Source organism: Varanus komodoensis, unplaced genomic scaffold (assembly GCF_004798865.1).
Source record: "Varanus komodoensis strain SLA01 unplaced genomic scaffold, ASM479886v1 scaffold18_3, whole genome shotgun sequence".
Classification (NCBI taxonomy): Eukaryota; Metazoa; Chordata; class Lepidosauria; order Squamata; family Varanidae; genus Varanus; species Varanus komodoensis.
In genome coordinates this window covers 13674613-13746701 of record NW_025335549.1, presented here as the reverse complement: position 1 = coordinate 13746701, position 72089 = coordinate 13674613, and the positions used below count along the sequence as shown (strand labels likewise).

Below are 72089 nucleotides of genomic sequence, written 5' to 3'. Positions count from 1 at the left end.
CTTTATGCAAGCCATAAAAATAAAAAAAATCTATATTGTGACTGAAAATACAAGAAGCCCATTTGCATAATGTGCGGGAGCCATTGTCAGTGGATAACATATCTTGATCTTGGCAGGGAAATCTAGAAAGGTTTTTTTGGGGGGGGATGGTTGGGAGGGTGCTGAAAAATATTAATTTTGTTTTCCTTCTAACCCACCTCTGCTAGAACAATTGCTTGCATTACCAAAACATTCCAATTGCTTTCTTTGATATGATTTTGCTCATGATTGCTTATGACAAAATGACATAAAACAAGCTCTATATGAACTCATATTAAATGATGGCAAGGATGGAAGATAAAAGATGCTTCTGTAGAAAATGGCATAACTATGCATAGTTATGTCATCATTAGCCAATATATCTTGATCTGTGCTCTTGTCACATTAAAGTTGAGCTGAAGGGGTCAAACTTTGCAAACTTTTTCAGCTCAGAAACAGGAGCTTTGGTGAGGGAGGAAACCTGTGTTTGAATCTTCACATGTTTGTGGTCCTAAAGGTAGCGGTGACTGCTGGCAGGGAGATGTGAACAATTAGTTTTAGTTCATTTTTATCAGGATTCATCCAGTTCACACATTCTGGCCTGGACATGGTCTTGGATGCCGCCTGTAATCAAAGTCCATGCATTTCTGAGCTTGCAGGGTGACACTCTCTCCCTCCCACCTCCCAGAAATGTATCCAATCTCATTGGTACCTTTGAAAATCACGCATGAAGATGGGTACTTTTGAAAAATGCACACAAATACACAATGGAGGATGCAATCAAATTATTTCACAATTGTTGCGTCCATTTGGAAACATCCACAAGAGGATATGCACATGTTTTCATGCAAAGGAAAGACACAAACTCAGAATCTGTTATCAACAAGTCAGAAGTAATTCAAATAACTTTAGTGAACTGGAGTTTTGCTGACGTGCACAAACCCTGATTGTTGGACTCTGTTCTGTTCAGTCTGGTTCTGTTCGATTCTTTTCCTTCCCTCACCCCACACTGATGGCGCCTTGATTTTTAGTTCATAACCTGACAGGATAAGGATGGGAAGCACAGTCCTCCCCAGGATTTGGCTTCTGTTTTCATTATATAGGAAAACTGGAATGGCTACAAAGTGTCATTATAAAGTCAATTTTAGGAATGAAATTGTCACTCATTCCTTTCTGATAAGAAACCCTGATAAATTCCTATAAAAGCTCATCAACATTTGCAAATTCCTTCATATCTGGGATGGAAGACCTGTAGATTTATTTCTTATTAATTGGGATGTGAAAGGAAAGGAAACTGATGGATTTTAATTTCAGGACTAGGGCTTTGAGTGTTTAGGACTGAAGATGTATGAAACCCTACATATTCAACCATATTATTATTTAATTAAGAACTCTCTCTCTCTTTCTTTCCCCCCAAAATACAACTCATATTAAACAGCAATGGCAGGCTAGTACACTATGTTCTTCTCCACATATCTATCCAATTTAGCCACTGCAGATGGATGAAACCTTTATTTGTGAGAAGGCATTACAGTTCACAAACTTCTTCGTATCCAAGATGTGAGAAATTTAAGATTTAGCCATTGAAACTGACAGGTTTGTGCTTTCCTACTCAAATTAGAATGAATGCAGAATGCATTCCTTGCCCTCTGATTTCTCACTTGTCAAAATGTGGCTAAGTTTCACTGGGGGCAGGAATGTGATCTTAACATGGAGTTCTATCACAAAATGATGCTTCCTGCCCTCATTCCAGCACTGTGAAGGGTGATGGGATGGGGAATCCCCTGAGCAGCAGCTGTGTCTTGTCCATTTGCCCTGCACCTTGAGTCTGTCCCACAGGGTTCCATGCACAACCACCAAAAGGCCTTCCTCCAGCTCCACAGACCAAGGCTACAACCCTATGTATGTTCAGATGGAAAAAGTCCTATAACTCTATGCATGTTTAGGATTTATTAAGTCTGTACCCTAAATAAATCTGCTTGGAACTTATACCTGGCTTGATATATAATCTGTGAAGAACATAACCCAAGGGGAGAAAAGGAGAAAAAGTGTAAGGAGAAAAATATATGGCAGCAGTGACAATTTAATTCTAAGTAGCCCTGATCTAATTAAACCAACCATCAGTTTTCTGGCTCCAGTACTGTAATGGTAGCCCAATAACTTCCTGTGAGAAAATGACTATTTTATCCTTGTCTTCTCATTTATACATTTGAAACTCCTTGTGGTAAAAGATACTCATAGTAGTCAGTTTCTAGTTAAGCATCCCCTTCTCACCCTTTCCACTCTTGATCATCTGCACTAGAAGTGGGTTTTGCTGTTCTTAAAAAAAAAAAAACAGGCTATAATTAGGTTTATCTGAGTGTTACATGGAGTTTAGGTGCCAATCTCCCCAGGAACTAAGCAAGAAAACAAAAAAATAAGCAGAAACTCCATTACTCAGTTTATTTTTGTTATGAAATGGCTCCTTTATCTTCTCTTCTTTGCATCCATTACATTGACTATGGTTGTTGGTAATGTATATTTCTTTTACTGTGCATTCCCTTTTACTTTTTAAGGCATCTGTCAAGCTTATTTTGGCACCTGTCTGTCATATTTCACAAACTTCCATGCAGAACTATCTTAGAATCTAGGAGATGAAGGCAGACAGAAAGGTCATCCTTTTGTTGGTCCTAGAGAGTGTGACAATCATGGGTGGCCAGGTGGTACCAATAGCCCTTCTAAGACTGATAGTTGAAAGAATGGCATAGAAACATAGCGACTCAGAAGGGGCCTCCAGGGCCATCTAGTCTGACCCCTGGCTTCAGCTGGCTCTGCTCATGACATGCCTACCGTGTGCATGTTTGAACACCCTCATTGATAGGGCTTCAACCACTTCCTGTGGAAGCACATTCATTGGAGCTCATCATAATTCCCCAAATATCAGCTTCTCACTTGTCCCCCACTACATTTAGATTTGCTATTGCTGTTCATTTTTCACAAATTGGAAAGCTGGAGAAAACAAACAGCTTTAAATTGTGACATTTGTGCAAATATACTGTGCAAATCGCCAAAGCTATATGAGCTTTGCTCATAGACTAAAATGGCTGATGTTAACTTTTGCACAAATTTGGAAAGTTGTACAAATTGAATGGGAACGATTGATGGCAAAAGGAGAAGGGACGGCAGAGGATGGGGTGACTGGATGGAGTCACTGGGGCAGTGGGTGTGAGCTTGGGTGGACTCCAAGGGATGGTGGAGGACAGGAGAGCTTGGAGGAATGTTGTCCATGGGGTCGTTATGCGTTCGTCATGACTTTGCAACTAAACGAATGAACAAACAAAAAACATACACGCAAATTGAATGGGGACCTTGTGCAAGCCAAATGCAAGCATGCATGATAATTCATGAACATTTGTGGTGGACATATTCTTGTGCTCATGGTCAGTGGCGGTGAGCACAGCATGTTCACATATTTTGTAGACATCATCTAAATTCTTGTACATCCTTGTATCTCAACCTTCATAATAGTAAATATCCCTCTTTTGCTGCATAGCTCTATCTTTAACATCAGCTGAGGAAATGGAAAAAATCCCTTTTCACAGCTTAGCAGACCTTCACGTATGTAAAACATGATTAAATGTGCAACCTTGTTCATCGTTTAGCTGTACTATTGGGAAATACACTTTGTTTCTTGGGATCCTACTGCATACCTTGAGAGATGACAACAAGCACAGTCCATTTCTCATTTGGTGGGTTCTCATTAGCTCTTACTCCAAGTATTATCCACCGTGCAACAACAGAAATGTAGGCTTTCACTTATCACAGCATTTGTGTTATCATGTTTCCAGCTATATAATTAGAAACTCACTTTCTCTTCTTCTTCATGGGGGCTGAATGCCTTACATTTTGCTGCTAATTCCATCTTTCCCTGATCCTGATGCAGCTCAGTGAAAGCCGGAGCTGCATCTGTCTCCTTGAGTCTGTGCCGGCGTGTTGTTTTCCAAGAAGCTAGGCTGCATTTCTGATACATACAGAAGGTGGGAACTGACAAACTGCTAAGACTTGCCTAATGCAAACTGCTTTCGTATGCACATCACATCGTGCTGCTATACTGCAGGGAGTAAGCAGTTATTGTACATGCGAGCCAGGATAAACACTCGGTTACTTTCCTTCTACACGCAGAGGAAATAAATGGCGTGTGTGTGGTGAGGGGGGAGAGAGGCACTTGAAGTCACCTTTTTAAGGAGAAGGCAGCAACCAATAATCTTTCCTCCCCCCACTTCTTACTAAAGAGACATGTGCTATCTCTGCTAAGGAGAAGAGGCAACATCTAGGGGTCCAGGCATGAGGGGAAGTAGCAACTTCTCTCAGGTAGGAAGTCCTTTTTGACATCCTCTCTTAATCTCTCTGTCTTGGGTACCACTTGTTTCTGTTGCAATAGCTTGTGGCTGACTTTTGGAGACCTTGTTCCTTTTTCCCATGAATGAAAAGGACCTTGAGGGAATTTCAGTTCCCAATGACCTTCATGGTGTTTCTCAGAAAGGCGCTAGTGCCAAGTGCTCCTTAAAGCGCAAAAATGCACCTTTTCTCACCTGGCTGTTGTGAGGTAAGTGTGTGGCACTAAGATGCAGCTGCCAAACTGCAGCTGTTCCCTGTCCATGGATGAGCCCATGTCACAAGCAGAGTAAAAATGAGCCATTTTCAAACAGAAGCAGCTGCTATGTATATTTAGTAGCTGCATTGTTACTTTTTCCTCAAACTTATTACCATAAATTGATTGTGTGCTGCAAAAAGAAGAAAGTGAGCTCCAGTGTATTCAAAATGATGCCGAGAGTTAATGTACTATTATATTTTCATAGGCATGCATGAATATTTTATCGCAACTTTCATAAACTTTTTTTTCTGGGGCACTTCCGTCTTCCATTGCAGGTTGTTTTTCTTATCTCTTAATTACAATTGCTTCAGATAATCTAATTTTGCTAATATTATAGTCACTGTGGTGATCAGCTGAGAGAATATGGGCAACAGATTGTTGAATGAGAGTTACTGGTTTGGCAGAAGTTTTCCCTTTATGATGGGGGTTATCCCGATTTTATTTCAAGAATATGCAGATGACTAATCAGTAACTTTGTTTGCTCTTCATTTTCTATTTGTAGTCCTATTCTTCTCTAAGAGTCCATTTCTGCTAACAAACAAATACATAAATAGCTTTATTTTATTTACTTGAACTTTTTTCTAATGCAGTGTCACATTTTAGAACAAGGGTAGGGATCCGTGTGTGGATATGGGAGAGCAAGAGAGAGTGAGAGTTCTAAAAATCAGCGAGTTGTGGATATTACTTTCCAATCCAGTACATGATCTTTGACATGACCCCCAATACAAGATGGTCAATCATATTGCCTGGGGATTAATTCCAAGTCAGAACATTTCTTGGCAAAGCACGCTGTACTGTGTCTTTCCAAAAATTAAATCAGAAAGTTAGGGTACACATATTGCCTATAAACCAGAAAAAAGGAAAAGATTATAAAATACAATACCAAGATGCTGCTTTTAAGAAACATCATCCTGTTTAGGACATGGTTTTCTTTGGCCCGGAAGTGCCATCATGTTCCGACCATGTCATTTATTTTTTGGAGTTCAGAGAGCGAGAGGAAATATCTATGTACTTAGGGAACTCTGGGTTCTGGTGTAGAATGTGTCCCTTCCAGCTCTCTGCACAATTTATATGAATCTGTACAATTATAGATGATTGGTAAAACGGTTCTGTATGCCATGGTTATTAGATACTGCCAAAACTAAGGTGACAAGTGCGCAGCATTGCTGAACTACAACCTGTGCTGATGAGCATGAATATCAGTTTGGAAGGGGAACCTTCATTTTCCTTGTTCTTATTGTTGGTTTTGACAAATGGGCAAACTCTTTTCAGTTTAATGGTGTTCTAGGGACCACAAAACAGAATTTATACAGGAACTTCTTGGATCTCTCCCTTTCCCTATAGAAAGATCTAAAGCTCTTATTCTGACATCACAGCTCTAGCATCAGGCATTAAAAACATAAGGTCCAAAGCTTTCCCAGACCTCTTCCATACCCCCAACAAGGGGGAAGGTTTAGACCAGCCCGGATGCTCTGAAGAGAATTTTTTGTAGGGTGGGGGACTGAAGAAACAGTGAATGCTACTGCCTTGATCTTGGAGCACTCTGACTTAATAGGATTACCATATTGAAACTGCAAAATCTCAGCTTACCTAGTAGAAGCCATCATGTGGCAGGGGTACACAAGAAGATGTCTGTAAGATCTATCTTGTTTTTGTAGCCAATGAAAACTTGTAGACAGTTTATTTACACCTCCATAATAACAAACATATGTTTAATATTTAATACAACATTGACACTATATCCAAATGATAAAAATAGATCTCAATTAGTTGATGCGCTTTTATGGATCATCCTCTTCTTATAACACAAAGCTTCATGACCACCTAGCTGCACATTAAACAAGGGGTTCATTTAGAGGGACTTCATAAAAGATACAGGAAAACTATATCCTGTCACCAAATGATGAAACAAAGCACATAGGAGTGGCGAGGTAAGTGAGGAAACTTTAAGCCACACTACAGTTCTTTTATTAGTCATTAGCATCTGCAGGTTAATTGGCTTTCTTAACTCCCTCACTCTCTTTTGCTACTCGATTTATTGGAGTATAAAAATTAAACCTTCTGATGATAGCACCAAACTGTGGTTCCTTTTAGCAACTCGGACCTTATAAATGGAGCTTTTCTTAACTGAGAAATCTGAAGCATCTAACAATGAAAAGGGTGGGTACTGGTTCCTACATATTACAACCCATTTTATGTAAGGAGTAGTTTTCTATGCAGGCATCTCACTTCAGAGTTTTGTGGGTGCTTGACACAGGCTGGTTATGATTGGTTTTGAGACTTTTCCTGGGGAAATTTTTCATCCCTTTAGAACCATTATGACATTGCCTGCACTGCAGATGCATGTTTGAAGAAAGAGGAAAAGTTCACTAAGAATTACACCAGTCTTAATCCCACAGTGCCTCATCCTTCTTTTGCTCACAGAACCTTCCCTTTTGTTCTGAAGACCTAAGCAATCAACCTAAGTATACAACCATAATTGCATAGTCATATTGACATATGTGGTTCGGTTCAGTCCAGTTTGGTTTTTCCATCAAGCAATTGGGAATTGCTTCCTGGAAAGCATTGTGTCAAGAGGTTAGTGAGATTGGGATATCCCACACTGGAATCCCAGGACTGTGGGGCTCTGGAGGTAAGCAGAGGAACCTGGTGGAGTTTAACAGGATTACACAACCCAAATGCTAGGGCTTCAGAGAGGATATCTGTCAGAAACCAAAAAAGTGCCCTAGAAACATAGAAACAGAGTGAGGCAGAAGGGGTCCCCAGGCAATCTAGTCTGACCCCCAGCTCTGTTCACGACATGCCCACCATGTGCATGTCTAGCCTATCCTTGAACACCTTCACCGAGGGGAGCTGATGCCAGGCAAGGTATCAACTTAAGTTTGGGCAGGATGAACTTACCAAGGAAAGCTGGTGTAGAGGGAGGTAGTCCACCATTTCCCAACACCTGAGTCTTGCCTATTTCTTAGAGGGTTGTAACTGGGCATTAACTCTTACTTCATAAATAATGGAAAAGATTGTGATGGCTCATGGAAATTTAGTACACATTTTTAGAGTAGTCCAGAAACCATTGAAGTCAGCCCACTCCTACCAAATGCCACTGTTCACATAAATAAAGCATAAACTCACACATATCCGATAAACAAAGCACATCACAGTCTGATATTTAAAGCTGTGCTATAAACAGACACTATTGCAGGTCTCTCGGGTATCTGTTGATATACAAATATTTATGAGATGAATGCTTTTCAAAGAAAAAAAACTAGAGCACTTTGTTGGTTGGGCAAATAGACATAAATGCAATGAATGAGTGAATGAAAATCTAAGCTGAGCCTAGTGTGACCATGCAGGTTCTAGGAACGACTGAGTTAAAACTGTTTATTTTGAGAGCGGCTCAGTCCGTCTTGAACTGTGGATTTATTCATCTCTGGAAGGCATTTTTAACTTGCCTGGTATGTAAATCAGTGCAATTGTATTCATGTCTACCCAGAACTCCTAAGTAAGTATGCATGGGGTTGCAAACTCTAAAATACTGTGTGCAGATACATGAGAGTGCCTCATCAGTGGTGGCACCCAGGATTTGCAATATGCTTTCCCAGCTTTACTCCCTGATTTTTATTAGAGACCAGGTCAAGATGACACTGATCAAGCAAGCAGCAGCAGCTGACTGCCTTAGAATGTAAAAGTGTGTGTGTGTGTGTGTGTGTGTGTGTGTGTGTGTGTGAAATGTTTCAGGTTTCGGACTCATCATGCTGACTTTTACTGCTACTGCCATTTTGATAAACTTGACTCCCCTTTTATTGGTAGGTTTTTTTGAATACATTTCTCTCTTTCACTGGTGTTTATTCGTCTTGTTGTATTTGCGGTGCCCTTAAAAAGGACAGGGAGGTAGAATTAATGTTTATTTGATGTGGAATGATTCACAAGGAGAATATTGGCCTAGAGATAGTTGGGCTTTGAATAGAGTGTGCTGCTGTACCCCACTTAAGAGATGGGAACATAAATGAATTCCATGACTTTCCATTTTAAAATGGACTTCCTAGTGGCCTCAGTCTAACTCTGAACAGGAGATGCTTATACCCATTGAAATCAAGTATTTCCAAAGACAGGGGCTTAAGCGCAGCTCAGCACCATCTGGATTCTGTCCCTGGAGACAGAGTTATTTGATGGACAGCCAGTGCCGACCTGATTTTTCCCTTCATCACAACTATTGGACTATTTTGCAATCCACAATCTTGGAGATTTATCGAGAACATGCTCCCCAAGAAACCAATAATTACCAGCAATTAGCTGTTGGTTTGTTAGTTTACTGTGGTCCATTAATGCTCCAACAAAGCAGCTGTTAACTAAACCAGCACAGTTGGAAGCGGTATGTCTGTTTTATGCAACTTCTATGCATATTTCGTCTACTTTATGCAATTTCTTTACATTCCGTTCCAGCAAGAGTCACACTTTTGTTTTAATCGCACAGAAAGATGGCAGCAACTGTTACTTGCCCATCTAGTACCTCTTTGGCAGTGGTTAAAAACTTCTCTAACATGATGCAATAGGAATAGATACTGGTTTTCCATCAATGGCTCAGTTGCTGTGATATCATGGCAATACATCACTGGAAGTGGCCAAAGAGAAAGTGTTTGTTCAAATTCAAACTAATGTTAACATCCAGTGAACTGTTAATGGATTTTTTTCCATCTATAGAGCATTGGAAGGCTGTGCAGTGAACTTCAGCTAGAAGGTGCTGGAATCAGAATTCCTAGGTCTTTTCAAAACCTGAGCAAACGTGCAATGAGTATCTTTAATTCAGAGGCTGCTTTAAAGGTATGCTAATGTCCTGTTGGAAATAATGGGGCTTATAGTCCAACCTCAGCACGTACAACCTTATACATTCCTTTGACTATTGAGACTGAGATCCAAGCATGCAAGGGCTGTTCCCATGAAGTGCTCATAAAACTACTCCAAGCTGTAAGTGTAGATGGCAGTTCCACGACTGTAGACATTGCTTTTGATCCAGAATGCAAGAAGGTAGTCTGGGTTCTCAATACAGTCACTGCAAAATTGATCTGTGGTCAGTTCTCAGGCCAGGGAAGTTTAAAACAGGAGTTTTGCTTAGTAGTCTCATGCATCTCCTCCTCCCACCCCCCGCCACCCCACCCTGCCACTGCATCCCAGTTGGATGAAGTGTCTCGGCCTGTAGCTCGCAGCGAGAGCTAGTTTGCATTGACTTTCCCTACTGGAAATGAAGCGTGGCTCTCAGCTGAGCTAATTAGAAACACCACAAATCATCCCATGTCGCAACGAAATAGAAAAAGATAGATTTAGGTCAGCTTCTAATGAGTTTGTGCACAAGATGCAAGTATAAATGAAGTTCTATTCAGTCATTGTTTGGGGCCATCCTGTGAGCTTTCCTGTTGAGCTTGGCCTGCTGCTGTAATACTGAGAACGGCACATGGATCTCTTGCAAATTGGAAAAAGAAATGAAGGGGGGGACTGCCTGTGGTTCGTTATATCTTGCAGGTGAATGATTAACAGCTGCACATCAAAATTGGATAAACTTGTAGTTCTGACACTAAAAGAAAGAGAGTTCTAGTTCAGAAAACTAAAGCTGCCTTTGTAGGGCTTGAAAAAGTGATGTGATGCTGCAGCAAAGAACTCCTGAAGAGGTCGGCTTTCACAGACTTTCCTTGGGCTGCCCAGGGGAGGGATGGTTTCCTGCAAGGGAAGATGGGACCTGGTGTGCCCAGGGCCCTGTACAATGCAAAGGCCTGCCCCCCACCCAACCCTCAGCCCCCTTTGAACGGGCTCAGTGCCGACCTTTCCACCGTACACACAGTGTAGGCATTTTCCCCTTGCTTTCTGACTGTTCTTTTCAACTTCCCTGTACTGGTGATGAGGAAATCTTGGGTATATGACTCCTAAACAATTCAAACACAGTGCAAGACAGTGAAGGAAAGTGATCAATAGTAGAACTGGTAACAGTAATGAAACTTCCTTACCATAAAAGGTGGTTTTCCAGACTTAACCTTTGGGTTCTGAGACTTGGAAAAGAGTGGAAGAGCCTTCAAGATTGGTCATTGTGCATTTAATGGTGAATGAACATTAATGCCTTGGATTCCTGGGATTCTCCAGATGGAAAAGTGCAGGAATTGAACAATGATTGAACATGAAAGCAGTGTGAATTTCCCCTCTTCGCTTGAATTTGCATAAATTTCCTCCATAAACTAAAATGGCACTGATTTTTTAAAAAAATTAATTTATTTAAAACATTTGTATGCCACCCAATTGTGGCACAACACCTCTAGTCCACAGGGAAAACTGGTATCAGTTCTCAGCTGAGGAAATGTGCCCAAATCAAATGTGGGCACAGGATTGTCATTTTGCAGGCATTTGATGGATATAAGCTTGCAGTTGTGAACAGGAAAACCTTGCATGTTTTGCAAGAAAAAAACAAAATTATACACCAACTGAATGGTCTTGAAGTTATGGGACTGATGGTGATTGGAATGTAAAAATAGGAAATAAAGCAGAATTAAATGTTATGGCATAATATGGCCTAGGGAACTGAGACAAAGGTGGAGATAAATCAATAGAGGTCTGTGAAACCAACCATATATTTATTGCAAATACGAATTTCAGGCGACAAATCAGACATGGACAGTACCAAGAGACTAATACAGAAATCAAACCAAACACATCATTGGAATCAGAAGATGGAGAAGCTGCATTATCATTGTCAAAACAGGGCCAAGCACAAATTGGGATTGTGACCATGGATGATTAACATAAAAAAACAGAGTAAAGCTGAAAAAAGTTTAAGAGCATAATGCCAAAATACAACTTAAATAACATTCCTCAAGAATTTGTGGTATCTAGTTCTGCAACTGGCTTTTGTACTTCCCATATGGTATGATGTGGTTACAATCGTATCAAAAAGCATTTTGAGAAAGAAGTACATTTTGAAATTTATATTTTGGAGAACATGTTTTAGAAATGCAGAACCAGTGCATTTAAAAATGTATGAAGAATTTTTAAAAATATCAGATTCATGTGAGAAGGACATGGAATTCATTTCTGAGTGAGCATACATGAAAGCATGCTAATTTCATCCATCAATTTCCTCTTTTAAATTCAGAAGTAATTTTAATTTTCAAGGGTAGGACAAATCAGTCTGTTTCCAGTACAAATTAGTTTTGCCTGCTTCAGAATTCACTATTCTGTTACATCTAATTTCTGCATTAGTCTGCAATTTAGACAAACACCATGTGAGAAATCAAGTTTCCATTTATTTTGCAATGGAATTATGGCAACATTTTGTACAGAAATTCCTAATATAAGCATGTAGGTATCCAACTTTCCTTAATATATAGATTGTTGTGTATAACCTCCCAAACGTACAAATTTTCTCACGCATCAAGCCAGAAAGTACACCGCAAAATTATGACGTTTACAACCTGAAGTGTTCCAGTCAGAAAATTAGTCTGGGAAGTTTGAATTAGGCTGGTTCACTTAAAAATGCATTACCAAATGACATTGTTCTCCATCCCTCTAATTCTTACCCTCAAAATTTCCCATCTGGAAGAGTAATTGTTAGTTAATTTTATTATTCAAACTCTTGACTGGTAATGAAATGTTATACTGCTGTCTCCAGAAATGCCTTGTAACCCTGTTTAACTGATTTGATTATTTGATCTTAATTGGCAATCAATCGATAAGATTTTTCCATCTGTGCAATAGAAAGGTAAGCAGCTTGCCACATTGGTCTGTACAGAAAGCACAAATGTTTTCAGAATGTTAAACACCTTCTCAAGGCATTTTTGAAAGTCTTTATGCACTGCTATTAAATAATTTCAGAATCATTAACTGACAACTTACTTGCCAAGCCATCTTTCCATTACTGTTAACTTTGCTGAATCTCTTCCAATGAGACAATCCTAAGGTTAGGTCCATTTAATTATCATGGGGAAACTTAAATCTTTAATTCTTTGCATTGGTTCCTGCTGATGAAAGAATAGCTTTTTTGAGAGGCAAATGATGAGGGATTGCCAAGGCTTTTCTGAACAAGTAATTTGTATGTTCCTAGGTTTAATGCAAGAGCCACGGCAAAGCCAAACTCAGGAGCCTGTCACTTGGCTCAAAAACCAAAAGCACGAAATCAGCAATCCACCTAAATATCCCATTAAGTAGGAGTCCAGCAGCTGGACTAGCTGCGTACAATGAAGTTAAGGAACAGGCAGTTTATGTCTCTATCTGTCAGTAAGCCCACTGGCTAGTTTTATTAAGATCATGAATCTTTTCCAGAAATCGTGGAGCTGTTCCAAGCAATCCAAAAGGAGCAGTAGACAGAAATGAATAAAAAATAGTTCTGTTTGTGTTTCATTCAGATACACCCAGTTCACACCTTCTAGACTGAACATTTGGTGCTGTTTGTGGTTGTGGTCACATCATGAGAAATCAGGAGTCACTAGAGAAGACAATGCTAGGAAAAGTAAAAGTTCTGTTGCATCTTTGCATTAATCCAGAAAAGACCAAAATCTGATAAACAGTTAAGTTCTGATCAGCACACTAGTCCAAGATGTAGCTCAGGTAATCCACAGAGAAATTCACAAAGGTTGTGTTCTGTATGCATCCCTAAGAAAGTCCTTGCTGATCAATAATTTCTCTATTAGCAATATATTTTAAAATACTTCCTGTTTCTACCTCCCATTAGTTACTCCTCCCAAGAAAGCCTGCACCAAACATGCCATGCCAGCTTCTGCAAACATAATTTTATTTTCACCCTTGAGCAAGAGTTCACCACTCATGATGCACCTCCAGCACTGGATGAAATTACCATTCACATCTAAAACATTCCCTGCTGTACAAATTGGTGGCGTTTGATGGGTGCTTTCCATTATAAAAGAGACAAGCTTGAAATGAGTTGAAATACAGGGTTACTTTCAATAATTTTGCTATGCATTAATCAAAATTGGACTGTAGACAGGTGATAGTTCTTCAGCATTGAAGCTGGCAGAACAGAAACATCAATTATTGCTCCTGGTGAAGTATGTGCAGCCGTGTTTCTTTTGTTGGCACTGTCATTTCTGGTCAGAAAAGGGTTCTGAAGTTCTTCAGAAACTTGTAAAACATGTGAAGAGAAATACTGCTATTGTAAACACTACAAGCAATGAGCTTTGTTAAGGCTATTCAAATAGGAGTGAAACTTAGTAAATTTATCATTTAAGTTCTCCAGGTAGGTTGGGGAACACATCTGCCTAAAATGTTGGAAAGCCTGTGACCAGGAATGTGGGGTAGGCTCCTTGCTGCTTCTGGTGTAGCCTGAAGAGTCAGGAAGACCCATTTTCCCTGGATTCTAGTTGGGCAGAATGTTGTTGTAGCATCTGCTAGAGATCTGGGAGATGCGCACAAGGTAAAAACTTCTCAGCTTCCAGCCCCACTCTTCTTAGACTGATGGTTTCATCCTGTTAGAAGAGATGGAGAAAGAGCAACCTTGCTGGAGGTCAATGAAGCTGGGAGGGACAGTGCCAGTTCCAAGATTGAGAGTCCTGGCACATGCTACCCACAATGCCCTCCTGAAGTGAGTAATCCACTTTTAAGGGTGAATCGTCCATTTTGTGAACTTGTCATCACCTAGGAAACAGTTTTTCAGATCTGTGCTTGCCCTTGGATCCTCCTGGGCAGAGTGGAGAGTAAAGGAATTCATTTTCCACTTGAGCATAGCTTGAGTCAGAAGTGTAGAAGGGACCCTGTGAATGGGTGAGGAATCCAATCTGTTTCTCCATGCTGGTGCCAATCATTCTGATATGAGTTGAGCCAGCATGTGGACTTCGGCAGTTAAAATAGGCTATGGATTGAGTGAGTTGGTGGTTGTTCTTAAGAATTGCCTGAAATTTGTACCAATTGCGATACCCAGAATTTGTGCACTTTTCAGATTTGCACAGGTTTGCGCCTTGCATGGGGCTGGTATGACCTGACCTGGCTGACCTGCTCTTAGGACCTATTTCATGGCTGAAGTAGCCATACAAACAGCTGCAGGACAATCCGAAGTAAACGAGTGCAATAAATAACATTTTTCAGGACAAATATATTATCAAAAGAAACCACATACTTTATACATAAAATTGTTGAGAAGAGCAAGGGAGAAACTAAAAACATAAATCCATTTACCAAGCCATGGGATCCAAAAAACACTCACTGAAAATAATTTAAACATGTCCACTGAAGTGCACAAATCATGTAACCCAAATGGAAAACCACAGTACTAGTGGTGAATAAGAAAACTGGCCATGAGCAGCTATTTGCGAAGTAGGAGATATGATGAGCTAATAATGCGCTCCCCAGACAGGTTTCACTTGGTGCCGACTTTATATTCTTTTTGGTGCCAGGTGAAAACCTTTTTATTTGCCCACCCTTTTATGTGCTAGGGATTTTTAATCTGGTTTTAACTATTTACAATCGCATTTTGATTTTGTTCCTGATTTTGATTTTGATTCTGTTTTGATGGTGTCTTCATTTGTGACATGCTATTGTTGGTTTTATGTCTATTTTAAATTATTGTTAATTGTTGGGTTGTTTGTTTTGATTTCTGTAAGCCTTCCTGAGACGCTTTTGCATAAAGGACGGTGTATAAATATTTTAAATAAATAAATAATAGTGTGGGAACATGCAACTGGCAAGGGTATTTACCTAGGGAATATGCTACACCTGGAAATAATGGCCTTGTAACTGAGATAAAACATTAAAAACACTGTACTGCTAGTTACACACATCCCTATTCTCAGTGTGTGAAACTCCTTCATGTGAATTTCCCCACAAAACAACACAATGGCACAGGTCCGTTTCTGGTTGCTGGGCCAAATCTGCCTGCTGGAGAAGACCACTGGGCTCCAAGAAAATGGACCTCTCTTAAGTACAAATCCTCACTTGTTTGCTGACTCCATCAACTGGTTTGCCCTCAGATGCTGATGGGAACCCAGTTCCCAACTCCTGACTCTCTCCAGACGAGTGATCATGGCCCAACATTGTATATATTTCAAATAATTTGATTATTCATTTAAAACATTTCTATCCCGTCCTTCACTGAGGTCTCAGGATGGCAATACAACCATAAGCACAGCATCAAACAATGAATAAAAACCATTTTAAAGCACCAGATCTTAAAATATTGGGAAAACAAAAAGTTTTATTATGGACTCTTAGTGGTGCTAGATACTTTTCCTCAGAGCAGGCCATTTCCTAAATTCAACAAGAGATTGTTATACAATAGGTTATATTTCAACCATCAGCAAGGCATTGGTAATAATAGAGTGCCTCCTTTTGTGGTTAACTGAATAAATATAGGCTGTCCACCAGGAATAAAATCTATCTTTTTCCCTCCATAGTACTCCTTGTTGTCACGGGCTACATACAACATGCCTGCACAGAGGTTGACTGAGATCAAATTAGATTTTCAAAAAGACATGTTATTCTGATAAATTTGGGGTGGATCTATGATTAATTTAGTATGTTATTACCTTTGGGGTAGATTCTTATAGACGTACCGGGGAGTGACTCTTAATCCAGGATGGCTTATTTCTGAATCAACAGGTTTAGTATTGCTCCGCTTGGTACAAATTGGCTGCTGATTGTTCAGTCTAAGTGGAATACTAAATTGTGTATATTAGGCCTCCACTGAATTGCTTTGATTGAAATGTTTTAACATGTTATCTTTATTTGTTGTATATTACTGTTGTACTGTTATAAGTTTGTAGAACACTTTTGGAATATTTTTTTCCCAATGAAAGGTGGAATACAGGTAAATGGATGAAAATATGGCATGTCTTCTCTGGTAGATTTCATGCACTTTCTCCTGCTAAAAACATTTTCTGCTTCTGTCACATCTTGTGTGGTTTTTAAATGACTGTTTCTATAGCTAGAGCACGAGAGAACCCAGTGAATATATAGGGGAAACATAACAAAACCAGTCTTCATGTCTTCTGCGATTTGCAAAAAAAGAACTTATCCTAAAGAATAATAAATAATTGGACATGGTGAACTTTTCTGAAGACAAATTTGACTTGAGTGATAAGGAAATGTGATGACAACTAGGATCATCTAATTGCTTGTTGTTAAAATCTTCCCAGGTAATGATCCAGTCTAATTAGAAAGCAAAAATAAAAAACCCAAAACAAAACAAAGAAAAAGCTCTAAACAAGACACAAGTAACAAAGCAAGACTTACACATTCAAGAAGATTATGTTCTTAAGAATGTGGAAGAATGACTAATTTGCTGCTCCTAGACCCTCTGTGACACAAGAATGAGACAGTTTCTAAACCATTTCAAGTGTTTAGCTCTATATTAATTCATGTAAATTAATACCATTAAACAAGTAGAGAATGGTTTGCAATTAATCCACTGCTAGCAAAAAATCTTTGTATGAACACAAAATACTGATGAATAAATAAATATATTTTCTAGCACCTGTTGAGGCCCCGTGATTTAATAATTAGCAATAAACTTAACTCATTCTTTTCAACTGATGGTCAAAATCTGTAGTTTTTGTCCCTTCCCATCCCAAGATCTCACGAGTTAATCAGTGCTGATAACCAACATTTATTCTTCCTGTTTGTCCACATTCCTGGCCACTAACAGAAAGATAAAAATTACAGCACTGCAGGATCATTGAAACAACTTTTATTTTAGTGCTACTATTTATGAATCAATGGATCCCTAAATACTTTGCTTTCACCCACATTCATTGTAAAAATTCCAAGTTCTCTCTTGTGCTAATATTGTGATATTCAGCTAAATATCTATTTGGAGGTGGTGTCCATGTTTCACTCATTTAAACACTGAAATCATTCTAAGGTCCTCAGACTATTCCATAAGGGAGGTGAGTGTTCGTCCTTCTAACATTGTAATATCCTTTTTCCCCCACTGTTGGAAGGACATGGGATATCCATGTATGCGGACCATTCATTAATGCCCAGGGAGATAATTAAAAGAGCAGGTACATCAGTAAATATTAATAATTGTTTCAGAACAAAATGTATCTATATATTATCATCCTCCCCAAAAGAAACAGCTACTGGGCATTGCTGAAATGTATGTTTAAAAGAAACATCAGCTGTATTGCATCATCAGCAATTAGTCAGATTAGACAAACTCTTCTTAAAGGGCTCTTCTGTTATCCAATATACATGAAGCAATGTCTCTGAATGATAAGAAGCCACTTAAGATCTACAGATGCAACATGTACTGATATTCAAGAAGCAATGCAATGTGCATATGTTGATGCACATTGTCTCTCAATATGCATTTGATGAATTATTATAACAAATATACTGAAACAAAAATTTCACCCAACTGCACTGGGCAAATTTTGTTGGTAGAGCTATATCCAGTCCAGTGATGGAATTCCAATGTCGCACTTCCATGCAATAAAGCTTTTAAAGAAGGAGAGGAACCTGTCAGTGGGGAAAGAAGAAGTGGCAATGACAACCCTTATAGTTAGGAAAAGGGTTGAATACAAAGGGAGTCAAACCCAGAATTTTAAAAGCTAAGCTAAGCACTCGCATTTCATTCTTTGGATGGATCAATTGGCCAATTTTCCTTTTCCCCCACATTTGCCTTTAAAAAATCTCAAGGCAGTTCTTTATTTCAAATATGGAGACTAATCCACATATTGGGAAATTATTGTCCAAACAGAACTGAAATGAGATTCTGACCCATCTCTAGCTTTGTCAAGTATTCCTACATCAATAACATCAAAACATGTAAGATTCTCTTCAGTCCAACCTTTCACCTGTATTCTTTCCTCTGTTAGAGATTCTTCTCATCTGAATTTCCCTGTAGATTTTAAAGTTCTGGAGTAAGGATTGTTAACTGAAGAATAAGGGATGCATTTGTTGCTGCTGCTTTTGATATCCAATATATTTACAGGATGTGGATGCAGTCAACTGAACCGACAGTTCTGCAACAGTGAAAACCATGAGTATGTGACATGGTTAGCTTATAAACTTGAGCCTGACCATATGTCAAACCTGAGGACAACATAAATACCTGTCTTCGCCTTTCGTGGGTTAGCACTGGGGGTGCCCTCTTGACTTCAGTTTGATTACATCTTCCAAAGGTATCCATTGCCAGTCAACCATTAGAGTATTGAAACTTTATGAAAGCAGAAGATATTTGGAAGTAGATGATAAGATTGAGAAGTCCCCGTTTCAGAATTCGAAACCTTTCTATATTGCTACTGTAGGAAGTTAGAATTAAAACATCTATGCTTACATCAAAGCATGCCAGCCTGCTTGATTATCAAGGAAGGCTTTCAATTTTTTCCTCTTTCATCACCTGTCTTTTGAACAAAGCTTTTTTGAAGTATAGCACAGGTGTGTTGTCTTTGTAACACATCCATTAAAAAGGAAACTTGTTCATTAAAAGGAAAAGTATGAGACAAAATATTCGAGACAGAAGCAGGCAAAATATCATTTAAAATGTAATCAGAAAGAGAAAATACAGTTTGCAATGTGATAAGATCTTTTACTGTTGTGTCAAAAGCAGCATAGTCCCTGGATGGATGACTGGCTGAGTTACTCAGGCAGTTCCACTCTTTTGACAATGGGGTGCAGCTCTGTATGTGGGGCAGCCACAAGAAGTCCTGTTCACCAACTGCACCTTGCCATCTGCCACTGTTTGGGCCACCCTATAGAGGCAGGCATGCTGAAAAAGTCTCATGCTCCCTGCAGCGGTAGGCTGCACTCAGAAGGGAGTGGATGAAGGAAGCTGGCAGCTAGAGAGCTATGCTGTCCACCTCTGGGGAGTTGCTGACAATTTCAGCAGTCCAGTGTCTATGAGTGAAGTGAGAAGAACTCCCATAAGGAATAGGAGATTAGGAGAAAGCTGTGATCGGAAAGCAATTCATGCCGATTGAGTGTGATGCTGCAGTGGAAAAGTCATCCAATTTCCACAGCTGTATTTGTAGGAGAAATTCTGAAAGGGTTTACATGAGGAGTGGGTTACCCTGTTGAGTGGTTTTGAAGGGGGGCATCTTTCTATACCTAGAGTTCCTAGGCTGCGTTCCAGATGAGTTTTGCTCCCCTGATGTCAATGTGCTGGCAGGGCTGTTGGCCATTTGTTCCCGGGGGTTGAGGCTCTGTCACCATAGCTAGGAGCTTTGCACCTGCAGCATGGTTTCTCATCACAGAGTGGAGATCATTTTCATTTGTCATCCAGTGTAAGTTCATCAAACTTCTTCAAATCCCACCCTGAAGTTCCCTTCATTTTGTGTCCGTGTCAGATTGCAGTATTTGTTTTTGGCATGTGGGTAGGTCTTTCCACATGAAAATGTCCACAGGTGTTCATGCCAAATGTGAGGATCCATTATGCATATCTTTGCTTTATAGTATGCATTCTACTCAGATGGCTGTGCAGTTTCTTTTTGAATGTCTCTAGTGTGGAAGAACCCACCAACTCTCTAGGCAGCTGGTTCTATTACCGTATTGCTCTGAAAATGACTCTAGTATCATTCTTGTACTGAGAAAAATGACACTCAAGTTGTTTTATGATAAAGAAAATACAACTAAATAACAAATGAATTAAAATCATTTAAAGACACAAGGACCTAATAAGCACAGCCACTAACACAACAGTTCTGCTTGTATGCCAAAGTTCAGCTTGATTGTTTTACAGCTTTGCTCAAACCAAGATGGAAAGTTTGGATTCCCAGAACCTGGCAATGGCCATCAAGGAAGCCCCATCTCATGTTGCCACCAAGCGTGGACCAGTTGTTGATGTCGGGTTGGAGCTGAATTTTTCATTTCCAAATGCACACTTACACTGATGTACTTTAGTATAAGTGTACATTTGGAAATGAAAAAGAATATATCCATGTCAATAATCTGGTAAGAGATAGTGCTTGAGAAAGTTATTGCAGATCGTGTGTAAACTCAAATGAAGTGCAAAGGTAATAGACCTATCATCATTTTTTCTCAGGGTTTGAGCTCAATTTGGCTAAGATACCACCCCCTCCAAAAAAAGAAAAAAAAAGTTTGGCTCCAAGACATTCTTCTATATCTCTGAATAATCATCATTAGTAGCAATTATAATGGGGGCAGCCCTTTGTCAATTTAAATCATATTAATCATAATGACCACAGCAAGTCTGAGCCATTTGAAAGAGAGCAAGTGCCAGAAGTCACAGGTTGCATTAATTTATTTAACTCCCTTTTATTAGGCCATAACATCATGATGTCAGGGTGTAAAGGATATTTGAAAGCATTTTCTGGTCCCAGTAAGCTCAGACTCTCAGCAGCTGCATGTCTCCAAATGATGATGATTGAAGAGACAATTAGGTCTAATTCTAATTATTCCCCACTCATTACTCAAGATGAAATCCTTGACTTTGAGATGTTCAGTGATCTTGATAATGACCCTCTGGTGGTCCCTGTCTACATACCTGTCTTGAAGCAAATACAATTTCACCAATGCTTTCAAAGCATGGTTGTGATCATTGTTAAGCCTTTTCACTTGCAATGGCTGGCTTTACTTTCCCGTTTGTCTTTCTTTTTTTGGAGCTATTTCTGCTCATTTTCTTTTTAAAATGGATTTACCCAGTTTGCACATTCAGGGATGAACACAGCAGAAATGGCAGTGAAGGTCTGACCATTTCCAAAGTCACAATGTGATTTCTGGCCCCAAATACCCCTATTCCTCATTATTGGCTATGCTGGTTTGGTCTGGTTGGAGTTGCAATCCACTAATATCTGGGGAAACCCATCCCCTCACTAGAAGGTGGGGATTACTGAGTTTTATGAGCTCATGAATGGAGTGGACAAATTAGAGGAGGAAACCTTCCCTTCCCTGAACTCACAATCAACCTATGAAATGCTCAGGCAGTAAATTAAGCAGAAAGTAACATTCTTCACACTCCCAGCCTGCATTATTACAATTTGTGGGGATGGTTATAGTTGAAATCTGAAACCCAATGCAGAGTTTCCTGGGAGCAGGTCCCATTGACCTAAATAGGATTCACTTCTGAGTTTTTTGTTTGTTTAGTCACAAAGTCATTCCCAACCCCTCACGACCCCATGGACAACATTTCTCCAGTATCGCCTGTCCGCCACCATTCTTAGAGTCCACCTAAGCTCATGCCGACTGCGTCAGTGACTCCATCCAGCCACCTCATCCTCTGCCATCTCCTTCTCCTTTTGCCATCAATTGTTCCCAGCATCAGGGTCATCTCCATTACTTTTGAGTACACAGGTTTAAATACAGTTGATGGCAAGTCATCTGTTGCAAAGCATCTTTCTCGGTTTGGGGTTGTTAGATCATTTTTAACCATAACACTGCTAATAATATTGGTATCCGTGGTTTGCTGTGGTTTGTTTTGTTTTTCCCCTGGAATCTTTACTGTGAGTACTGAAAGACTAAAAAGAAATTCCAGGAGCTTTGCAGAAAGGAAAGCAAATACTCTGGAAAGGAAATTTCTTCAGAAATGAATTTCATGAAGTCAAAATAAAATAAATAATTCAAAGCAAAAACATGTTCAGTGAGCAAAGTGTGAGGGTGCATGCAGAAAATCAATATTCCACATTATCTTTGTTTGCGGGAAGACAACTGGAGCAGAACATATGAGTTAATCAAGTTCATTTTGGGGAGGGGTTGAAATGGTTCATCCCTGTCTCAGGAGTTTGAGAAAATCAAGGACAACAGATCTATCTGTAACATTTCTATAGATTTAAGAAATGGATTAAGGGGGAGGAAAGGAGGCATTAAGGCACAATTAGGACAGAAAAGAAGACCTAGCAGCATGGTTTGGTGTGCTAGGAGCTGTGGAGCTTTTCTCTTTCTGTAGAACTGTTTCTTACGTAGAAGAGCTCCTTCTGGACTCCAGATGCTGGCAGCACCATGTTTGTGTCCGACAGTTTCTTTAGGAAGGCTGCTTCATTTCAACATAATGTTTCTCCCTGAGCAATTGTGGGATTCATGGAATGTTTCAAGGATGGGATGTGATGCCTCCCCACTGCAAGATGCCTCTCTGGAGGATGAGAAATCACCCAACACTAGCAACCCCCAGGAGAACCAGGAAGAGCCCAAGTCCTTAGGGGTGACTACCAGGAGAATATCACCTGTGGGGGACAAGGTCTCTGATCCAGTACTGGGAGCCGAGACCCTCAAGCCCTTGGGAGAGGTGGTATCTGGAAAGTCAGGAACTTACAGGGATAGAATCAGAGGTTTGCTTGACAGAAAATGTCTACTGGTATTCATCTGTAGACATCTTTTAAATATATGCATGCTGTCAAACACATTTTTGGGGGACTGAAAATTATGTCATGAGCTTGGAAATGTGCAGACTTTAAATACAGATTGCACCTTTTACACCAAACATGGAGTTGGATGCAAAGTGGGGGCATGTTACTCACAACCAGACACATTTTACATATATCCCTATTCACATCTTGCCCTGAAATCACTCCCCCACCTCAAATTGTCAACAGGTCTGGTTCAGAAGTTTGAGGTGGTAGAGCAGAACATCCTAAACTTAAAATTCTGGAAGTGTTTGTCTGGGACTTCCACTCTATTGTGTACATGAGTAATCTTGAAAGCCTTGCATTTTTCCTGGACTAAAGGAGCCAAGCAATCATTGCTTTTTCCATTGGAGCAGAATCAAGTAGGTTCCTAGGAATAAAACAACACAGCTTTTGGGATTTCTGCAGACTGAAGCCTTCTCAATGTTTCAGTAAAGGCCTTATGCAAAAGCATCATATGGAGGACAGGAGAAAATATCAAGGAGTCTCATTTAAATGGATCTTGCTACATTCCTTGCTATGTCAACAACAATAGCAAAATCACTTCACAATTTTTTAAAACCCTGACTATGTTCTGATGTTCAAAGTATGTTTCAGATTAAAAAAAAAAATCTCTTCTATTTCCTCCTGCTTCACATGCACACTTAAAGGCCATTCTGACAGCTTGTCAGGAGATCTAGTTAAATCAAGCTATTACGAGGAGAATCAGTGGGAAAAAGTGCTGGCATGAGTCTGAGAAACACCCTCCCTTCCTCCGTTAAAGAAAATAAGTTTGAGCCCAGCCTGGTGTGTGAGATGTTGCCTGAGATACGGCTCTAATTCACCTTTCCAGATTGTCTCTCTGGTATTCTTTTCTGAAGAAAAATACATTTATTTCATCATACTGTTGAGAAAGGCAGTTTCCAGCTTGCATTTTCAAGCCATGCCTTCAGCATATCTTGAGGGGAGATTTCTTTCTGCAGTCCCTGGAGACACTGCCTTTTCCCAGTGACCAGGGACAGTGGAGGATTTAACAGATCGTGTCCTTCATTGCCCCTTTTATCGCACTATAAGGGGGAGGATGCTGGCTCAACTTATGGATAATTTCTCTGGCTCAGAAGCGGGCTGTATTAATTTTTTGCTCATGGATGTATTTCCTTATGTTACCAAGTGGCAAATTTTCTATGTTATCTTTTAAATTTACCAAGACTATCTTATCCATTAATTCTGTCAGAAATCTGGCCAAATATTGTTTTAGGTTGCTTTCAGTATTTTATTTATCCATTGGGGTTGTAACTGTTTCAGTTATTCTGTATTTATAGTTTGGGTGTACTTAATATGCATGTTTTTGGTTTTTGTAATGTCTGTGATTTCAACAATAAAATTCGCTACAATGGAAGGAACAATTACATATTGGCAGAGTTCGCACATCACACCAAACAAAGCTGCACTGCTTTTCCACTGTCAGATTTTTGTCCAAACCTGTCACTCAGACAGTCTCACAGTTCCCATGGAAACATGGTTCCCATGCTCCCTACTCCATCTTCCCATTCTCGCCACATGTTCTACCATCCCCTATTAATAAAATATTCTTCCTTACACTATAGCTCCTTGCGGCCCTCAGCCACCTTGATCTACTGAGCTTTGAGGGGTGGGGTTCCCGCTCCTATTTATTTAACTAATTTCTAGCAACCATTAGCCAAATGACTCTTTGGGTGGTTTCCCCCATCCAACTGTACTTACATTGTATGCAAGGCTTATAAAGACTCATAACAAACACTCTTGCCATAATTCCCCTCTTCTCCCTCTGCACATTTCCTAGAATCATATATTTGGAATGGGGCCTAGAAGGCCATGGGGTCCAACCACCTGATCAGTGCAGGACTCAAGTCCCCCATCCAGTTTCCAACCAGGGCTGACCCTGCTTAGCTTCCAAGATTGGGAAGGATCAGGCACATCAGGCTGGATGGAGGAGGCATGCTTGCCTTCAGAAATCCCCTCCTGAAGGGATGGAGCCCAGGCATGTTCATAAGGAGAGTTCCTGGAGGTTCAACAAACCACTCTGTGGTTTCTACTTGGGAGCAATAAAGAAAGTTCTGGAAAACAGCCTGTGGCTGGTGATTGCTTGAAGAGCAACTTTGGCTTGCAACAGTTGCTCCCTGGGTTTGTGGATTTCATGAGCAGATGTAATGTTCAAAACATTGTTTCCCCAAAGAACAATGAAAATGACTATTGCCCCACCTGCTTCAGGAAGAGAGAGCAGAGGGCATAAAACCCAGATATTAATGTTTACAATCAATTTTGGTGCATTCCTTGTCCTTGTTCTCAAGAGGTCCATAGAATGAGCTACTTTATGGAAGGTCAGTACTTTTTCCTGAAGGAGTCCCTAGGAACACAATTCATCCCAGGTGATGGTTTACCCATTTTATGCTGTATCTGTTGTAGGTTAACAATGTTCACACTAACAAATTGAATGCTGACAGTTTATTTTATTGGACAATCTGGCAAACTGAACTTTTAAGTGACTGTGCTGGCAGTTACGGTGATGCCATAATATAATTTGAAGATTCTGGAGCCAAAGTGGCCCTGGAAATAGGGATCTTTAGCAAAACTTGACTGAGGGCTTCTCCACACAGCCAGTACAAGTTTGGGAGTAGGTGTGTGACCTCATCCAGAGTTTTGACCTCCACCAGGATCAAATCTGTATAGACTTCTGCAGTACTCTAATGAATCCCCAGGCATGTTCAGAAAGGGAGAAGGGTGGCTACTTATGCCACAACCACTCCAGTATGGATGCTGCTTCACTTCTTGCTGCCATACAACCTACTATTCATCTGTATGTATAGGTTGCTCCATCAATCCAGTTTATCAAGTGATCAACATTCCTACTTGAATGGAAGAGCCCTGGATATGTCCATTGTTATACACATGGTGCTGTTACACATGTTCCCATCCTTAAACTTATGGGAACTCTAGGAACGAATGACCTCCAAAAGGTGCTTGATTGTCCTGGTCAGCTCTTTTTATGCAAGACTGTGGCTTTCTTTCTGGAAGCAATCCATCTCATATGTTGGGTTTCCCTTCTTCTGCTGCCTTCGATCTTCCCTAGCATGACTGTCTTCTCTAGTGAATCTGGCCTTCTCATGACTGCCCAAAGTAGAACAGCTTCGGTTTTGTCACTTTTCAGACTTGTTTTGACCTGAGGCCTACCTGTTCACTTTCAGTCAATCCAGGGTATTTACAAAGTTCTCCTCCACCACAATGGTTTGAAGGCATCAGTTTTCATCCTGTCAGCTTGCTTCACTATTCAGCTTTCACACCCAGACATGGTGATTGGGAATACAGTGAGTCAGATGACCTTGACCTAAATCGCCAGTGAAGCAACCTCGCACTTTCTTGTTCCTTCATTGCTTCCCTTCCCTGTCTCAGTTTTCTTCAAATTTCTTGGCTGCAGTCTCCCTTTGAATTGATGACTGAGCCAAACTATGCAAGAACATCCACAATTTCAATGTCTTCATTGTTGACACATTACACACAGACACACCTTTAATGTTGACATCAAACATGCAGCTACCAGGAGATATGGCCATTATTTTCATCAGCATGCAGCACTGCTAATGGGCACCATCTTCTCACATGTTCACAGAACATGCACTGTGTGAACAAAAGCCCTTCCAGACATGTGCTGTGATTTACTTATCACTTGTTTATTCAAAAATACCTCTCCCATCTAACAAAGTCATGCAAGCTTATATTCTGAAAAGGAATCCCAATGCCATAAAACTCCCCCTTCATGCTAATCCTCTTCTGTATTACTCTGTTTGCCTTTATGGAAACTCCATAAGCATTTCACAGCTCCTACCTCTAGTCTGGTGCTCTGCTTCCAGTTAAATATTCAACCCACTGTGTTGCTGCTTTCATTGCCCTTTAAAAGTGGAATATGGATTTCTGAAGGGAACAGCTTCTCTATCTGTGGAAACTCTCCAGACAGTTTGACACTTGGAAGGCCAGATGAACCCCACTTTGAATTGCCAGCAGATGATTTTCCAGTGTCTGTCTCTCTCCCTCTCTCCCTGCACTTCTTTCTGGTTTTCTTGCTTTCCTTCCTTCCTGACAGATTTGAGCTCCGTCAAATTCTTTCTTGCAATCACTGCAGAAAAGTTTGCATTCCGAGTCTGACTGATGCTTAGAATGAAGCCCCAGACAGACAATGTGTTAGCCAGGCAAGATGGAGTGACAAAGCAGCCACTTTTGCTCAAATGCCATTCCCATGGGGTAATAAAATGGCTCTGTCAGTGCTGAGAGGAGAAAGGACCTTGTCTTGGCAGGTTAAGTGAAGTTGAGACAGTATAAATTATCCTGGTGGAATTCACAAACTAGACTTTGCAGCATCACATATGGAATTTAGCTGGGTTTGCAATGTTTCTTGCTTGTAAATGAAATGGGAAATGCTAAATAATGGGGAAGCCAGAGTATAAATCTATGTCTTGTGCCTAACTCAATAAAATCAACGGAGCACTTCTTTTGGTACTTTCATGTGCCCTCTTACCTAGTAGAAGGCTAGGTAAGAAGGAGGGTCATTTCTGAGTAGGAACCTGCTCAGGATTGCATCCAAGCGTCCAGACCGATGCTGCTAGAGAGCATCTAGATGGTCAAAGGATTATTTGGAGTTGCAGTCCTGGCCCTGGAAACTTCCTTTGATGGAGGAAGTGAGGCTCCAAGCTGGAGCTCCCAACCTCTGTCCTTTCAGCTGGCATAGGGAGTGTCCAATGAAACTCCAAGGTAGCAAAAGCAATCTCCAAGATGGACTTTTCTGGGTCAAAGGGGGACAGAGAGGTGAGGAGACAGGAAAAGATATGCGTGGAGTCTTTTGGGGGTGCCAATCAAGTGGAGGAGCCATAGTTGCTGTGGGGGACTCTTTCCTGCAAATAGTAGCTGCCAGAAACTCCTTGCTTTGAATAGTAGTTGAGGGATACTGCTTGCGACATGGGATTGAAACCCATGTATGTTGTAAAGACCCAATGCCTTGCTAGGTATACTGTCTCCCCTGAAGGATGGCATTGTGGGCCAGCTTCCCCCCCCCACCCCCCAGAACACAGATGGTTCTTTGGCAAATATTCTCCAGTGCACTTCCAGCAAGACCAACCAACAAAAAATGCATCTGAGGATGCACAGAGCAGTTGGTGGAACCAATCCAGCAACTGCTTCTGAGAACTCTCCTTCTGAGTACCCTTGGAATGACCCTGCCGTAATCTGTACATCTTTACATTGTGACCAGAGGAAACTTTAAGGTTATGGGCAATTCCCGAGGGATGCTGCTCCAGAAATCAAAGGCAAGGAATGGCTCACCACAGGAACTCCCTAGACACAGCCAAGAATTTTGCTTCTTGAGTTTGTACCACGGAAGAGAGCTCATGGTAAATTTCTTCCCATTGTTATCACTGTTTGGTTGGCCTAATCCAGTTTCCATGGTAATCAGTTAGCTTTGCTATTGACATCTGTAAAAACAGGAATCCCGATGGGTCCAAGACAGGGGAAAAAAAAGGTATAGCATGTTTTAATCCCATTGAGGAACAAGGATGTCACTTCGATAATGAATGCTGGAGATGTGATTTTAAGCTACAGGGGAAATAGAAAATTTGAATATGTTGTTCTGCCTCTAATGCAGCTTCCTTTTGCGACTTGGAGTCAATCTCTGCTTCAAGGTTTTATGGTTGCAGCTGGAACAATAATGTGTGTATCTAGTTTGAGGGGGGTGGATATTATCTAAAATAATATCAAATTCAACTGGCATTATAAGGAAATGTACTTGCTAGAGGGGTTGGGGAAAGATCCCTTTTAAAATCATAACATACGCTGGGCCTCTAATTGTTGTGCAAATAATCCTGAATATAACCATGTCTCTGAGACTAGGTCCTTAAAATCAGGAGCAGAATTCTCTGCTAGAATCTTTCAACAGTGAAGTATCCACTCCCTTGAGCCATATTGGAAATATGCTGGAATTTGTTGTGTTTAATTATTCATGAAAAATATGTGGACTGCAATGGATGGAGATGTTTGTGTGTGTGTGTGTGTGTGTGTGTGTGTGTGTGTATTATATATATGCATGAGAATTTATGAAAACATTAGTGAGATTCACCAATCAAACTAAGGCTGCTTCTGGGCCAAAACTCAATCTTCCTTTGTGATAAATAATAATTCACTCCATCCTGTTACTTAGAGGCAAAGTAGGGATTACTATGGTCCTGACTAAACATTTTTTAAAGCAGGCATACTTGTAATCTGTGAAAGGAGAGTGTGGAATTTTGTGTGTTCTGGACACATTTGGATTGCAACATTCAGAATTCCCAGTCAGTGGCCCTGCTGGATGGGATTTCTGGAAGCTGTGGTCCAAATGGCTATGAAGGCCACCATGGTGGGGAAGGCATCTCCTGATGGTGCCCCAGTCTCCCCCCTCTGAAGCAGCAGTGGCAGATAGCCAAAACTGGCTATCTAGAGCCGGGAAAGTAGAGAGGAGCCCATCCTCCAAGCCATGCAGAGTCTGCTGCCCTGTAGATCTTTTTTTTTACTATCTTGAATTGCACACAAATACATGGAAAAATTAAGCAATGCACTAACACACACACACAATTAAAAAATAAACATGGCTTTGGCTTCTTTCTTTCTTTCTTTTTTTGCATACTCTGCTTATTGATGGTATGCTGAGCTAAGAAAAAACACTCATGATGTTCTGTGCCAGCAAGACGAGTAGAGGTGACATACATCGCTGCCTGCCCTACTTTTGTAAAGGAGGGGAGGGATCTGGTTCCATCAAGATGGAAGGAAAGACTCTTGAGAAGCTGCAAAGTGCAGATTGCTCAGATGAAACACAAATGTACTTCTCCAGAGTGTGCAAAGAAACAACGGAGGGACGAGTTTAGCCCTCATTGAATTTGGGCAAGGAGACAGCAAGAGGGACAGAAAGAAGCTTCTGGCAGGAATGTCTATTTCCAATGGTGTATCTTCTTCTTTGGTACTCTGTTTACACACACACCCCTTTAGGTTTCCAATGTTTCTGGAAGCCATCTTGGTAGGATTTTATCTACCCAGACCATTCATTGATCTATCCAAAAATAAAATCCTGCTCCTCCAGATGAAATGAAGTGGGTGGCCACAGAAGGGAGGGACTGTTCCATGTTGGCTTCCCATTTCTGGAGTGCTCTCCTCGAAAGCGTCCAGCTGGCAGCTACGTCAGTTTCGTTCTAGGCTGCTTTTATTCTTCCATTAGTGCTTTTGTACTATTAGTACTATTGCATTCTGCTGCTCATTTTAATTTGGTTATTCTGATCTGCATGCAGTTTTTATGTTTGCATTTTATGTTTTTTTAATGTATTCTATGCCACCCAAAGGATTTCACTGCTTGGGCAGTCTAAAAGTACAGTGATGGCAATCATGGTAGTGGTGATGATATAGGAAGTAGACACCTAATAAAAAGGAAGCTAAGTGGGCAAACCTTTGCACACTTGTCTGGAATTAAGCCCCATTTAACACAGTGGAGCTTCCACCTGAGTAGAGAAGCATCAGATTAATCCATGCAGTGCAGTCTCTAAAAATTGTATTTCTTTTTTGGACAGGTGGGACATAATATCAAGGCATATGGATGTCAGCAAAGAAAACATGATTTTTTTTCAAGCTCCAAGTTTTGAAAGCAGCCAATCCTAGAAAGCTTTTGTGGGGGTGGGGGAAGAGATGAAAAAATTTGATCATGGGCAGCAAAAAACCAAAAAAGTGCCTTTTATTTAGTCACAGAAAACATCAGCCCAAAGACTCAATTTCTGACACCTTCAGTGACAGCAATATTGACACTTCATGGTGTATTTGCATAATGTCAGTAAATTATCTAAGCAAGATTACTGTGAGAAGAAAGCTGATCACAGTTCCCGATGGAGTTTATAATTACCTGCCAATATGTCCATACAGAAAGAGGAAATGTACTCGTACCTGAATCTGGGTTTTTATATATAAGCACCTTTGCCCCTGTGACCCATGGAGAGGGGTGATTACAAAAACTAGCTTTGTTGTTCAACTTGCTTGGATTGCGTAGAAGTGAATGGAAGGGGTGTTCTGGAACAGTGTTATTGATATGAGCATCTGATCATGAAACCAAACCAATCTTGTTTCCTTTATTAAATCCTGCTTTTCTCTTCCAATCCCAAGGTGACCTATGTGGTTCTCCTTCCCCCTCATGCCCGTTTTATCTTAAGCCTGGCCAAGGTTTGTCCAAGACACAGAAATTGTAACCCATCCAAGGTGACCCAGTGAGTGCAGTGCTTTAGCCTGTGTGCATGGAAGCAAATGCAGCATGAATTTGTATAAAGTTCCAGAGAGGGGTGGGGAGAAGCATTTGCAAGTCCACAGGTTCTGCGTGAGGAAAAGCTGGACTGCTGAGGTGGGATGTACAGAAATTCAAATGCTTTGCATCCATTGCAGATATGTCCAGAATCCCATACCTGAACTAAAGATGGGATGGGCCATTGGCCCATTTTTTAGAGGATTTGTGCAAATTTGGACATGCACTAATGCAGAATATTGGGGGGAAATAAAGTTTTTGGGTGCAGTCTGCGGAACTTCAATATGCCTGTGCCTGGCTGATTCTCTGTCCCCAGCGGCCATTCCCAATGCTCTGAGTTGTCCATGAGTTGAATGGGCCCTCTGTTTGCTCAACCCAGTTTCCTTCCAGCCACCTTTCTTTAAGGGGGCTCATTCCTGTCCTGAAGTATCACAGAGGTACTCTCCACCTAGGCTTGGCTTCTTTTGCTTATCATACCCTCAAAGCCTTGCTTTTTCTGCCCATTTCATTCTCCTGCTTAAAGAATCTTTCACTGCTTAGGCCACAAGCCTATAAAACCTGGATAGATATACCCTTTCCTGTCTTACTTTCAGATGTACAATGCATTGCCCCCTAATGCAGACAGACCCTGGGGAATGCACCTCTCCTGATTCATGAGTGCTCCCTGATCTTTCTGGCATGGTTATATGGGCATGTCTTGCTATTCACAGCACAGGTAGATCCAAACTTTACAGGGGGCATTTCTCTATTTGTGCGTTTGTTTCATCCAAGTCCACTTGGAAGATTAAAAATTATTTAAAAGGGAGGATGGGCAAGACTGTCCAGTTGCCTATTGATGGTGGATACCAGAAAGCAGACCGACCAGCTGTGGAAAGATATATTGTATTTCTATCCAAATTATAGTAATTTCTAAATTATCATCTATTGAAATAGATTAGCACATGCATATTTTATGTTAAGGTTTTGCTTTTTGCTGATACTTTCATTTTCTTAGTGAGGTCGGCAGGTCAGCATATTGCTTATGACCAAAAGCCTTTGCAGAAATTAAAAGTGCATTTTCAATATGCGGTGTGGCAAATCACAGTGCACACACATGCACAGAGAGAGACTTTCACTGGCACAGCACATTTAATAGGTGCATTTGAAAATGTATAAATGCCTGTCTTCTCCACCTGCCACCCCATGAAGAGGAACCACTCCTGGAACTTCATCCTCCCTCCAAGTTTCCACCAAGGTCCCAGCAGAGGTGCCTACTCCATCCTTGCCTCTGTATCTCTCTTGGATAGACCAGCCAATTCCCAGCATGCATGCAGCTCTTTCTCACTGCCAGATATAGGATGAGTGGTGAAGGAAGTGGGTTTCTGCTGCAGATACCAGCTAGAACCATCTCCCCAACGATCTGTGTTTTGGACTTGGACTTAGTCTTATACTGTAAGACCTACAGGGATCCACCTCTTTTGATGGAAATTTGTATTACTGCAGACACTCCAACATGATGGCAAGGCATCCCTGCTGCCTTTGATGACCCTTCTCATTTCCCCAAAGCCCCCTCTCCAGATGGTACCATTGTGGTCTTCTGGCCTGGTCTAGACCTGCTACCTTATTGACCAAGCCACCCATCTATGAGGAGGGAATCGGGTGGCGAGACACTGGCCTTTATTCTGGAATGCAGTGCTGAGTTTTGCAGTACTTCATCCTTAATACAAAAGGGGATGGCTGTTCTGGCTCTGTAAAGGTTCTGAAGCAAGAGTCACAAGCTGATAATGTGGAGAAGCTAAGGTATTTCTATTGCCTAAGCTGCACCCCACCACACACTTCTGCTTCCTTGTCAACTCATATTAGCCTCTCTTCAAATGTGTCCCTGCCTGGTCTATCTCTCAGAAGATGCCCACTCAAACAGAATGCTAACAAGCACCTCAATTACTAGCTTTTCCAAGCCTCCAGCATCTTTTTCCGTTTTGTAGTGTATTATTCATCACTGACCATGAGGGGAAAATGTAATATAAAATAGCACCTGACTGATTTTACTATGAAGTAACAGAGGAACATGGCTGAGAGAAAAAGAGCATGAACTTTTTGTGTGACAGTACAGATCATTTCAGGATTCAGGATTCAGACAGATGAGACAAGAAAGGAAAAAGGTAGTTGGTTGTAACTGATAGAACAAAGAGAGAAGGGAAGGGAAATAGTCTGCAGGTCAAAAGAGATGGGAGAGAGGACCTTTCAAAAGGGATCCATTCTCACATTAATCTCAGCTAATATTTTAAGGAAGCCTGCTCCAACCCTGTTCCCTCCAGTTGTGTTGGACTATAAGTCCCATCTGCCGCAGTCAGTCAAGGATGGTGGATATTGTCCTCCAAAATATTTTGAGGACACCAGGTTGGAGAGAAGGTGCTTCTCTTCAGGGAAAATAAATTGAAACATGCTTTTATAACAAAACAATCAAGCTAAGAGCAAAGACAGTCAAGTCTCAAGTGCAGGAGGGCAGCATTAAGGGGATCTTGCTTGAGGACTTAGAAACATCTGGAGACTGCACTGGGTGTTTGCCCAGCCACCTTTCTCATGCCTGCTCACAACATACCGGAGCAAAATGCATGCAGATGGAGAAAGAGGAAATCTACCTTGCCAGCAATATAAGATGATGCATTTAAATTTGGGGGCCATGAGGGCTTCAATACTCATGTAGCCACTGAAAGTATTTGTTGAACATCTGTCCATGTGTATCTCATTCTCAATTCCCAGATTGATTTGTGCTAAATTGCTAATTTGTGCAAATTCTGCAGCAGATTGACTCAGCCCTGCTTTAGCTTATGAAGAGAATTTGTGCAAATTTGGAGATGCTCCATCTGCTTGCTTCTGACTGGCGTAAGTGTCCTATATACACAAAGCAAGCAGCAAGCATAAATGCAAATCAGTCAGGAGCTGAATGGCAAGATGATATCTGGAGAATGTCAGTGCTCTTGAACATTGCTTGGCCACCCATCCTCAATTTAAATATGATAAATGGAGTGCTGTTAGTACCTTCCATAAACGCATTTTCCTGTTCAAAAACAAACACTACCTTTATACAGGAAATATACAAGCAGTAAGCTTGGGGTAAACTGATGTTGCTTCTGTTTTTGCAGGGCTTTATATTAAGCAGTGTCTATACTGAGATTCACTATGTGTTAGCTTATGTTTCTACCAGGCAAAATAGAATAACTTTCTATATGATTAAATATATGGGCCTTGGGCCAGACTGTCTCTCCACTTTCTGGTCCCAGTTCCTGAGAAGGGCTTAACTCTCCAGCTAGTCATGCACAGCCAATTTAAGTCAAGTCTGTTGTGAATCTGCCTTCACTATAAGCCAGGCATCATTCTGCTTCATTAATGCACATCTAATAACTGCAGAGATACAACCACAAAAACCTGCATTCACCTTCACCTGAATTCAGGGAATCATCTTTCGATTTTGGTAGGATAAAATGTTGCTCAGCAAACTCACAGGACTTGTTAAAACTGAACTGATGCAACTTCTTTTATGTTGCCCCCAAACTAGGAATGAGGGGGCACAGTGCTCATTAGCCACCTGTTGCTCATCCTCTTGGCTACCTCTGGAGGAAAGTTGCAATTACTTCTTAAATAAGCTAGTCTCTTCTCCACTCATGCCTCAGAGATTCTGAGAGGCCCTGGAGTTGGTCTGACAGTACAGCTGGAGCCTCTCTTTTCTCCACTGGGAAAAGTCAGCAAGGTCTGGAGGACGTTCATCTTGGAACCTCATCCTCTAGCTTCATCTTCTGAAGCATCATGTTCCCTGGCAGATAATCACCCAGTGACTCCACAGATAAGCTTATTAGCCCAGTAACTGTGCTGCAGGATCAAGCTGATACCTGTTCATGCTTTCTTCAGCAATAATTTGTGATTTATTTTCATTGCAAAGAGATATCCATGTTCTCAATGTGCATTTACATTGTTTCCTTCCTTTCACAGTTTACCAGAATAAACCCACACTCTGAAGGCCATGCAAAGTGGCCATAGCAGAAATTACATTTGCATTGGTTCAGGCTTCTCCTTATTTCTTAGAAATGTGATGTGGTGGGTTTAGGCATGAAGGAAAATTCAAACTTGATTTTGCAGTTAAGAGCTCTGTTATCCTTCTAATGCACCCTTCCCTGTGTTTTGTGATGATTTTGTCCTATTCAAAGTGTAAATGAGGCCCACTGAAATCTATATGCTAGGCATTTCCAGAAGCACTGAAACAGGATCAGAACCAAGGCAATGAGGATCCCCTCCCTCCTGCCACCAATATCTGCACCAGCAGGACACCCACTCCCTGCCTCTCTCCTGCCTAGGTCACATACAGGGTGACCAAAACTGTTTCTGTGCCCCAATCCAATTCAGTGACAACTGAATGGGCTCTAGATCAGCAGTCCCATCCTCATTTACTTGGAGGTGGTTGGCCAACATTGCCGTAAGGACCTGCCCAGAATTATTCACCCTCAGGCAGGATATAGATACTTGAGACAGAATACAATATGGAGTAGGGACCAAATACAGCAAGGAGCAGACAAGGAACAGGAGATGACCTACAGCCAGCAGACAAACTTGCTTTACTACAGCAACATAACACAGTCAGAGACCTGCATTGCTAAAACCAGTCCCACTGCAGAGCTTTCTCTTATATAGCTCTTTCCCCAAGACTCAGCTGGCACTCATCAGTAGATCAGCAGGGCCTGGGACTGTTCCTGCAAATACAGTGGTGTTTTCTCTGGTTCTGGCCCCCAGAGCAGCCCAGACCCTGACTCCTTAGGAGGTCAGGCATGTACAAATATCATGCTGAGTTTTTATGCCTGTTAAGATACCTTTCATCTGGGAGGCCCTTTTTGTGGTCTAGCCATAGTTTTAATGTCATGTTTTAGTTTATTGTTTTTATTCTTTTATTTGCTTTAAAGTAGCACTGTTCACTTCTCCTGAAACTGCTTGTATGTGGTTGCTGTTATGTGCTGTCAAATCATCTCTTGGGGTGATCCTATGAATGAAAGCTCTCCAAAGTGTCCTATCAAAGGTGGAATGGTATAACAACACTGTCAAGAAATAAATAAAAAGTGTGTAATGCATGCACACATGATTATGTATATTCATGAATATTTGACAAAGAAAATTGCTTGCCCAAATGCATGTATTAGGAAAATGTGCCCATAATAGTTATGCCAATGTTAGCAGTATTGACGAAGTTTTGGGGTTAACCCAACTTAAAATTAGAGAAAATTCTCAAAGCTTAGGACAAACTATTGAAAATTGAAAGGAAGTATTCTATAGGAATGTGCAAATCAGCAGTGCTCAAGCTTGTCCAGATTCCATCCCAGACTTGTGTCAACTCAAGTCCCTATGAGGTGATAAGCAGTGTGTTTTCTCTCCATGTTGCCAGGATCCGAAGCAGCTTCAGGGCTCCATCTGCTGGCAAAGAACCTGCACAGCAGCCCTGGTAGTTGCAGGATTACTCCTGCAATCTACTGCAGCCTCCAGGGCACTCATGGGCACCACCTGGGAGCCCTGGAATTAGAGCTATATAAGAGCCGGCTCTTCCCTCTAGAAGCCTTTTTGGCAGTAAATATTTGCAGACTTAGTGTAGTGCTCCTTGCTTTTTGTGACCTGAGTTCTTGTACCTTAGTCCTGTTGTGTACCCTGCTCTGGACCTTACCTGGTTTCTTGGTCATTGCTTACTCCTCCTCCAGCCCTCAGCTGCCTGTTCCTGTCTGCATTGCTTCCTTGGTTTCATGACCCCTGGCTAGCTTGACTATGCTTTCACCTTTTGGACTGGTTTTTGAGCCACTGGATTAAGAAATCATTCTCATACTTTTGCTTGGAGCGCTCTGAGATGAAAATGCTCTATCATCTCAAATTCCTATGGCTGCTTCTTGATGGGGCTTCCTAGTTTTTTTTCCTACCCATAGATGGAAGACAAGTCATCCCCTACCCACAATTTTTTCAATCAACTAAGCATTTTTCAGAAATGGGGTCTGGGTGGGACTGTGAAGACCTGGGCTGTATGGTTTCTTTGGCCGTGCCTTCTCTGTCCACTGACATACTTCAGAAATGCTATTTTCCTCCCTTCTGTTGTCCACAGTGGCTAAGCAAGGGCAAAATGGGAGCTCCCAAGTCAGGAAAGCCTTTCTCAGCCCTACCTCCTTGGGAAAAAACATGTCTGTGCAATCTTATGCCCCATAGGAAGCTGTCTAGGGACTCCAGGGACAGTCCTCTATGTAGGTATTTTACCTGGGCTGGCAGCTTTCCTTGACACTCTCTTTAAAAATGCAATACAAGCAATGCATTCATTATGGTCTACAGCACTCTCCCCCTTACTTCGACTCCCTATTTTTTTTTTTTTTTTCTCCAGGCTGAGGGGGAAACACCGTGGCCATCCTAGAATTGCATGAAGCAAAACAAGGAAAGGGGAGGGAAAGGCACTTCCTTTCAAATGGACAATTTTCTACCTGGAAGGTGGCTTCATGCTAACCCTGGGCAGTTTTCACTGCCTCTTTTCAAGCATCCCTGGGTAAAAAGCGATGAACTGTTGTTGAATTTTCAGGCACAAACTCCAATACAGAAATTACTGCTTGTGGGATACGAATAGTACTATGGAGCATATCCACAATAGACCAGTAGTACAAGAGCAGGGCAAAATGGTAGGGCAAACCCTCAAATCAAGCTGCAGGTATATAAATATAGTAGGCTTAAACACTGTTTAGTTAATCTGTTTACTCAGAAAGTGAAGAATGGCTTTTGTCTAGGCACTGGGTGATTTTTTGGCATTGAACAAAAGGCAACAAACCAGGGACAATCTCCATGAAGGGTTCAGTTTTTCTGTGTATCTAAATCGGAAACCCTTTAATCACAGCAGCAGTTGTGAACACAGTGGTGCTTAGGGGCATCTGTTCTTTTAATATATGGGAACATATTTATTTAAAGCATCATGTTTTCATTCATTTATTTCATTTTATGCTACCCAATAGCCAAGGCACTTTGATGAATGGTTAACAAAAGTTAAAAACACACAAACAAGGAGAAAAAAATAAAATAAGGCAATAAAACCAAGCAACTGAATCAGCACACAAGTATAGCAGTGGTACAGGATAAAACGCAATGTGAAAACTAATGATTAAATGTTAACGGTTAAACTATTGGGAAAATGAAAAGGGTTTCACCTGGTTTTACTATGAGCTTTAGCCAAAAGAGCTGCTTGAGTGGCTTCCAAAGGCCTAGAAATGGATGGGAAGTTTGCAGGGTCTAAATGTACCTATCCGTACCTCTTGAACTTAGATGCAAAGTTGTACTCTTTTAGAATCTTGTGATGTAATTCAGAACTCTAAAGATGCCATTTTATAGAGCAAGCAGGTCACAATTGATCGATTCTAAAATTGTCCCATTTCATCTTTTAGTCTATGAAAGAGGTTGCACTCACACCTTTTTGAGCAAATTTCTAATTGATTGTGTTCGATTTGTGGAATTTTCCCATTTGTGCACATTATACCCATTTCCCCATTTGCCCAGTAAACTAGGCAGGAAGAACATAACACTGATGTTCACAGGATCTGGAGGAACGTGAATACTAATTGCTCACCCATTCTTGCTGAGATATAAACACAATGTCTCTGCAAAATTTTGAGGACATAACACTAAATATGTCAGCTGAAGTTTTGCATTCTTTTAATAGCCACACACGGGATGGGGGTGGGGAGGTAATCAGGAGCACTTTCTTCTGTTTTCCCCCAAACTGTTAAAAAGATAAAATTAAAATAATCAGAAGCTATTGAATTGGTGTACTTCCTAGTATCTTTTGATTTTGATTGCTCTAGATAAAGACAATAGAAAGAAACGTCTGGTGAATGGCACTAATACTGTTCTCCATCCATCCAGGTCTCTGATTGTCCTGTAGAATTTGTTGGTCATTACTTCTTGTAGGTCCACTCATAGAGACTCCTGTGGTGTTCAAAGAGAACCTCAAGACTGGTGATCTATTGAAGATAAACACATTTTGCTTCTACAAGAAGAAAAGATCTTGCCAGTACTCTTAAAACTATTTTCTCAAGGCTCAGAGGGTTTCTAGCAAATATTGCTTTGATATTTCCTTCTCCCTGGTACCACACGGCCATTTCAAATCAACAGGAAAGTACGATCGGGGAAAAACATAACTATTGGCTCATCTTCATTAGAGCCCCAGAGCTGCCGAGTTGAACCACAGGTACTTTGCTTCTGTTTACAGGGCACTAAATGACTGATTAGTTTGCAGAGTCACGATTCCAGAGAACAAATCATAATGGGGAGCGAGTTTGCAACCATTGCATTTTGGAACACACATTATATGCTGTGCAGCCAAAAAGCAATAGATAAATGGCTTGATTAAACTCCTCCTGAACATGAAGAGAACTGAGTGACCCACAGATGCTGTAGGGTACAGCTGTCATTTTAAGAAAGGATTGTGTTTCCCAAGTGCACATTGATACTGCTAGGGTTGGGAAAAAGGAAAGAAACCAACTGTTATCTCCAGTACACAGGACGTGTGCTTTCCTCTGTAATGCACAAAACTTCTTTGCCACAGCTGTTGTTCTTCTTCCCCTCTAGCACCTGGCAAATGTAATGCTTGAGGAACGCTTTGTAATTTCCTGTCTGTTTCGGTGCATCAGCCATCTTGTAGCCATTGTGTTGGCGTGATTCTGGTGGTTGCATGTGGACATATGGCCCAAATGGTCCACCCATAGAAGAACCTTCAGTGCAGTGGCACCTTTCTGTTGGAACTCCCAGAGTTCTGGCAGGCACCAAAATTATGTTGTATTCAGAACTTCCTGAAGCCTTCCTGAACTAACCACCCTGAATGATTCTGTTTTCAATGCATTGTTTTATTTTATCTGCTTTCCATTTTATTGTTCACTTTTCTGAGATCTTCGAACTAGGATATGAAGCAGAGTATATATCTGGCAAATATATTCATGAATGCATAAACACTGGTTCAGGGCTGCAGTGATGTAGTGATAACGTTTAGAAAAGAGACTCATTGTGGGTTTGCCAAGGCTGCACCCTCAAGGAGAACCCAGGAATGCAGTATGCAGATAAAATGAGTAATTTTATCTACAAACCACTTCTAGCAGTTTTTCTTGCTATCACCAGCAGGTCTTTATATGGCTAACGGGTCTTAATTACCCCTTCAAAACCAAGCTAGCACAAAGTACTTTGCATTACAAAGGGAGCACTATATTGTTGCTGGGAAAATTCATTTCCTCCCATTTCATTTACTGTGAGGATTACAACTAAGCTCAGAAGGGCAACACAGAGGGAATTCTGAGGAGGGGAGGAGATGACATTTCACAAAGTGTTGGTGCTCCTTCCTTGTACACCCAGTTCTACCGAACCGTGATGGAAACCATGGGGATGTACAAAGATGAGCTGATGTCGTACAATTTCATACTGGGTAACATGATTCAGTTCCAAGGAGAGTGAAAATGCTGAGAGATTCCATCAAAAAGTAGACATGTTATTGATTTTCCACTGGTGTAAGCAAATATGGCAGTCAGAGGGTTTCACCTCAACTCCAACTGTGTTCCCAGCATCACCACTTTATTGCTGTTGCTGTTATTTGTGTTGTTATATAGCATTTATATTCCACTTTTCCCACCTTCCAGGAACCCAAAGTGGCTTATGTATTTCTCATGCTTCTCTTGTCTAAAGAGGTTTATACATGCTAAGTAATGATGTATTAATTTGAAACTTGTATAGACCATCCTTTAGCATTGCCGCTCCCAGAGAGGCTCCCAAATATGAACCAGGTATCTACCAATAAAATCTAAAGATCAGTCAATAAAATCAACAACAACACAAAGACAGCAACAGATGGAAAGCATAAAATCACAGCGGCAGCTAGGAAATAAAAATCCAATTATTTCTCTCATGCACACACCCCAGAATGTAATTCTATATAGGTAAATATATATCTATAAAGGTCCTGTTGAGATCAATAGAGTGTGTGAGAATTATTTCTGAACAGACATCAGAGCAAGTCCTCCTCATCCCACCACCAAAAACATCCTCTTTTTCTGCCTTATTCTGAGGTTGCTGTGCATTTATTTAGCTGTGTGTTGGGCTTTGCTTATCAGTGTGAGATGCCCATGGGGGCTCTCCTCTCAACTAAACATCTCAGATGTCACAGAACATCCAGAACAGTTCAGAAGGGGCCAGAAAGGCCATTGAGTTAAAGACGTGCTAGTGCAGGACTCCAGCCTGACCAGACTACTGTTCAATTGCTCCTTGAACGCATCTGGTGTGGAAGAGGACATACCCTCTCTTGGCAGCTCCCTCTACTGTCAGCCTTCCTCACTGAAGAAGCCCCCAAATATTCTGTAAGATATATGCATTCAGTCCATGCAACTTCAAATGTACACATTCTTCTCCCATTGATTAACCCATATCTAGGCTTATTTATTTATTTATTTATTTATTTGTTAAAACATTTTTATGCCACCCCATTCGCCGAAGCCTCGGGGCGGCTTACAACAAATAAATTAAATAACATTTTAAAATATAGACATTAAAATAAATTACGAATATACAATATAAAATAAGCCGCCCTGGCCAGAAAAATTCAATAATATTAACATTTAAAATGCTGCTTGAATAAAAAGGTCTTCGTCTGGCGCCGAAAAACAAATAACGGCGGCGCCAGGTGGACCTTATTAAAAGTTTACTCTTTTTTGGTCTACAAACAACATTGGGAACTCTGAAATGTTTTGACCTGCAGATGGCATTTGATTTTGTGTTCAGTCTGGAAAGTATAAACTGGGAGAACAAGAACAATTAGAAACACATTTCTTATACATTCCTAAATATAGGATGGACACAAAAAAGGCAGTGTTTTTGGAATGGATAAGAATGTCTCCTAAGCAATGGTTTTTGTTGGAAGAAAAAGAAAAGGCAGGCAGATGTTTCAGAGCATCAGAATCTAGATGATAAATTCAGAGAAGGAAGTTGGAACAATCTCTTCTCTGCCTTGACTCAGCATGATGGGTTCAGAGAACCAGAGGTTGCTAGAATTCTCCCAGGTTGTCGAGGCTCCATTCTGTAGCTCAGTAAGTCTAACTGTCTCCAATTTTTTTTCTACAGTCAGATGAGAAAAGCCCCTTTTGTGCACGTATTTTTTTAGTGCTGCACAGCATTGTGACTCTATTGACTAAACAGAAAAAGTATATATTTTCTTGCATTTTAAGCAGAACACTTTTCAAAATGCATTTTTTTCTGATGCCATCACAAGAGTTTGTGGATTTTTTCCCACCCAAAATAAATACACTCCCAGCCATGTTTTGGGCTGGGAATGAGCTATATCTAAATGACTTACAGTCTGGAATGACATTCTTGTGCCTCCTGAAGAAGGCTTGGATCGTGAGATCTTCATCAGCCTTCCCCACTAGTTCACATGGATTTGAATTAAGACTCCATCAGGGGCCATTTAGAGGTCTAACCGCTGAATCAGATGCTTCTCCGGCAAAGTGGCCAGTTCTTGGAAGTCTGACAACGAAAGGGAGACAAAAGTTCCCAGGATAATGAAAAGCTGAACTTAATCTCTATGAATGATATAGATGTGTGCATCCAGTCCAGTCCAATCTCAGTTATCTATTATCACTTCAGCCACCAAGGTCTCTTTGGAGTTGTTGCAGCAGAAAAGTGAGAAAGAGGCAAGCAGGAGTGTGTTTCTCATTGCCATGATGGGACAAGTTTAACACTTGAAGAAAACAGAATGAAACTATTTTCTTTGATTTTAACAATTCCACTGACACATAATATTTAAAAAGCCAATGTAATAAGGACCTCATCAGTACCATCTTATATTTAAGATACCATCTTATATTGAATATAAAATTTTGCCATTTATTTCACTAACCCTAAAACTTTGACTTAATACCTGTTTTCCTCAACAATATTTGAACTCGGATTCCCATCCTGACAACTCCACTTCAGGCACACACATCCGTCCTGTATCCCCTTCTGCAGAGGACTGATGCAAATAATTAATTCAGCTGTTCTGCAATATTTTACCCTCCCTTAGGATCCCTTTAATTGTAATCCGAAAGCTCGAGTGCTTCCAAAGTTGCCTTCCTGATCGTAGATGTTCAAAGAAGGTTGTTGTTGTTTGCGATACGTCCCTCAAAAAACCCTCATATTTCCTGCTTCTATCTCCTTGGTGTGACCTTATTTTCCCATTTTATTTCTGAAGCAAGCATTTTTTTTCTCTAATAGCTTCTTGGATGCTGCTCCTCAAATATGGCTGCTCCTCCTTAGGAATTGGTGATACCTTTTCTCACCTGTGGTCTACTTTCTAGCTGGACTTCTAGATTTAGCCCTTCTCACCTGCCCTTCCAACTCGCTTTTGACCAGGTCCCTCATTTTAGAGCAGTTCCCCATTTTGAAGTTCCTTTGTCATTTTCTACTTAAACATAAGTTAAATCAGACAGCACTGTGGGCACTCTATCCCATTGGTTCAACAACATGCTCATCTTGCACTGGCTTCTGGGAGACACCACTTGGCAGTAAATCCAGGGTTATCTCTCCTGCGGTTGATTTCACGGCTAACTGCTTTTATCATTCTGTCTTTCAGGTACAGTCGTGCTATCTTCCATATATCCATTCAGCTCATTAAAGAATAAAATAAAATGGCAATTTTGGTTTCCTGCTTAAGACAAGGCTTTCTGGTAACACTATAAATCACAGAAAGGAGGCAAGTCAGACTGAGCAACGGCACTTAGAGTCCAGCCTTCCAATCACAGCAGTTAGCATGCAAACTGCAATATGGTTGTCTCTGACTATAGGCTGATCAAGATGCAGGGCAGATCAAAGAAGCTTTGAAGTGCTATGTGTCTGTGTGTATGGGGCAGGGCAGGCGCTCTTCCAGGAAGTTTGTTATAATTCCTTAGATTTAGATAATGGGGGAAGCAAACTGGTGGTGACAAACTGAGGAACAATTGCCACATCGCACAAGATGGGCATTCTTTGACAGCCTCTGTCAAAGAGAAGGGTTGATCAAAGATCCCATATTGACGAAATGCTGATCTAACCTAGCCTGGCGTGCATTCCTTTGGTTCAAAAGGATAGAGGTTTGTGCTTGTAAAAAAAGCCCTCCAGCAGTTAGGGTTTTGACAGGTAGCTTGGCAGAACACGTTGGCTGTAGAAGAGCAAAGCTGAGAATAGAAGAGCAGTGTCATTCCAGCAGTGCAGAGCTCCTGAAAAACGTGCGTGGTGGGGAATGAGCTGCGCGGCAACTGGATGCCAACACCATTCTTAAGTCGTAGCAGCAACACCACCTGGGGTGCATGCAAGTACTGGACCCCTTTTGGAGCCCTGAAATTTGTCTGATATCCTTAAAAGAGAATGCATTAATTGAATAGGATAGGTATCTTGCTTAGTTCAAAGCAAAGAGTACGCTAAAATTGAGTATGCCATACTCACAATCAGGCAAAGCAATTCACAGTTAGGTAGGTACGGCACAAGGTTGAAATTCAGTCCGCCAGCAAGTGCTGGGATGCTACGATGTCCTAATTATTTTGAGGAACTTTATCCCATCAAACTCCTTCTTTGGGGCGGGGGGCGGGGAAGAGGATGCTTTTGCACCTGAGCATCCAATCTCACCACACATAAGAGTGCATATTTTTACACTGCTGTGAACTACCCAGAGGTCTCCAGCTAAATACAAAATATTTTTGTATTTTATTGTATTTTATTGTATTTTATGCTGTGAGCCGCCCCCGAGGCTTCGGCAAGGGGGGCATAGAAATGTTTTAATAAATAAATAAATAAATAAATATTGGGCAATCAAGAACTGGCATACATAACTAAAAACCTGCTGAACCTGAAGTTTCAGCCTCACTTTAGTATCTGTGTAGTGTCTGGCTCTCTGACTTTGCAACTCCTTGTTTCTCAGCCTTAGCCCCCACCTAGTTGCAAGGTTTTTCTGAGACTAAAATGAGAGGTACGTATGTACTTCCTTGAAATCCTTGGCGATCCAGTTTTGTTTTGATTTAATTTGACTGAGCAGTCATGGGGTCATCTTCTGGAGCTGCAGTGTAACTGATGAGCCTTCTTTGCTCACACAAGTGACTGAAGGCAATAGCAAATCTTTCAAACTGCACTGTTGTTCGTGACAGGTTATTAGTATATAGGGAATCTGAGAACAAGGAAAAATAAATAAGCAGAGGCCAAACTCTTCTTTGCAAGAATGTTTGCATTTCTAATTAAGCATTTAGGGGTGAATTACATCTTTCTGAAGATCTTTTGCTAAAGCTTGGCAGGTTTTACTGGCACAACCTATGAAAGCAGCAATGACTTTAATGGAACTTGTTCCCAGACAACCCTGCAAGGATTGCAGTCCTGCTGATATGGTGCTGCTGGGGTGTGTGTGTGTGTGTGCGCGCAAATTATAATGAACTGGCATAGTTCAAAATGAACCACAACATTCACTGGTGATCACATGGGCTGGGCTCAACACCAGCAATTCTGTGTATCTGTGTTGCATGCCAGTTGTAAAGATGAGGGGTACAGATGGATTATGTTCTAATCTTCCTGTTTGTCAATTATTTGAATCCATCAACAGGGGTGGTCTCTAATGTGTCACTCTTTGATAATAAATGTCATTGCCACAACTGCACTGAGAGTTACATTTCAAGTCTTCGCCAGTGTAATACATCTGTTCCTCCAATACTCAAATGTTACCAAATCCCATTTTCTTTGTTCTTAGGTTCATATTCAGGTAAATACTTATCATGGGAAATTGTATCCCATCTTTTTGCTTGAAATAACACTGACTAACAGTACTTTCATAAAACTTTATTTTTAAAAAATTAAAAAGGCTGAAAATTACAACCATAATACAAGAATTAGAATTAAAAAGGGCAGTGCAACATAAAACTAATCCTGGTGCAATCCCTTTCAGCCTGAGAGTGAGTTCCATTTTGGAGGTGTTCTTGGCATGGCGTTCCCATCATGGGTGGGATAAACTTACCAATAAAGTTTAAGGCTTTCACTGCAAGTGACTTAAGCCTTATTAGCAGAAACGCTTCAGCCTTTTGGATTGGGCAGCAGGAGGGGGAGATGCAAAAAACCTGAGAGTCTGCCTTCTCTAAAGCATCTGATGCTCTGTGTAAGCATTTCGCCTCTATTTCTGTACCCGAGTGCAAAATACCCACAAACACTTTTCCCCCTCAAGATCATTTCAGGGAAGGCCTTTGTGGTACTTCCCTAAAAATAAAGGAAACCACCTTTCTGGCCCACTCCACTCCTGTACAGCACTGTAGGATGAGCTGGAGTTTAGGACAACGTGGAGGTTGCAGAAGGGCAACTAGTCTGCCTATGAGCTGTTATCACAGCAGCAGAAACAAAAATGAAAGTGCCTGCCAGGAACGGGCCGTTTCCTCCCTTTCCTACTCCAGCAGACATAGTTGAAACCATAGAAGTCTGGTCCTTTATCCAAGCTCTACAGGTTTCCAAATAGCATAGCACAAAGTAATCTTCTCTTTGAGGTGTGGGAGGAGCATCTTCCCATGTGAAGAGTTGAATTTAAACTTCAATATCACCTGCTCCCGTCCCTTTCTGAAAGGTCTCTCTACCTGCAGGGTGTGTCCTGCTGCTGGTGGATTGGACAGTGGGGATTTTGGACACTTCTTACTTCGTCCGCTCCCTCTGCCAATCATCTCTTTAAAGGATCAAGGAATATTCCCCCACCTCCACCCCTCCCGATTCTAAAATATCTTCCTCACTTTTCAAGGTTTTCACTTTGTAACCTTGAAATTTCCAGGCCACCTTCCCACCTCTGCCTCCCCTGCTTCCTCTGTGAATCCACCAGGGGAAATGATCACTTTGAGGCACCCCCTCTAATGAGAAACCCTTGGGGGAAATGAAAAGCTGCTTTCTCTTCTAGTGGGAAGTCCCACCTCACCAAAACTGTTGAATGGTCCTTCCCCACAATTTGTCTGCTGCATGCAGGGTGGAGGATGTCAAAAGGCTATTTGCAGAGAGCTCTGGATCTACCAAGAAACATATGGAGGAAATTATTAAGCGCTGCAAATAAAGTCTGTTTCTGTAGTGCTTTCCTTCAGTTTTATTTCTCAAAGAGGGTTTGCATCTCTTTGGTCCAGATGCTGATGGCATATGGGACAAGCGTGTGTGAACAGGTCTGTGTCAGTGTGTGGCAGATCAAAATGCATATTTGCTAGTGTACCCTGTTTGCCTGCCTTTCTGTATTTCCTCTTTTGATCTGGGACATCAAACATCTGACATCTGTCTGGCTTTCTGTGGAGAAATAAACACCACACATCTGAAGCTGAGATCACTCCTGTGGGTGATTTGAGATGAGGCTTCATTCCCCCTTCTTCCTTCTACCACCTCCATCCCCACCCACTCTAGGTACATGGTGTTCGCAAGCCAAGACTGGTCCTATGCATTCTTAAGTCTCCCCCACAGTTCTCAGTCTGTGTAAGGCCCCCAACTTCAGTGGAAGAGCAGTGCTTCCGTACATGAAATGATCTCATTTCTTCAATGCACCACTCTAAATCCCCCATCACCTCCCTGTGGCCTTTCTTATCATCTGACTCAGACTACAGAAGGTAGAGGTGCAGAGCACTTGTTTTGATGAAATTCCTCCATCAACAAAAGAAAAAAAAATCTCACGATTGGCATTCTGCACGCTTCTGGAGGGATTATGCACTGACCGGAAAACTTCCACCCCTTGATTGTATGCCAATCAGTGTTACATTCATTGCCACCCTTGTCCAACAATGCTGTTTTTATAGCCTTCTGTTTCCATGTGAACCATCTGAATGAATCCATTTTTTAAGGAAATTTGTATTGACGTTAACTCTTTATTTTCATACACTCTTATCTGCAGTCTCTTCATTTCAGGAAATGACTCCTTGAGTAGATAGTGGTAATATTGGAAAAATAAGAGAACTTTGGTGGATCTCAAGAGGACATCCTTCGGAGCCACCACAACAGCCTGCTCCAAGCGGACACCTAGAGATGGATAAACATGTCATTATAGTTTCTCTTGCATTCATTTTTTTTTTAAAGCAGGCTATGCAGACATTTGCAGATTTGGGCATGTGGGGAATGGTACTGAATGAAATTCTTATTAAACTGTACTGTTCTGATTCAGTAGCAGTCTTTGAACTCAATAGTGCAATTATTTCCATGTGGAGAGAAGACCATTTTAGTTCACTGCCATAGAAATAGTAAAGATCTTAAATAAGGAATAGAAAAATTTCTGAAGGGGCAGTCCTAATTCAGCACTAACATGGGTTAATATGCAAGAATTCAAGTCCAGATGCTGAAGAGCTAACCAGTCAAAGAATTTGATCTGAATGGATGAATCTGTCCATTTGGGTGTTCCACATCTGCCTAGTTCTTCCATCCCAAACATGAAGAACTTTGTGAATTTTAGTAAATTCATATCAACACAAAATTAAATGACATTCACACCAACCTCTAGAGAGACATCTCTCTCTTCTTCTCTCTCTCTTATACTGCTGTTCCCAGCTGTTTGGATAAGTAAATGAAAAAGATCATGCTCTCATCTGAGCTGAGAGACTGTCAGCATTTCGAATGAGGAGTTACTCAGTGAAGGAGAACATGAGGAAGTCAGTGTTTATAAATCCTATGGTAAAATAAAATATAAAATACATTGCAGATGTAAACATTTTGAAGGTAGGCTTCTATCTTGTATAAAAATTTTTCCCTAAAACTACAAGTGTGCAGTTCAGTAGCCAAATATCAACTTTCTCCATCTTCCATAGTCTTTTGTTTGCATTATAGGGAGATATTTTGTTTTTCGCCTGGTATGCCAGCTACAGGACAGGGGCAAGGAGTTCAAATGAACAATGAATTTAAAAAGAATGCTGGCTAATCTTTAAAATTGCAGAGACGATACAATTTAAAATCCCAGCTTTGAAATCTTTCATACTTCCCTCTCCCCACCCTCCAAGTGGTCCTTTTTTCTGACACAAGAAGCCCTAGCAAGGCAAAATAATAAAAATAATAATACATAATATTAATAATGAATGCCTCTTTTACTCTCAAATACCTGGAGGAATATTTCTCTGTAATACTTTGTCAAAGGGAATAAGTGCCTGAGAATCAAAACCAGAAAAGGAAAATGGCTCATGGAGCTGTGAACACTTTGATGCTCAGTTGTTTCTCTAATCCCAGTTCAGTGCCAAAGGTACTGGGTTACTTTAAAAAAACAAACAAAAACCATGTTTTGACAGTTTCTTAGGTGGTGAGAAGGAAAAGATGAAAGAATGAAAGAAATCAATGGGTTATATGATTTGTTCTGAAATTCATTTGCTTAGCTGAAGCGAGTATAGCATCAGTTCAAAAATGATTTGACTCCCAAGAGTTTTGTGTATGAACAATTCTGGTTTTGGTTGGTTAAAACTCAGGAGAGAATGCGAAAGAGGCCCTTTCTGGACAGCCTCATTCTTTTTTCTCAATGATAATACAGGATTCTAGAATGCATGGTTACCCTGGCTCCAACAGGCTTGAGACAAAATGTGGGGACATTCATATGCATGTTTATTTATTGAATTTGTACAAAAGCTGTCCATTAGAATAAAGCTTTCTGGGTGGCCATTACAATAAAATAGCAGTAGCAACATTGATAAAGTAATAAATTAAAATATTATAATAGTCAAAACAATATCTCAACAAAACATTAATAAAATAAAATTTATTAAAACTAAATTTAAAATTATTAAACTTAAAGACCAAATTTGATTGTATCTTTAGCAAATCCCTGCTACCAGACAGAGTGATAGTGCTTTGTGAGTCAAGTCCATCACCCTGAAGTTGCACAAGGAAGTACAAAAACTGAGTTAATATTTGGATGAAATTCTTTGCTTGCAGTGACTTTGCAATCCATTTACTTTTGTACTGGGGACAGATAAATCTATTGGTTTCTCCCACATTTGGTTTTATTTAATTCCCAAGTCCTTTCTGACCCATGCGTGAGACCAATACCACATTTTGATAAGTTCCTATCAAACAACAAGCTGTGTAATAGTTGTGCCTACCTGCACTGGCCAAATTCAATAGGCATGGCACTCTGGAGAGGACTGGATTGTACCTGTGTGCCGTAAAGCTGATATGGATGAGTCAAGGAGTCTGATAAGTGAAAAAATAAATAAAAAGAGGAGACAAAATTTTACCAAATGCACAGGGATCCAAGGCCAGGCTTTTAAGAGGTAAGCACTCAAGGACGGCTGAATAGGTGTGTAAGTGTGTCTGTTCCATTTCCTCTTTTTGTTGTTGTCAATCGCGAAGTCGTGTCCGACCCATCACGACCCCATGGACAACATTCCTCCAGGCCCTCCTGTCTTCCACCATCTCCTGGAGTCCACCCAAGTTCACACTAACTGCTTCAGTGACTCCATCCAGCCACCTCATCCTCTGCCGTCCCCTTCTTCTTTTGCCATCTATTGTTCCCAGCATTCGGCTCTTCTCCAGGGAGTCCTCCCTTCTCATTAGGTGGCCAAAGTATTTGAGTTTCATCTTCAGGATCTGGCCTTCTAAAGAGCAGTCGGGGTTGATCTCCTCTAGGACTGACTGGGTTGATCACCTTGCTGGCCAAGGGACTCGCAGGAGTCTCCTCCAGCACCACAATTCAAAGGCCTCAATACAGACAGTCAAAAATTACAAATCTTGAAAGTTCTTAAAGCAAGGAACCAAGGGAAGTTCTCTCTCATCACTATCCCAGACCTTTAACGAAAGAGGACAGAAATATACCTGTTCAGGACTGAAAATGTTTCTAGTGTGGGAGAGCCCACCACCGTTCTAGACAACTGGTTCCACTGTTGTATTACTCTGATAGCAGGGAAACTTCTCCTGATAACTAGCCTGAATCTGGGTTATCACAACTTGAACTGATTATTCCATATGGATGATGGTGGAATGGTGGATGATGAAATGGTTCTGCCTTCCCTTATCTTCCTTAGCATAGCCAGCTGGTGGTGACACAAGAAAGCCAAAGAGCCTTCATGAGAGAGGTCTTCAGCATGGCTGGTGACAGAGCCCTTCTCTCTCTCTCTCTCTCTCACTCTCTCTCTCTCTCTCATGCTTAATATGTCACAAAATTAGAAAAGGAGGGATAAACAGCCAAAATTTTTATCACAGGTCATGAGTGCAAACAAAGAACTCCCTCCAATAATCACAAATCTCCTGCTTCTTTTCTTGTTTAGTAGTAGCTACAGAAGTTTCTTTCTTTGAAGACAGGAGCAGTTTATATAATTGGCAGATAAAAAGGCATGAAATTATGTGAGTTAATGACAAGAAATGAATGAGGCTGCTTTCCTGAATATCAGAGTTCTGTCATGCTTAAAGTAATTTACGTTTCAAGCAGTTTTGAAATTGGTAGGCCAGTTAATGATCCTGGACTGGGTATCTTTCTCGATGTGGGTTAAATAAATAATTGGGACATAAAAAATAGCCAAGGTCACAAGGAAGTCTTAAGGTGGCAATGTAGAAGAGTTGATTTAAGGTACACTTTTCCTTTCTGTCTCTTTCTGTCTGTCTCTCTCCTACAATCCCCATTTAATATTAATGAAAGAATCTGCACCAGAAAATTTAATGTAAAGGTCAGTCTCATCTGACAGTAAAACAGAAAACTAATTTAGAAATTGGTTTGCCTCTCTTGAATGATAAATGGCATAATTTATTCAGAACTGGAACATAACTTCTCCAGAATACTGGTCTCACTTCACTTCATGTTTATTTTCCTACAGATCTGTTTCTCAACATGCTTAGAGAATGGCTTTCAGATAATTTCATCATTTCAAAAGTTGATTAAAAATTAAAAAATAAATAAAATTTTATTTTATTGTCATCATTTGCTGATGGTTTTTTATTGACTGCCCCTCCCGTATCGCTTGTTCACTGACACCACAATCCAATCCATGTCTACTTGGGAGCAAGTGCCAATCAGTTCAACAGGGCTTATGCCCAGGCAAGAGTAATAAGATTGTACCATTAGATGAGATGAGTCTTATGCAATTTTAGCTGGGAATGAATTCTGCAGAATTCTGTGGAACTTCTGCTCTTTATCAAGTTTGCATAAGGTTACGAGATTCTTTCTAATACATATGAGATATTAGCCAACCCAGAAGACTGAAGGAACACATAATTAACCTGTATTGCTCTTCATTTCTGTTTTACTGTTTAATGGATGGTTTCATTGTATTTTTTTCTTGTTTTCTATTATAACCTACTTCAGGGCTTAGTTATTTATGATTTGAAAAATATAAGGTGGTATGGAGATGATCTGCCTAACAATACAAACACATAAAATAAATACAAATACTTTGGGTGGTTGAATATGCAGCTCTTAACTTCCTCTCTCTTGTAATCCTTCTGCTTGTTGTTATGAGGTGTCAGGTGGTCTCTGACTTATGGAGACCCCAGGAAGGTGAGCCCTCCAAAAAGATCTCTCCATAACAGCCCTGCTTGCCTCTTGTAAATTCCAGACTCTGACTTCCATTATGGAGTCAAGCCATTTTGTACTTGGTCTTCCTTTTCTCTTTCTTCCATCAACTTTCCCCAGCATGATTGTCTTCTCCAGTGAGTCTTGCTGTCTCGTGATGTGTCCAAAGCATCATAGCTCCACTGTTGGTTTTGCTTCTAGGGAAAGCTCTGGCTTGATTTGGTCTAGACCAAATTTGGTTTGTCATCTTGTCAGACCAGAGTATTCACAAAGCTCTCTTCTCTGCACAGTGCCATCCTTCTCAGGTGACCTTGTGTTTGGGGAGGCTGTGAGGTCTTCTTTGCCTGGGAGTTTAGCTCAGCACACTTTGAACCACGTGAAACACCATCAATTTGCCATGTTCTCATATTGTGCAATTATTTTCCTGCTAGGTTTTCATGATGGGATAATTTTATATCTTTGAAGAACACAGTGTTAGAAGAAGAGGTAGCTATTTGGCATCATCATTTTACAATCAATGTGTAGATCTCTCTCTCTCTCTTTCATATCATCATCATCATCATCAACATCTAGCTATCTTAAGTACACACACACACACACACACACAGAGAGAGAGAGAGAGAGAAATAAAATATAAATATATGTGGTTTAGGGTCTTTTCTGCATGTTCACAAGTATTGTGTGTATGTGTTTTGATCTCATTAATTCACTCTTATCTTAATTCTATCTCCTTTCATTTGGCCTGCCAAATTGATCCTTCATTGTCTTCTCACTCCTTGCAATCTATCAGTTAGAGCATCATGTACCAGGTTAGAAAGCCTTTATTTTCACACCATAATTAACACTGCAGTCAGTTAATGTGTTTGCTTGCATAATTCTAACTTGCCTTATTCTGGTCTTCTGCCTGCTGTGTTGTTAACAAGAAAATACATTAGACACCACTGGGTTAAGCACATCCTTACTATGTTTCTGATTCCAAAGATTAATGTGAACCCCAGGGTGGGATGCTGTTATCTTTTTAATCCCTTAGGGTACCAACAGCTGCCCAACTCTGCTATCCACAGTTTTCCCATGATGTGTCACCTCCTCCAGCCCAGGATGGACCACTCTTGCCATCCCCTGGGCTCCCTGAAACCCTACTTGGGAGACCTTCAGTCCTGCAATGGAAAACTTTTCCTGCCAGCTTCTGACAGACTGCTAATGGATGCTTCTTGTGCCACCACCTGGCCACATGGCTTTCCCCACTTCCTAGCAGCTCATCTCACAAAAAACCCTCTGGAAGAATGCCTCAAAGTTGCACAATGAATGCAAATTCCCTTGTGAGTCTGACAGGTGCTTTAGAGATTTCACATTATTGGTCTTCAGCTTAGGAACCCATTTCGGAATGCTGTTTCAGACTTATAAATCCCTATACTTTGAGTTCAAACTTGAAGGACCACAGCTTACTATATGAACCTAACTTTAAACTAAGACCTTCATTGGAGGCCAGGCCCAATTACTATTAGGCTGGTGCGCAATCTCTGATATGGGCATAGGTAACATCTTGTTCTGCAAGGTGCAGCAGCCTTAGTGCAATGCCTGTATGAGTGGTGTATTCAAAATATGGTTAGCCATTTGAAATATGAGTTTGCTGTGAGATGCTTGGCTCCATAGCTCCCAGCCCATCTGCCTTCTGCCCTAAGTCCAACTTGAACTGAACATGTATGTGAGCATCTGGAGGATTTCTGCTTGCAGGCATATGATTTGCAGGCTTGGGTGCTTACATACTTTGTGCAGAGAATGACGCAATTTGCGCACTTTGCACAAAGAACTTGCAAACAGTCCTGAGCACTCACAGACTTCCTTGCAGCTCAGCTTGCTTCTTGGACAGGGCTGAGCCTGGGAAGGAAGTCTGGTGAGTGAAAGAGAGATGAAGTTGGGCCTGATCCCTGCATCTCCAGCTAAGAGGTCTGTAAGTAGTTACAGCCTTACAATACAATACACAATGTAACCTTGAAATGCAATGCAATGCAAACTTGAGTTTGTGCTGTCGTCATTCAAAATGCGTAATCTGCGTCTCTCACATTTTGACTTGGCTTGAGTACTCCTGAGAAGAAGACAATTGTTGCCTTAAGGTGAAGTCTAAGCGTACAATACTTAGGACATTACTGATTTCTCCTTTGGGGGAAAAATATATGATAACTGTTGGGAAATCCTGTAAACCTGGACCCTGTAGCCCATTATTATCCAGGATTTTAGGCAGAATTGTTTGTTTCCTTGCTCCATTTGTACCTGGAAGTGGCAGGGGATTGAACCTTAAATATTCTGCAGGGAAACGACATGCTCTGTAACTGAGTCATAGCCCTCCCATCTAGATTCAAGATACTTAGTCACTACAAACATGCTGTTTTTAATCCCCTGAACTGAAATTCAGGAGTATCTACTTCGTCTTCTCTTTAAACCTTGTGCCTTCATCAAGATTCATGATCCGTTGAACCTTGAATGATATAATTGTCTAAGAACCATACATCACAGAAATACCTCATTGCTTTTTCACTTGGTAACCAGGACAGTAAATTAGAAACACAAACATTCGCAAATTTTAGTTTTCAGGAAAACAGTTTTGTGTTAGAAGATCAAGGGGAAAACAAGTGGGCTTTTCTTGCAGAGCTTTTGTTTTCTCAGATTTTCTTTGCAGAGTCTTCCAAATAAAGTTCTGATTTTTTTAAGATTAACTGTAAGGCAATTTGTTCCCATCAGAAGATAAAATTATCTATCCTTCAAGGTTGAGTGGCTGTAATTGCCCATCATATAAATCTCTTGTCAAATAATGCCCTCTGGCAGCATGGCACTAATAATTGTTCAATTACATACTTTTAGCTTTCAAATGGCCAGAGTCAAAATGATGGAACTTTATTAATAGGTACTGGCATAGTTTAAGTGCATGGGGGAATAATGTTTTTCTTTGGAAAATGAGTTTAGTTTTTCAATTAAGGTGTGTTTCCATTCTCTATAACTTTGCAATAACCATGGATGGATTTATTTTCACCAACTGAGTGTACTCAGTCCCCTCATCTGGTACATATGGGAATAGCACAATGCCATATCACTGTCAGTCCCGCAAGGTACTTGACATGACCCGACAGCCGTAATCAACATTTTATGTATAGCTTTGCAAGTGTGCACCTATGTTGTGTGGGACCAATGTACAAAACACTCCTCTAGAGCAACAGCAAATGGGAAGGTCCTTAAGGAAGGATGCCATTTGATCCTGAAAGAAGCTGTAAAAATGCTGGCACTTCTTAGGGTGATGGCTTCCAAGAATGTTCCTGATGGAAGGATCTTCTTCCTCAACACGAAGACTTCTCATTGGTTTGCTTGTTGCTTAATTATCAGACACTTTGTTTCTTAGCAAGCGCTTTCTCTGTGTGTAGGCAGATAGATTGTTTGCTATTATGTTGCTTTTTGACTGTAATCAGCTGCTGCAAACATTTTATGGAAAGTTTGGCCAAATTTTCTAAACTGAAAAAAAAGGAAAAACAAAACTGAAAGAAAAAAAGAAGAAAATTACATATCTCTCATAGTGTATCTCTCTTATTTTAATTGTTAAATTATTGAATTAATTAGGATTTAAAATTTTTTAGCCGAGAATGCACCGGGGGTTTTTAAACGATTGTTGTTTTTGTTATTATTTATGTATGTATTTATGTATTCTTTGTGAGCCACCCCGAGGCTTTGTTGCGATGGGGGTGGCATATAAATGTTTTAAATAAATAAATAAATAGCATCCACATCCATTAGTGAAAAATAAATACAAAAATTGAAAACTTAAAATTATAATTATGTGGAATATAGATAGGTAGGGATCTTAAGTCAAAGTCGAATTCCTTGCTTTGACTTCTCTACATGTTTACAGTGGGAGTGCTATTCCTGAATGCTCTTGGGAATTAGAGTGGGGATTGGTTTAAAACAAGTTTGCCTACTTTGCAGATTTAATGCAGCGCATACCACACAAACGGAGAAAGCAACTTCTTCTAGAGGCATAATCCCAAGATTTGCAGCTCATGTAGACAATCCATGTCCTTCCTTGAATTTTTAGCTTGCATTAAAAGGGAAAAAGAATACCCATCCTTTTAACTTCTGGCAAGTTGAGGAACTCCAGTGAATATTCTCCCTACTTCATTGCTTACCAAGTCATGCAGTTAAAGAAATCTATGGAATTTCCATGGAAATCCAGCTTGTTCCATGGAATTCAAGCCAGTCTATGCTCAGGTGACTGGCGTCAGACTACAGTTTTAAAAACTTTAAGCATGTTACTTTTGTGAGTGGCTTGCAATGAACCCTCAGGTTCTTCCACACAGAAGTTCCTGCTACTTGTCTGGAATGGCTGCACAACTGAAAAGAAGAGTGTCTCAACTCTCTAGATCTGCTTTGTCTGAAGGAAGAGAGATTGCTTTAATGAAAGGAAAAGTGGTGCATGCAACTTTCAGACTCAATGAGATCGCTATTTAATTTATACTCCCTAGCAAAATCAATGCAGCCTCCTCTAATTTCAACTGGCAATCCCAAATTTTGCATTTTTGGACATTTTTTCTTCTCAAAAAGAATATAGCTTGTGGCATCTTCATAATTCACATTTATTGCAATTCATTTGATCAGAGACAAAGCAATAAACCATAGGATTAAATGCTGCTGCAGTCAGCACATATAAACACATTGTCTTATTCACAAGTTCTTGCTTTAAAAGAAAATTTAAAACACTTTGGAACATGGGGGAGCTTCAGCTTTTAGTACAAGTATGGACCAGACTGAGCTGGCAAAACCTGATGAACTTTGGTGATGCCACCAGAGCCTGGTGGCCTTGAATCCTGGAGGAGTACCTGGTCAGTGAGAGTAAGTCTTCTTGCCTGTTCATCAAAAAAATGAAGCCCTTCTAAGATAGGTCTACCATATCTCCAGCCTGGGAGTCAAATCTGATCTCATGGGATCCTGATCTGGCTTTAAACTAAAACACGCTGGTACTTTTTGATACTTTTCAGGTGTTGTTTGGGTTGTGAGACTTGGGAGTGTCTGCAGAGTTCCTTTTGGGTCAGTTCACTTTGCAGGACCTGGCCAGGTATGAGAAAGGAAGGATTCCAAAAGGGTTTCTCCTAAGGTGTGCTCACCATCCGATCGCCTCAAGTACGTCAAAGCTGATTCTGTCAGTCGTCTTCTCTTTGTGTGTGTCCCTAGCAGCTTCCTGCAATTGGCTGAAGCAGCCTATCAAATCTAGTAACAACCAGGTATTTGGGCCTTTGATATGCCCCAGGATCCCAGGCTGGGGCTGATGGGGACCAAGGTTGCAGGGATCATTTTGGGTGAAGGCCTTTCTTCACCTGCTCCACACTGCAGGGTTTGATTAATGCCCAGGTAGTGGTAATATCCTGGTGTTAGTTCATTCTCAGTGGCCAAAGCTTGTAGGTTTGAGAGGGACACAAATATAAAAAAGGTTAGGTCTGCTACACTTGGATGTTCATGTTACAAGAAAATGAAAGAAAGATCACAGTCTAATAAGGACAAAAGAGAGAATGAGCTTTGAAGTGGAATTTGGAGAACTTCAACGAACTCAGGTTTTCTTTGTGCATGGTTCACCATCTTAAGTCCATTATATTCCATTTCTGTAATGGTCTGTGAAATGGTTATCAGAACACAAGCCATGAAAGGCTAAGTGTATTTCCAAATGCATTTTCTCTCACGTGAAAGTATGTTTTACATACTTTTTTAAAGCTACATAAGAACTGCTTCCTATCATTCAGAGAAATGTGAAAACCACAGAATATCTGCAGTCTGATCCCTGCATTTATCTGGGAGACGTGGATTAGTTTGTTTTGTTTTGACATCTGGACTGAACATAATGCTTGCGCATCTATAGAAAAATTATCTAGATTTTCAAGCAACATCATATAATTTGTCTGACATAGGTTCCATGTCTAACCCCTGCTATGGAATCCTGAAGAAACTGGGGCTCAGTTAGTATAATTGAGCCTATCTTTCATGTACAGAAAAAAAATAAATACTACATTAATTCTCTCTCTCTCTCTCTTCCTCACACACACAGAGTGGGGGGAATATAAAGACAATCTTGTAAAAAAGAAAAGAACAACCTACCTTGTATCCAAGAACACTTAGGGGAAAAATATGTTCCTGTAGAGGAAGTGAAAGAGTGCCCTCCCTGTGTATGTGTATATTCACTATTTACATGCTACCTGCATGCATTTCTAAATGGAGACCATCCTATCCAAGTAGAAAATGCCACTTTTGGGATAACCTTTTATCAGAGGGTTGTCATACTATTAGTTGACTCCCAGCAGCTCAAAATCCCATAGGAGGGGCATATACATTTTCTCAAATCTGCACACATACATTATTCATAACATTAATACCCAATTTCACAGATTCATGACAAGTATAGCTTCAAGACATGATGCTACTAAATCATCCTGCTAAAGAGAAATTGAATAGCTCACCGTAAAATATTTTTTTTAACAAAAAATACTTTGAAGGATCATTGCACAAATGTGTAAGCTTTGGCAGTTTCGAGGATATATGATACGGGACCAAATGTGAGGCACCTGGAAATAATTCTGATTTAATTAATACATAAGGATTTGTGTCAACACATGTCTTATATTTCTGAAATTGCATTGAATATGTGTGTGTGTGTTTTAATCCTCAAACATTATCTATCAAGTAGGCTGACACATTTGATCCGATAGCACAAGGTATTTAAAAAAAAAAAAAGAATGGGAGGTGGGTAATTCCTTGGCTATAAGCATTTGATAAAATACATGAATGGAAGTGTGAAAGAGTCAGGGCTCAGCATGAGAGTACAAGCTTTGCATACAGATGGTTGTCCCCAGGTTCAACTCAGGCATCCCCAAGCAGGTAATATCAGAATTATTCCTGTCTGGAGCCCTGGAGAGCTCCTGCTAGCCAGTGTCATCAATGCCATGTTAGATGAACCAATGACTCAGTATAGAGCAGCTTCCTATGTTCCTAAAGAAATAAACACAATGATTGAAACACAAGACCTGGAAAGAGATAAAACATGAATTCAATGAGCCTTGGGTGATTCTATCACAGATGCTGGTCAGTGCAATGGAGCAGTTCAGTCACACATGGATTTGTAGAAATTCATTTTTGTTGTTTAGTCACAAAGTCATGCCCAACCCATCACGATTCCATGGACAACATTCCTCCAGGGTCTTCTGTCCTCCACCATCCCCCAGAGTCCAACCAAGGTCACACCCACTGCCCCAGTGGCTCCATCTAGCCACCTCATCCTCTGTCCTCCCCTTTTCCTTTTGCCGTCAATCGTTCCCAGCATCAGGGTCTTCTCCATGAGTCCTTCCTTCTCATTAGGTGGCCAAAGTATTTGAGTTTCATCTTCAGTGTCTGACCTTCTAAAGAACAGTCAGGGTTGATTTCCTTTAAGATTGACTGATTTGACCTCTTTGCAGAAATTAATTTGTAGAAATACATACACTAGCCAAATGTTCAGGACCCTGGACAGCTCACAGTGTTTCCTGGCTAGAAACTCTCCTATGAGTGCAACAGACTTGAATTCTGTCTGGAGCTCGATGAGGCTGGAAATAGGTTGAGTCTAGTTAGCCAACCCTGCCCAGTGATGGAAGACTTTGTGCATCTCCAGGGACCTTCCTCACTTTAGCAGAAGTATTTGGAAGGTGGCGGTGGAATATTGGTTCTAGTGCAGTTTTCAGGTTGGAATCATCAAATTCTGAGGACAAATTTCTGTCCATTATTTTAAAACAGAGAGAGAGAGATGGCCGCATAGCATTTTGGGTTTCCTTCAATGTTAGAGCTTCTTTGTGATTGGAAATGTCAGAGTTCCAAGCTCAGTGCAATTCCTTCCCACTTTCTGCCTCCCGCCATGGAATCCTTGGCCCTATTCTTCAAACATAGGGAGTCCAATCCTTTGTCCAAAATTAACTTTGAGCTTTAAAAATTCTGTCTGTCTGCCCTAATCATCCCTCCTGAGCCTTTCCACTACCAGAGACACAGTTGTGTGCTGAAGTCCACATTTTTCCCTTCCTTCTCATGCAGCTTATCTTGGAGAAACTCTGCACAGAAGTGAGCTTATTAGGTGGAGGTGAATGCAAAACGTATGCATTTTAAAAATGCATCAAAACCTGCATTTCAGTGAAGTTCAGTGCCTAGAAAAATGTGTATAAAATATGCATGTGTTAAGAAAAATGAACAAGCATTTTTAAACGTACATGTTGCACTTTTGTAATGATGGCAGCAACAACACAGCTTCCTCCTCTGCTTTGCCATGCACTTCATATAGGCATGGAGTAGAAATGTTGGGACAAACATGGTTGTCCTATCATAACTAATCTGGCTTTCAGCAGAGTCAGGACTGGGACTCAGGCAATCTGGGTTCTAGTCCCTGCTCAGTCATGGATCCCAGTGGGTGACTTTGCTACAGTCACAGAATCTCAGCCCAAGCTACCTCACAGGGTTGTTGTTGTGGGGATAAGAGTAAGAGCAGGAGGAAGACAATGATGCAAGCTGGTTTGGATTCTGTAAAAGAAAAAATGGTAGGATCTAGAGCTAAGAAATAAATAAACGAATAAAGACAATAGCTAGAATAATTGCCTTTAGATAAACTTTTTTTAAATAGAAATTTTTACATGCTATTGAACTTGGGCTTTTAGAGATGGGGTGCGAGAGAGCAAATTAGGGAATGTTAGTGTTTTGTTTCCTCATGCCAAGTTTATGTTTGGTCTAAAGCAATTCTCAGATGAAATGATGTGTTCTTTTTCTTGTTGGAACAAAACCATTGGATCACAGAGAAGCTTTCAAGAAACCAGGACATGGATCAGTGAGAGATGCTGTAGCCAAAGTAAACCAAAACCAAAACAAAATACAAAAGCAAAACTATTGACACAATATCACAGAGCTGATGAGAAAGCTGCAGGGGGAAAAATAAGAAGGCATTTGTTTTCTCGTTTGAGCAGTCCGTGGGCTGGATGTATTCAAATTCAAGGCATCTTCTGTGTGACATTTCTAGTGGAACAGAGTCAACAAATGGAGCACACTGCTTAGGAGAAAATAGATTTTTGGCTCCCAATAATAAAATGGATAAAAATGGATTAGACGATGAGAGCAAAAAGGATACCGGGCATGCTGATATAGCTACAGTTATGAAAAAAGGCCTTCATAACTCATACTTTTGGCACCCAAGGTATAGATTTAACTGGAGAGAAGGAAACATAATAGTCACCCCTTTGGGTGAAATGTCCTTCAGTTAATCAATAGCCATTCTGCGAAAAAAGGGAGAGAATAGAATAACCTTTAAGTATAGATATTTCCCAGAGTCTTCTGAGGTCTGCTTTGCTCTTGCTTGTACATTCAGTTTATTTTCTTTGTGAAACTATGAGAAGCCATTAATGAAATACTCTCTAAATATTTGGAAGCTGGAGCAGGCTTGTACTTCCAATCATGATTCCCATGCTCTCATCCTGTCCATTCAGAATTTTGTGACCATAATGTGTATGGCATCTAGGACTCATTTACATGAAATTGCCCATGGCCTCCCATGCCATTTAAAAACACCAATTATCTGGACATTATGTTAACATGTTCAGAAATGTGAAAGCGTGTGTAGTCTGTCAGCATCTACATTAACACTGATGCTCTTGCCAGTGTTTCTTGACACATGAGTTTGTAAGAAGATGAGAAGGTTAATTAACCCTACATGTTTTTTTCTGCCCATCTCTTTCCCATCAAAAATAACCTCATTAGGCAAAGTATGCATGTCAACAGAGTAACATTCTAAGTTGAGGATTCTGCCCCCATTACCCCACCACCCCTGCAAAGACAAGCAGTCTGTCTGTTGCTGCTTATATATTTAATTTAAGGGATCAAGTATGGAGAAAAAAGCAGAAACGTGAGGTTGAATAATTTGGACTGGGAGCTGTGCATTGAGTGGGCTCTACCTGAAAGAGGCAGTTATTAAGGTTCAGCAGGTAGTCTAGTGAACTGTCCAAAAGCCAGAATAGGATTGGCTTTTGTTTGTTTGCTTTTGGGTTTTTTGGAACTTTCCCAATGCCAATCTGGCCTTCAGCTAGTAAGGAAGAGTACCGAAAATCATTGCCTCAAAGCTACCTTCCTCTGTCTTGCAGAATATCCTAGGTGTGACACTGAACCACTTTGTAAGAATCTTTACATATTGTTTCAACCCTTCCTCTAATTTCTGTGGGTGCTCTGGGGAAGGAGGGGCGGGCAGACTGGTGCCACCAAGTTACGAAGCAACCTGCGAAGATCCTAGCCTCCCTCCCTCCTTCTCACCCAAAGGCTGCATTTGTAGGACAGGAGAATCTGGGGCCAACCTTGTCCTCCATGAAGTTCCTGCTATTCATAGGATGCCTATAATCCTCCCAGTGTAGGAGTCATCGACATCCTCCCAGGATGGTGCTCTTAGGAATGCATGCAGGTAGAAATCGTTGCAGATGAATCCCCCTGAATGTGCAGAAAGCACTCTGGGCATCTCTTCCGTCTGCTGTGCACTTGCATGGGTTTGCTCACTTCGAAATTTGTTTTTGTGCTGACATATATTCAGGAGCATTTAATACATATTAATGTAGTGCTTGTTCTTCGTACTGATTTTTTTTAAAAAACAAATGCACATGAATGCAGAAATGAGATAGAAAAGATTTATAAATAAACATGCACACAATTGGTATGGGTCATCCATAGATTATGTTGATGGTTCATAGAGGGAATGATAATATTAATTCAGGGAATTTCTTGGCATGGGACAAGTGAGCTCAATTACACAAAAGTGGCCTCCTGGTGGTTTCTCTTCCCACTTGTTTTTGTTGGATGGCTGGTTGGTTTCCATTAGATTGTTTGGTCAAAGAATGCAAACTGACTTAAGTATTGTAGATGTATCTCTTGCTGTCCATTGTTCCCTCAAATGGAGATAAATACACCATTTGCTTCTCCAACTTCCATCCTAGAAAGTGTCCGAAGCATAATTTTCCATAACTTAATTAAATTCTATCCTTATTGCTAAATCACCTTAATTTTATCGCTCTGGTTTCAGATTTGAAACATTGTTTACCAAATAATGCAATAAAAGAGTGGAAGTTCATTACAGTACCCAATAAATAATAAGGTAAAATGTGAGAGGCAGCAATAAAAACAATCAATATAAAAATAATTCACTTAAGGGTGCATGCATATGGCTTTAACTCTCCAGGCACCTTTCCCAACGAAGAAGAATAAGATGACTCAGCATAAGGCATGGGGTGGGGAGAAATTCCTTCCCCTCATCTTTCTGTGAACAGTGTGATTTTGCATGTCCTGGAGAAAATCTATGGATACAACTATTCTTCACATTGTACCTTTTTCTGAGTTTAAGAGGGAGGCTGATGACTCATTGTGTCTATGTATCCACTCCAGATTTCAGCCTGAACTTTAAACAGGGTATCCATAGGCCCATTGCATGCACCCCATTAGCATTATGCTCTCTGGCTGGCCATTGCAATAAAAATCAGTAATAACACTGATAAAAGAATACACTTATAAGTTATAGTAAATAACAAAATAAGATGCAATATATACAATCAAACTGTAAATTGATTAAAATTAAATAAATTACAATTAAAATTGAAACCAAGGCTGTCAATAAATGGTTTAAGTAGAGCCATGGGTGCTGCGAAAGAGAAAAAAAATCATCAGGTGCCTAAAACTCAATGGAATAGGTGCGTGATGACACTCTGATGGCAAGGCATTCCTCAATTGTGGTGCCACCACAGAAAAGAACCTGCTTCTTGCAGCCTCCCCTTTAGCCTTCCTAAGGAGAAGGACCTGTAGGACAGCCTCCATTGATGATCTTAAGCAACAGGCAGGAATGAATAGAATAAGATGCTCCCTAAGATGGTGTTAAAAACAAACATTTTAAAATCATTAAAAAAAAAAACCAAACTCAATACAGCTTGCAAACTCATGCTGATCGGGAAGGTCGCAGAACTGGGGTTCCCTGAGCATTTGTGGACTTCCTCTTGGAGTGGCTCCACTTGGAGGACCAGGTCAAGCAAAAGAGGAAGTCCATGGATGCTCAAGAGGCAGCTTCCAAGGTATGTCCCAACCCTACTGCAGACGTTGTGTAGGGAAAATAGGATAGCTGTTCCCAAGTTCCTAAAATGACTGATTGGGAAGCCAGTGTTTCCTCACAAACTAGTCCTGTTTGGGTATTCTAATCCTCAGCATGATTAGAGTCATATTTATTTATTTATTTAAAACATTTCTATGCCGCCCCCATCACAACAAAGCCTCGGGGCGGCTCACAGCATAATTAAAACATATAAATAACACTTAATACAGTCTGTATTGTGGAGACGTTTTGTCACATGTGGGTTCTTCAAATGAGTTAGAACCCTGGAAGATGCTGCATTGCAGGAAGTTTGTGCCGCTTTCCCTTAAGCAACTTTGTGGATAAGGATTGAAGATCGTGAGGCAGTAGGTGTTGTGGTCAGTTCACATTGGAATTTTATGATTCCAGACTGCTCTGAGAACTGAAGCTCAGGTATCCTTTTAAATTTGCACTTTTCCAAAATCATTAATAGAGTTCCCAATGAAAAGCTGCATATATTGTAGGGAATAACCTTCTAAAATCATTATGGCAGGGAAATTGCATGCAATTAAGCAATTAAGCAAATTGCATGAAGCAAAAATTCATACTATAAGGTTTTATATTTTAGGACAAATGTGCACTGGCATGCGTATGAATTTTCATGCAGACTTAAAACATCTCAACGCTTTGGTTGGGGCACATTTAGGGTAAAATATGCTAATTACTTCAGGAAGATGACATTTTATGGATGCAGGGTGAACATCTATTTCAACACATTGTAAACATTTTAGTTTACAAAGTAAGCATTCACGTTCCAGATTCACACTGCAAAACTTCTACCAGAGATTCGGTGAAGAAAAGTATGACATTAACTAGATCTTTTTGGTGGGTCTTTTAAACAGGGCACATCAAGAGGTGCCCCACCTGTTGACTAACTTTAGCCTTGCTGTTTAAAATCAGGATTTACAACAACTTCCTGACATCTTTTATCTTTTCCTTTAAGCAGCTAAACTGAAATGTTCACAGATAAAGAGTAAGGAGCATGTAGTGTTTTCTTAATCCAAATAATCTTTCTTTCAAACTCTCCGCTGCATATGACAGGCTTCTCCACTGAAGATGGACTTCTCCAACATGCAAGTGATAGAATTATATGTGTGTTTTTCAAGTTTACTATCATCTCCACTTTTAAATTAGTAGAGGTGAAGTAGTTATTTATTTTATTTAAATTTCATGTAAATATGATTTGAAAGAAAGATAATCTTCAGTGCTAATTTCTATCTTCATAATTTTGATGTGCCTCAGTTCCCCCAAAGTGGTGAAAACAGATGGTACTTTTTCAGAAAAAGTAACAGGAAGTTCATTTTGGAAAAAAATGAACATGAAATTAGGTAGATTTGGATCAGCTGGCCTATTAACCAAATCATGTCAAATAATTGAATAGCCTCTATTACTTAATTGCATCATTGGAGGTTACATTGAGATGCAATATTCACAGAGTAGAACTGATGTGATAGGCTATCACCCTTTCAGAAACAGAACAACTCAAGAGCATTGCACAAATGGGTTTTTACTCAACATTCCAGGATGGCATTAACACAGTGACCTGCCTCATACCACGTTAAGCTACTTGTCCAACTTGCCCAGTATTTAACTGGCAGCTCTTTTCATGGTCCCAAAGCCTTCCTCCTGATCGTCCTCCTCTTCCTCCTGATCGTCCTCCTCTTCCTCTTCTTTCTTAAGCTGGAAATGCCAAGGATCAAACCTGGGACCTTCTACATGCACCATCGTGTGCTCTCTTATTTTTTCCGGGACAATTTCAATGCTATTTTACAGCTAATAAGGGTTTTTTCCATGCTATGGAGGCCAGCTTGGCACTCTGCCTAATGCTTCACACCTCCTTAGGGATGTGTGAAAAAATGGTTTGCATTGCTTTTTAATGCAAACTTACCAAATTTACTCTTCTTCCATTTACATAGAGGCCAGTCTGCGATTGTACGGTCATATTCACACTTTTCAGAACTTTGTGATGGGGTTTGCAAATTAAAATGAATACATTAGGGAAGCGATCATATTTTGGAGGGAGATAACGTGCCAAAAATATGTTTCTTCAGAAGAAGAAGCAAAAAAGTGAACACACAGTTTGAAAAATTGCATAGAGATAATGGATATATTTTGAGATATATACCTGAAATAACAGATAATTTGTGAAAATATCTCATTTTTGGGGAAAAAAGTTGTGAAATGATTAAAAAATGAGATGAGTAGTGGTAAAGCTCAGAATATGAGAAACTGAATGCAATGTAACTTTGAAACGTGTGTGCATCTTGCCCAAAGCAGCCTCTCATCCCAAAGGCTGGCTTGAGCCTCCCATTGCACAGACCACTGGAATACAGATGGCTTTCTCATAGTGCCATTAAAGAGGTCCTTGTGTTTGTCATTTCCTCTTGCATCATGACTAATTAGCCAAAGAGCTGGTCCTAGAAGCAGATGAAAGCCAGCAAGTGTCTTTGTCTGTCATGTTTCTGCCTGTGGATTGAGGCAATTAGCTGAAGATGGTAAGATCTGAAAATGGTTTCCATCATTAATTACACATCCTGTAAATTTCCTATTTGGAGCAGAAATGGAAACTGTCATGCTGGTAATGAAGAGAACATTTGTCCATTTATTATTTCCTTTGGCGAGATCTACTGCTAAAATATTATGAAATGATGTCATATAAATCAAAACATGCCTTATCAAGAACGTCTTCTTATTAAGAAGTTCTTCAGTTATCCCCAAAGTAGAGTCTTTGAGTTTTCATGAAGATGCCGTTTAAGTAACTGCCCTCGGCACAATGACATTAGAGTAATATCCACTCACCCCCGTGGGACTGAGATCTGCATAGAATCACATCTATAACGTTTCAGCGCTTTCTTTTAGAGATGGTTTCTTGAAGGCATTGATTGAGCAGGTACCTTCTTTCCATGGGGTCCTTTAAGAAATTAGATCTTTCAGCATGTGCTTTATGAAATTGTTTGATCCAGTATCTTTGGGAAGGTTGGCATGGAATCCCTTCAGTTCCCACCTCTGTGCAGATCTCCAAATTATTACATTAACTAGAATACCATTTGTCACCAGTGTTGATGGTCCAGCGTGCAAAACCAAACAAAAGCCAGAACAAAAAACCCTGCAAAAACATTGTGTTTGAGAGGAGTGCATTTTTAAAAATGTGTGTACCTAAAAATAGGCACAGAACTACATAAAATGTTACATGTAGACAGGAAAATAACTTGCAATTCAATGTAAAATGATGATGAAAAACACTTGACAACAGAAAAAAGGGAATGAAACAGAATGTGTCAGATTTACCCATACCAAATAACTAATGTATTTATTGGAATGCAACAATCCACTGGATTTGCAAATGTTGCAGCCAAGTGCTTGGCAGTTCGAATGAACAAATGAATATAATTATCAATAAAGTTTGTCTGCTCCAAAATAATAGTTTAATTTGTCAATTCTTCCAAAAGAAAGTGTAACATTCTTGAGGCCTGTGGCCAAATCGCATGATTAGTCTGTTGAATTGTGCATTTAGGATGCCTTCCTCGACTTGAGTATTATTATCTATACATGCTGAAGAGCCCAGATTCCGGAAAACCAATGTGAGGAACCTGTTACTTACCAGACATGGTTGGACTCCAGTTCCCAACCTCTTAAGAAAGCATGACCAATGGTCAGGGAAAATTGGAGCAGTAGCTTAACAGCACCTGAAGTTCTGCAGTCTTCCAACTCTGCGAAAAATGTGTTGGAAGAGATGTGAGCTAAAAATTAAATGGGACATCTTAATAAAGGAAATCTGGAAATGAACCCAAGAACAGAAGAATGGGTGACTGTGCTGGTGCTACTCAAGGCAGCCTTCTTCAGTTTGGGTCATTCTGATGTTTTGGACTCTCAGCCATCAGCCCCCAGCCCCAACCAAAATGGTTGATGATCAAGAATGCAAGGAGCATTCACATCAACACAATGGACACAATGCTATGCTGTCTGTGCATTATCTGAGAAGCTGTAGGATTCTGAAGAGTCACAGCTCTGGGAGCCTGATGGCTGACTGTTGCAGCTGGCATGGAAAGAATGACACTGGATGCTCTCTTCCCAAATTAGCAACTTGACCTCAGAGATGGCAAAGGTGGATGGGGGGAGAGAAGGAGACTGGGACTAAGAGTTACACCAGTCCTGATCCATGGCTCAGCCTCCTTCCTTCTCCCTCAAAGTAAGAGTCTAAATAAAATGCAAGGAGCATGGTACCACACAGATCGCACCATTGGATGCTTGCAAGCCTCTGGGTGAGGTGGGTTGTGAACATCTGCCATGGAGGCAGTAGGATTGCACCTGAACTCATCCCAAGTGATGCAAACAGCTGATGTAAAATGGGCAGAAACATCTTTGCATAGTGTGTTCTTTCTGCACAGCGGCTTTTGAAAGCTGCATCATTGCCTTATTTGTTAATAACACAGAAGGTATTTCAGACAAGATAACCTTAGCTGCTTATTGCACAGACACCTGGCATGATAGTTTGGAATAAAAATATGAGACAAGCATTGCAGCGGTAGCATCAGTATAGCATATAAACTTTATGGAGGGGAATATATTTTTGATACTCTCATTTGTTTTGAATTTAGTTTCTCTGCAGCACTCTCATTCTTAAGAGAGAAAATAGGAATGTCATTAAAGTTTAGAATAGCTGCTGAAAGCATCAGCATATGCCTTAAACATTTCCTTCTGAAATCCACTTTTATACTCAAGATATTAGGTTCCATCTTGTCAAAACTATGGATTTTCTAACTTCATTCTTTTTTTTTAAACAAGTTCAGCAGGATGTTTTAACTACAACCTATTTATAACGAATTTCTAATAAGAATTTTGTGTGTGTTTTGCAATGATAGCTTTGGAATTGGCAACATAACTAGCATTCAATAGTCCATTCAAAAGGGAAGGCATAGAAAGTAGTACACCTCAAAGAAGAGACTGTTTTTTATATTAGAGAAGGATGGATTGGTCTAAATTTGGTCTGTGTCAAGGGATACTGGAGAATTTTGCTTGTTCCACATTTTAAGAGAACTGACCTAATTCTCATTTCCTGAACTAATTTGCAGATTAGAATGCAGTTATCCTCTTGATTTCACTTTTCTTCCCAAAAAGGGGACAGGATGTGTCTTTTTGGGGGATAAGGACATTTTTGGATAAAGGCCGTGAGGCCAGCTGGGGTGGCTGGCTGGCAGTCAAAGAGGATATCTCTGCATTTTTTCTATTTCATGTATACAAAATGAAAATTTGTAATAATGGAATTAGCAACTGTTTAAGTTGTGGTTTGTCCAGGCTTTATCATTTATATATCTGTTTTCCTTAGTTCTTTCTTTTCTGTTTATATTTCCATAGACAGACAGACAGACCTCCATGCTGAAATTCACATCCAGTTATGTCATTTACATTGTAATGTTCCAAGGTGGCCAATGACCCATCTTAAAAGGGCAAGTGTTACATCTGAGTTGGATCAAATTGCCATTCCAACAACTTGCAAAAAAAGCTGCCCCAGTATCTATGTTCAAAACGAGGCTGCAGATTCCACTGGGAAATGAGGGGCTATTCCTTCTAAGGAATGTTGCACAGCAAAAAAAAAAAAAAAAAAGGCTGCCAAATAGGGGCTTCCAAAAATAGGACCACAAGTTGGACACATTCCTTTGCACATTTGCACCCTCCATCACATCACAGCTTCATTTTTATGCATGCATGCAGCAATAACACTCCACAGTTTCTTCTACTTTATCCAAAATATTTAGATGCAAGTAGCTCGTAAACGTAAGTGGATGAATAAAATGACAGAGAAATTCAGGAATGTGCTGAATCGAAAGACTCACTATTTTCCAATCCATGTATTAATTAAGGAAGCATAGGGCAGGTGAGTTCACACCTCCATGTGGAGTGAACCCATTTCTCATGCACGCTTACCTGGAAGGATCTAATATGAACTTATAATGGCCCTTCTAGCTTGAATTCACTACAATCTTCAGGTACAAATGGCTGTCCTTTATCGAGTGCAAAGGAATATAGAGGTTGGAGATTCTGGATGGATGCTGCATACAGAAGTAAAAAGTACTGATGTGAGATCCAGTTGATTAATTAGGAAAGGAAATTGGTAATAGAATGGCTAACTCCTAATATTGTTTTAAGTGGATTCATAAAACTCCTTGAATTTTGAATCAATAGCTGAGAAAATTCAGTAGTAATGAGCTCATTTGTATGTAAATGAATGTCATACCATCCTGTTCGGGTCTCTCCATGTTTTATAGCACCTTTTCAGATGTCACTAAGAATAGTTCTGAAAGATAAATCTTTTCAGGAAATAATCCCTTTTCAAAAACCAATTGAAATGCAAAGACATTATGGACCGACTTTATGTTCTCTCTCTCTCTCTCTCTCTCTCTCTCTCTCTCTCTCTCTCTCTCAAGACTGTTTTATACAAGTTTAAAAATGTGCTGTAAGTTTAGGCTGAGGTTAAGTAAAAAAAAAAGTAGAAGAAGAAGAACAATGCCCAAATTTAAAGTTTATCAACATGAAAGCAATTGTGGGCCAGAGCTTCCCAAATTTTACATATAGTGCTTTACATTAGAATGGCAGCTCAGGTTGCCATGCTTCAGAAGTGTTCCATGGAGCTAGAGAAGGTAAAGAAAAGGGTAGAGAAGGAAGTATAAAAGATCCCAGGGGCTGCAGCATCTTTCCTGAGAGACATAGTTGCAAGACTTTGAACACTTTTGTGTAGGAAAGAAAGGTACTAAAGTGCATGATGAAGAAACTTTACAGTTTTTGAAAGTTGGAATAGATGAAAAAAGGGTTTAGTTGGTTTGTTTTATAAAAAAAAAAAAAAGCTTACCAAATTTCCACGGAAATAACATGAATGGTAAGAAGTAGATAGTGTGAGAAAGTGAAATTATGTTTATCCATTTGGGCAGAAAGCTTTGGGTGCTAGCTGCCAATTAGGTTTGACCTTTTCTCCCATCTTAAGTTCATTTCAACTTTTAGAATTCTTCCCCTAACATTTCCATGAAAATCCAGACAGTGTTTGTGTACTTCTCCAAATAGGTGCATTTTATGGCATTCTGTCTAATCTATTATTTTCCAAGCAGTGATCCTGAAAGAATGCCTTTTAATGTTGCTTATAGTATTGGATACATTTTTAAATGTACACTTCTTCCTAGTATGCATGGGTGTGCATATGA

At 40.4% G+C, this 72089-nt stretch overlaps 1 long non-coding RNA gene across 1 annotated transcript; it reads right to left on the bottom strand.

The window, feature by feature from the left end:
• Positions 1-21394: 21394 nt before the first annotated feature.
• Positions 21395-51166, bottom strand: LOC123021897. The gene is made up of 4 exons (XR_006414421.1): positions 51037-51166; positions 26024-26031; positions 24819-24832; positions 21395-21405 (listed from the first exon to the last, which is right to left on the bottom strand). It is a non-coding gene; the product is annotated as an uncharacterized LOC123021897 (long non-coding RNA).
• Positions 51167-72089: the final 20923 nt, after the last annotated feature.